Source organism: Balaenoptera musculus, chromosome 13 (assembly GCF_009873245.2).
Source record: "Balaenoptera musculus isolate JJ_BM4_2016_0621 chromosome 13, mBalMus1.pri.v3, whole genome shotgun sequence".
In the NCBI taxonomy this organism is placed as follows: Eukaryota; Metazoa; Chordata; class Mammalia; order Artiodactyla; family Balaenopteridae; genus Balaenoptera; species Balaenoptera musculus.
The window spans coordinates 13,028,789-13,095,206 of NC_045797.1; the positions used below are offsets into that span (position 1 = coordinate 13,028,789).

The window sequence follows — 66,418 nt, forward strand, 5'->3', positions numbered from 1 at the left end:
GCTTCCTTACCAATCCCAGCTTCAGCCTCACTCCGTTCTTCTTACCGTCACAGTGAAAATTAAGATGCCCGATCACAGAATTCTCCTGCTTCTTGATGACATCCAATCCAGAACAAAACCCTACCCCAAAGCCCCAGGCATAAGCCTAAATCCTCTAAGTCCTAACACCCTGGGACAAAGACTCCCCATGGCATGTGACTTCCTTCACTCAATGGGTCAATAAAACCAATTTTGTTCAACTACGTGTTCTGAAGAGTCTTTGGCTACAGGGAACTAACAACCCTTAGCCATAAACATCCTTCCCAGGCTAGCAGTGCCTATGGTTGCCACTGTGCGTGTATCTTGGAAAGGGGAGAAAGGAAACAAGCATGGGAGGGGAGAAAATCAGTGGTGGCATTAAGGACCAACTCCTACAACGGCCTTCCCACAGCCAACCCTAGGTTGTACAATGTCCTGCTCCTTTCTCCCATTAAAAGAAAGCTCATTAGAGAACAGAAATTTATTAATATTATAGGATTACCCATGAGTCTATACACATACAGACATACACAATAAACCATTCACTAACTTCAGTACTTTAACAAATTACGAATTACTTGTGATTCAAGTTACAAATGATGGATACAACAATTAAAAACACCAACTCTTCAGAGTCCTACAACCACCTGGAATTATGAGCCAGAAAAGTCTGGCCTGCTTTCCAGTGTATGACTTGAACAAGTTACTTAAACTGAGCCTGTTTCCCACTCCGCAAATGAACAGACACCACAAAGTTGCTGTGAGACAACAGGCCAAAGGCCCAGGCCAGCCCCTGCACACAGTGAGGACAGGTAGGGCTGGTCACCTGGTAACTTTTCCTACCTCACGGCCCCTCCTCCTTACTGTGCTGACAATTCCTCTGTCAATCTGTCTCGCCCAAAAGGCTGGAAGCATCTGGAGCACAGGAGGTGTCTCGTCTCTGTCCCCACCCTCCCCCCTCCGGCCCCCAACTATTCCCCACTAAGAACTGGCACGTGATGGGCACTTGTTGACTGAAAAACACTTGATGATTGAAGAGTATCAAAGCTTGATGAGCTCTAGCTGAAACCAAAGTAGAATCGATCTGATTCAAATCCAAGTGATTATTTTTCCCCTTTGATGTCTCCCAAAAAGGTGGCAGCTTAACTTGGTTATAAACCTTTCTCAGGGGCTTGCCTGGTGGCGCAGTGGTTGAGAGTCTGCCTGCTAATGCAGGGGACACGGGTTCGAGCCCTGGTCTGGGAAGATCCCACATGCCGCGGAGCAACTGGGCCCGTGAGCCACAACTACTGAGCCTGCGCGTCTGGAGCCTGTGCTCCGCAACAAGAGAGGCCGCAATAGTGTGAGGCCCGCGCACCGCGATGAAGAGTGGCCCCCGCTTGCCGCAACTAGAGAAAGTCCTTGCACAGAAACGAAGACCCAACACAGTCAAAAATAAAATTAAATAAATAAATAAATAAAAACCTTTCCCAAACACTGGACTTGCAGCTTGCCCTGTGCCCCTCCGACTGATCATAAGCCTGCAAATTGTGTCCATCCAACAAGATCACATTTACTAACAATTTTATTGAAGAAACTTTAATCCAAATTGACCTCTAGAACAAACTGCTGTATGCGTACCTGAAGCACAGCAGGTGTTTTTTTCTTCTTCAAGAGAAGAAAAACCTCACATTCACACTTAAGGGAACTGCAGTTGGGTCACAGGTGTGAAGGCGTATGAAACCCTCTGAGGATTTACATGTGCTGTGGAGCGTACAGGCATTTTTCAGAAGTCCAGTTTAACTTTATCTTTATCCCCGAATTTAATTCAAGAGCTTTAAAGGATCATTCCAAAAATCAGTTCTATCAAGTTTTCTCAGCTAAGACCTATTGCCCATTTTGTGCAAAAATTACCTATCATCCAGACCAAAATAATCTTGGATAAAAATAAAGCACTCCTAACAATAGGTTTCCTAACAATGTGTGAGGCAACTTTTTTTTTTTTTTAATTTTTATTTATTTATTTATGGCTGTGTTGGGTCTTCGTTTCTGTGCGAGGGCCTTCTCTAGTTGTGGCAAGCGGGGGCCACTCTTCATCGCGGTGCGCGGGCTTCTCATTGCGGTGGCTTCTCTTGTTGCGGAGCACAGGCTCAGTAGTTGTGGCTCACGGGCTCAGCTGCTCCGCAGCATGCGGGATCCTCCCAGACCAGGGCTCAAACCCGTGCCCCCTGCATTAGCAGGCAGATTCTCAACCACTGCGCCACCAGGGAAGCCCGAGGCAACTATTTTTAAAGAGCACCTTAAGAGCAAAGAAGAGAAGGAATTCAGCAAAGAAAGCCTCGTCAGTGCTCAGTCCTGACTGATTGACTTTTATTCTGCAACTTGATTTAGCAGGAATTCCAATGCCACTAAGTTCGGCAGCTATAATCCAAGCTTCAGAACAGGGGCCAAGGCGAGTGAAATGACTGTCTGAGGATCGTGCGAAGTCAGCACATGGCGGGGGGGTATCAGGGCTCTCAGCACAAACACCTCTGCAACAGGATGGATTCCTGAGTCCCATCTAGAACCATCACTGAGCTGATCACAGCCTTTCCGTTCCCATCTGAGGCTTTCTGGACGGTTCACTGCTTGTTAGGCACACTGTGAAGAGGACAGACTGGGAGAATACAGAGAAAAGTCAGGTTACCCATTTTACTGCTTGTCAGCTTCCAAGATCAAAAGTGTGACTGGTGTGAAACTTGGGGATAATTTGTGACTTTTGTTCAGCTGTGTTATCCTCTATTAACAAAGAAAACTAATGTCTTATTTGACAGAGGTCTCTGGAATAAAACTGACATCAAGCTCTCTCAGAAATAAAGGTAATACTTGTCTACTCTTTGGCTGAAGATTTCTTGAGTGAATTCCACCCCTTACCAAAGATCCAATGTAAAATGGGTGAGCAAAACTGATTCCTATTTTACTGCAAAACTGACAAAAATTCCATAGTAAAGACAAACAGTCAAAATGGCACCATACTGTTTTATTTCAACCTTCAAACAATATAAAGAGGTAACAACTTCTGATGCCAAACCATGCAAATAACAATAAAGGAACAAAAAAAATATTAACGACGAAAAGACAATCATTTAAAGGTGTTTCACAGCAGTGCTTTGGCAGTACTGGCAAGTACTTCTAGCCAACGGCTTCCAACAAGAGGGGTCTGAATGAACCCCCTGTTCTCAGCAAAAGAGCCCCCATATTTTCCCCCTGGTGGTCTACACACTCTGAGTCACACACACCACACCCCTACACTCACCGGACTTTTGTCATTCACATCTTACAACACGTAACTACACACTGTGCGTCTGTACACAACAAAAACTAAAAATAAAACAGTGTGGTAGAAAAGTAAACAAACTCCAGTGTTTCCAGTAAGGCATCAGGGAATCACTGCTGGCTGGGCCCTTCATTTCACCAGTTTAAAGAAAAGTTTGATTTACATTTCTCAGCAAACCCAATATTCAGAGGCTTCACCATAACCAGCAAGCAGGCTCAAGTTAAAAGTTTAAAAGACAGTCCTCCTTTTTTTTGGTAAATGTTTCATATAAAACATGAAATCAAGTTCTACTTTATAAAAAAACAACTGAGTATTTTTAATAGTAAAAATATATATGTTTATATTTCTCTTTTTAAAAAGACATTTAATAACAATACTTCAGAAGACCAGATTTAACCCTCAACCCCCCACCCTGCCATGTGTCCACCTGGCACAGATACATTAAGGCAAAGGCTCCTGGAGAGGCATGTCCGCCTCGGCGGCGGGCTGGGGACACAAGGGGAACACATTCCGCTCCTGCAGGGCCGGTTTAGAAAGGCTTCTCCCTCATGTTCACCGAGCCGTCCTGCATCCCGAAGTAGACTCTCTCAGCCATGTTGATGAATAGGCCCGTGTCCACCACGCCTGCAGGACGAAGGACGGGAAGGAGCATTAAGTTTCAGGTTCCCAAGGCAAGAAGAAAACCAGGATCACAGGGCAGGGTCAGTAGGAGCAACTACCATGAACAGCACTGGACAAAGAAATGACAAGTCTAAAGCCTTCCCTCTCTCATGACAATGAAAAGAGATTCTGATTATTTTTATTTCTTCTTGCAATCCCTTCTCCCCTGCAATCTTGGCTTTCCCTCTATACTCAAATACGCAAAGCTTTTTCTGGCCTTAGGGCCTCTGCTCACACTGCTGCCTTAGTCTGGACCGGTCATCTTCTCAGAGAGGCCCTCCATGACCACTCTAAGTGCTCCCACTCCCAGTCATCCTCAATCCCACTACCAGCCGTAGAAGTTTTCCCCACAAAGGGCTGGAACATACTTGCAATGCATATACCACATCAAAATACATGAACTCCCCAAATCAATAAGACGACAGACAACCTAGTAGAAAAATGGGCAGAAGACTTGAAGAGGGTCTTCCCTGGTGGCGCAGTGGTTAAGAATCCGCCTGCCAATGCAGGGGACACGGGTTCGAGCCCTGGTCCGGGAAGATCCCACGTGCCACGGAGCAAAACTAAGCCCGAGCGCCTAAGAGCCCGTGCTCCACAACAAGAGAAGCCCACGCACAATGAAGAGTAGCCCCCACTCGCCGCAACTTAGAGAAAGCCCGTGTGTAGCAACGAAGACCCAACGCAGCCAAAAATAAATAGAAAATTTATTTATTTATTTATTTATTTTTTAAAAAAAGACTTAAAGAGGCACTTCACAAAAGAGGTTATCCAAAATGGCCAATAAGCATAGAAAATGGGGGGCTTCCCTGGTGGCGCAGTGGTTGAGAATCCGCCTGCCAATGCAGGGGACAGGGGTTCGAGCCCTGGTCTGGGAAGATCCCACATGCCGCGGAGCAACTAGGCCCGTGAGCCACAACTACTGAGCCTGCGCGTCTGGAGCCTGTGCTCCACAACAAGAGAGGCCACGACAGTGAGAGGCCTGCGCACCACGATGAAGAGTGGCCCCCACTCGCCGCAACTAGAGAAAGCCCTCGCACAGAAACAAAGACCCAACACAGCCAAAAATAAATAAATAAATAAAGTAGTAGTTAAAAAAAAAAACAACATAGAAAATGGTGTTCAAACTAGTCAAAAGAGAATGCAAATTAAAACAAGACACCACAACACAATCACCAGAATGAGTATAATGCAATTTGACTAGAATGCAAAGACACTCCCACACGCTAACAGTAGGAGTAAATTGGCAAAACCACGTTGGAAAATGTTTGTTGGTACATCTTCTAAAGCTGAACATATTCATACCTTATGATCCAGCAATTCTACTCTTTGGTATATAAGGTATATATTAGGCCCTCAAAAGACATGTATGAGAACATTCACAGCAGCACTTTTACTAATAGCTAAAAACTAGAAACACCCAAATGCCCATAAGAGTAGAATGGATATACAAACTTTTTTTCACACACATAAATATGATGGTATACTATTCAGTAGTGAGAATTAACTACAACCGTAAGCAACCTTCGCTGAAAATATTTACGTATATACACATACTACAGTGAGATAATACAGCAATTCCCCTACATGCGAACCTTCAAGTTGCGAACTTTCAAAGATGTGAACGTGCGTTCGCACATCCAATCACATAAGTTCAAGTGTCTGGCATACATTGTCATATCCGTGCATCCTCTACAAGTGGTTGTGCTTTTGTGTACTTTACTGTACAGTACTGCATAGAGTACAGTAGTATACTATCTTTGTTTCAAGCCCAGGATGTCTGGAAGCAAGCGTAAAAGCAGCAGTGATGTAGCTGGTACTACTGTACTTTTCAAGGTACCGGACTGTAAGATGTTTTCTTGATTTTTTGTTTGCTTTTCATGTATTATTTGTGTGAAAAGTATTATAAACCTATTACAGTACAGTACTATATAGCCGATTGTGTTACTTGGGTACCTAGGCTAACTTTGTTGGACTTATGAACAAATTGGACTTACAAATGTGCTCTTGGAACAGAACTCGTCCATATGCAGGGGACTTAATATACTGTTCAACTATCGAAAAAAAAAGTTTGGGAATTCCCTGAGGTCCAATGGTTAGGACTCCAAGCTCTCACTGCTGAGGGCACAGGTTCGATCCCCGGTCAGGGAACTAAGATCCCGCATGCCGCACAGCGCAACCAAAAATAAATAAATAAAATTAAAATAAAAAAAAAAAGTTTGATGGACCCAGTGTGTAGCGGAAGCAGCACCTGCATACACTGTTGGCAGAAGGGTAAACTGATGCCATCCATGGAGGGCAATTCTGCACCAATAGCAAAATCAGATACACTTATTCTTTGATCTGGTAATTCCCTTCTTAAAAAAAAAAAAAAAAAAGGAAACAAATATCTGCTAGTGGGGACCTGGTTAAATAAATTATGTGATAGCCACAAAATGGAATACCATGCAATTATTTTTTTTAAAAAATGAGGAAGCTCTTTTGTGAACCATTACATAATAATCTTCAAGATGGGAATAAAACAGGAAGCAAACCACGTGTCTAGTGTGCTGTCACTTATGTAAAAGGAGATGGGGCGGGGGCTGAGTTGCGTTTACGGAAGATCAACTCAAGAAGGACACACAACTTTGGCAGCGCTAGCTGCCTCCAGACAGGGGGAAGGGCAAAGGGATAGAAGACAGAGACCTTTCACTGTTTACTCTTGTAATTTTGAACTACGTAAATTCAAAAGGATAAATAAAATTAAAATTTTCAAAGACGGCCCCCAGTACATAAACAAATAAAATCATCTACCGGCAATAAAAAGCCATGAGGTAGAGAAAGGAGCTGCTGAAACACAGAGGTCCCCAGCACCACACTGGGCCGCCACGACTGGGGCCTCCCAAAGACATGCCAAGTGGCCACTCAAGACCCATCCTTTTCCAAAATTCTGTAATGCAAGGTGACAGCTTCCACCTGATCCAAGAGAAAGCCAAACTGGCTCCAGAAAAGACTTCAAAGAAAGAGCAGAGGTGCATGGCAGCAGTCTAAGGTCTGATCTTACAGCAACCTCTCTTCAGATTACTGAGATGCCAGGAGCGACTGACCCACTCCTATCCCCACCCTCCCAATTAGTGGAAAGGGCAGAGGTGGCTCAATGTGAACATGGGGGAAAGAACCTCTGCTCCGGGCGCAAACAATGGAACATCCAAGGGCGTGACCAGCCATGGACCAGTTTAACTGTCCTTTAAGTGTCCTCACATAAATGAACGTACATGGGACGAGGGCAGGGTGACAGGATAGACAGGGAAACTTGCCCTCTTTTCCTCCCTTGATCATGGTCCAGCAGCAAGTATCTTAAGAGACCAAAGAGGAAGAGGAAAGAGAATGAGAAAGAGAACCAACCGCACTGATGATCCTGGTGGCACTGCACTAAATAATTTAACATCTAGCCTCTCTTTTTTCGTTTTCTTCATTTTAAGTTCCTAATGAACTCTGAACTTCTCTAGGATGTAGCGTCTACTTACTAAGGTGGAGAGCAAAGCATGGGAGAAATCTGCTCACCAAGGAGATCTCAATGTCTCAATACACCAAGAAAGGTCTGAACAGGTGCAAGAGAGCTACCTTGTGGGCACTGCAAGAAATCCACCTACAGAGGAACAGCGCCAGCAATGGTGAGCGGTTTCCTGTGCCATCCCTGGGTTTGTCTGTATTACCATTCGGGGCTAAGTCTCCCATGTTACTAACAGTGACCTCTATGGCTTCTCTTCCTCCTGCCTTCTTGACTCTTTAGTTCTTCCATTAAAAAGTTAACACTAAGTAAGGGAATAAGCATAATTCAACCCATCTTCTTTACATAGTAAAACTGGAAAAAGATTGTCAATAGAAGACTAAAATAGTAGACTAAAGTAAGGTTGGAGAATTCGCTCTTTATGACATGTCTATATATTTTTCATTTTATATATTTATATGTATTTCATTCCCAAATAGCATGGGTAAATCAGAATGTAATCTAGCAACTTAATTAATGATGAAGACAGTATACTTCCTTCCTAGGGATGTACTCATTCAACAAATATTTCCATGTGTGCTGAGCACCATTTTAACTCATTTACTCCTCCCAACAATCCTATGAGGTAGGTACTAAGAGCAGCCTCTTTTACAGAGGAAGAAACTGAGGCGCAGAGATTTAACTGACTGCACAAAGGTCATATTGATAGAGCAAGCCTGGGTTTGGATCCTTACCCAAGATGTCTGCTCCAGAATCCACTCCTAGCCACTACAATCTACTAAACTGACTTCATCTGCCCCATTAGCTTGCTCTGGCCCAAGAATACTTCATGTCATGGAATATTCCCAGCTGGAATCTTAGTCGCTCGATATCATAAGACTGATATGTCTCACATCTGCCTCCTCTTTTTAATCCCCTCGTATGAGCCCTCAGTACCACCTCTGGCCTGGACTCATAACTCACCCCGACATTGCCCACCCAGCCTTCACCCAGGGCCCAGGTCCCTGGCACAAGGTGGACTGCAGACACCGCCCTGCTCCAAAGGTCCGTGTCACACAACCCCCTCCTGACCTGGCTCTCGACGAAGGAAGGACTAAGAGTTCAGGGTCTAGAGGCAGACAACCCAGGCTCCCACCTTGGGGCTGCAGCCCTTGAGCAAATCACGTACCCTTCCTCGATCCGTGTCTTCCTCTATAACTACCTCATTAAATTGGGGGATCAAACAAGACGTTTTTCAACACTTAGCACAGTGTCTGGATCACTCTACACTAAGGCACAGGTCCAAAGTCACCTCTCCTCCATGAACCTCCCCACGCTTCGTAGAAGAAGCAACCCTAGACTCTTGCTATTCCACATTCCATCTTATTTGTAGGCACAGCTTCTAGGCAGCCCCACACAGCTTTCCCCAGGTTCACATCAACTCTCCCTGAGGCAGAGCCCATGTTCTATTGACAGGAGAACTCCCTGTAACACGTGTCACAGCACCCTGCCTGTGGCAGGAATCTAATGTGTGGGTGACCTGAGTCATTCTCCCCCAGAGAACATGCCAAAATCAAAGAGGCTGCAGTCAAGCTCCTGAAAGGAAAGGCTCTTCGCAGAGAGGGTGCGCTTATTTCAAGGCAGGCCCCATCTGACACCCCATCAGCTCCAGGCCTACCCCAACTGAATGGGTTGTGAAATGCCAACCAACGAAGCTGCTAGGTGAGCAATAACTCTTCTCGGAAGGAAAAGGCCAAGGCGTGAAGTTAGGAATTCCAAACACAGCATGAAGGAAATTCTTTCCGACCAAGTCTTGCAAAGCCCACATCCATCCATGGCCAGAGGCAGGGGACAGCTGCGAAGGGCATGGGCGTCTGTGCTCAGTGAACGCCACTCCCATTACCTGGGATCATTTTGATCGTTGTGTTCACTTCACTCCATTTGTGGACCCGGTCAAACTTCCAGTCCAGGATAAAATTCCCATTATCCGTCACCACAGGACCCTAGAAGATAATTCCCCACACTTACAGAGGCCATGTAGATACAGGCAGGCAGAGGGGAGCAGGAGAGCGGAAGGTGACAACCAAAGACAAGTATCTTAATTAACCCGCTCCAACCAGTACCCTTGCCTCATGCTTTCTAGGAGGCAGGAACCTGGGAGTCAGAACTGGAGTCTTGAAGCCATCCAGGCATAGATCTCACAGGAGCCATTAACCTCTGTGAGCCTCAGATTCCTCAACGGCAAAGAAGGGATAATGAAACATACCTCATCAGGCAGCCTGTGGGTAAGCCACATGGGCAAGCGTTAGCCACAGCGAGGGCTCACTGATTCTTAGCTATTACTAGAGTGAAAAACTACAGCAACAGAACAGACTACCAACATGGTTCAACACTCCCACAGCCTCACGTTAAGAACCATCGGTAATGCAACGTAAGACAACGCTCCCCCAGGTGGGGCAGATCCATCCAAAAGACAGGGAGCAGAGATGGGTCCTGGGGTCAAACAGGCTGGGGGTAGTTTTACTTAAGTAATCCAGAATTCCACAACAGCTTTGGGCACTAGAAAGCGTTGAGGAGCATAAATGTTGACAGAACACCACAGTCAAAGGCGAGGAAATGAGGACTCCTCTGCAAACTGGAGAAGGGGTGGGAGGCCAGTTCAGAACGCCACGAAGGCACGATGCTGGGCTCTAGTGTGGAGGAACCCCAGCCATGAGAGGGCACCCCAACAATCTCCTCTTGGCTTTTCAGCTACACAGGGAGCCAGAGTTATAGCTCTGTACAACCGGTATGATTAGGATTATGATTCTGTAAAAGTCACAAAAACACCAGGCAGAAAACACGGCAAAATAAAAGTTCATCGGGGTCGAGTTACAGATAATCTGCTTTCTCTTCTGTACGTTCCAAACTTTTTATATATAGTTCTGTCTGCAACTACAGTTATTTTTTGGAGTATTGCTGTTGCTTTTTTGTTTATTTAAGTATAAGAAAAAAAAAAGTTCTGTGCAACCCACTTTAGAAGCTGAAGAGAAACATTTGGACTAAGTTTCTGGAGTATATTCCTGGGGAGGAATTCACGTCCCCCAAGAAACTCTACTTCATTTAACCACAGAATGATAAAAGAGGAAAAATAAAATTACACCATGAAACCTGAATAACTTTCTGCCCCAGGTGGGCCTCCCAAAACCCATTTTTAGCAGCTGTTAGTCAGAGATCCAGGCCTCAGGTACAAAGACCAGAGATAACCTAAGGAGCATAGATCCCGAGGGACAGAAAATACGCCCATCTGTACAGAGAGTATGCATTGCATTAAGTGTAGTCTTATCTACATGAGTTTGAATGTGGAAACTGATAAAGCCAGGGCTCTAAAAGTAAACCAATAGGCTGATTAAAAATAAATACACAGAAGCCACCTGCCCAGTCTAGGCGCAGACCTGATGGAAGCAGGAAGGAGGACACAGCCCTGAGAGCCTGGAATGCCTTCCAGAAACCTCCCTGGCCACTTACTGCCTTGTTGACAGCCATTCGAAGTTCAATCACACCCCCAAACTTCTGGGTCACAGCTCGGCTCACGGGGACATAGGCCATCGGGATGACCTCGATGGGGACTCCCTTGTGCCACTGATCCCCGAGGTTCTTTGAATCCTTCCTGGAAAGAAAGAGTCAGAAAGTACAACAAGTGTGAATAAGCTCAGTGGTACAGACACAGCAACTTCAGGCATGGGGATAATGAGGTAAGAGGACAAGGGAAGCGAGCAGGGCCGAGGGCACGGGGCTTCAGATGCATTTGGCTGTGTTTTACCGTTCAAGAAAAGCAGTAGCTTTTGTAAGTAAATATGACAAAAATGTTAAAACCTGGATGGATGTGACTGGCTTGTCATATACAGGTGTGAAGAACATAATCATTTACAGCTGTAATTTTTTTTTTTTTTTAATTAACATGCTCGCACAAGCGCCTTCTATCAGACTCCCTGAAGGAGAATCTGAGAGCCTGGTCAAAGACTGTCCACAACACAAGTCACGTGTGGCCCCAGAGGCTGCAGGGGTGCTGGGTCACTGCCCAGGGGCAGGGCTTGACCTGCTTCTTCTGAGGCGCCTTGCTAGGAGTGACAAATAAGGACGCGCTCTGTTAACAAGGGTGCCGAGCTGCTTCCGCCTCCTTCCGGCGGACACATGAAACAGCAGTACCTAACTTCAGCACGAAAGCAGAGCATAATCCTCGCTAGCTACGTCATAGACTGTTACGAGAGCCCCTCCCTCCACCTGTTTCCTCCTCTGTAAAATGAAGCCTGGGGTCCGATCTGCCTCCTCAGCGGACAGTTCAGAACACCGAACACCGTACCTGAAATCGGCAATCACGATGAAGCGACTGGCATTGCCAGCCACAATTTTCTCCTGGGTCAGGCAGCCTCTGGGGGATGGGGAAGAAGCAGCAAATGAACACAGGGGTAAGTAAGACAAAAACTGAATTTGGGAACTAAGGTCAGATACGGGAAACCAAAATCCACTCAATTCTGGCACTTAAAGAGAAATTTAATTTTTAATTCTTAAAGGAACACCCCCCCCTCAACTCCATCATCCTGTGCAACGGACTGACTTGTGTCTCCCTGCCCCTCCCAAAAAATTCAACTGTTGAAGCCCTAACCCCCAATGTGACTATACTTGGAAGATGGGGTTTCCAAGGAAGTAATTATGGTTCAATGAGATCATTAAAGTGTGACCCTGGTCTGATAGGATGGATAGCCTTTTAAGAAGACACCAGAAAGCTCTCTTACTCTCTCTCCCTCCGCCACAGGAGGCTGCACTGAGAAGGCCGCCATCTGCAAGCCCAGGGCTTCCAGAACGGTGAGAAATACATTTTTCCATTTAAGTCACTAAGTCTAAGGTTTTTGTTATGGCAGCCCAAGCTAAGACATGCTGTTTCCAGTAAATGGACTAGGGAAACACAGCCTTTGTCTGGGAGAAATGGTTCCCAGTCGGGCAGCGGGCATAATCCCATCTAAGATGCATCTGCCAGGAAGCACTGTGCCTGGGGAGAAGCCATCTGAGCATGGCATGAGGCGGAGCTTCTGCAACTGGAGAAGTAAGGACAGGCTTTGAACACCTGCCCTATCTGCAATTTGACAGCCAGGGTTATAAAGTGGAGAGAGCACAGTGAGATTTCAAGCAAATTTTGTGTCACTCCATAGGTCTGCTTGATTATAAGAACCAGGAGACCAGGACTTCACCTCCTTCAACTCACCACTTCCTAACCCCCCAAAATCAACACCTAAGAAACAACCAATAAATGTTTTCCAAATGAATGAATACATACATCACTAACTGCTCAGAGCCCACAGACCCAGTAATCTAGTCCTGATAATATGTTTGCTTTAGCCTGTACAGTTTTTAAAGCTGGAATCAGTAGAAGGCAGCAAAGAGAACCCATTAAGATGAATAATTTCATTGAAGAGGCCCAGGTTGCTGTCACCAGATTGCTACTAACAACCAGAAATGCCAGGCTGGTTCTACAGCCTTATGCTATCCGCATCCGGGTAGAAAGACAAACTCACATACATCACAGCGGCAATGTGTTTATTCTGTATTCCACTTTGCTTTGCTAAGGATTAACTGGCAGATACTCTGCAAAAAAATCCCCACAACACTCACCCACCACCCTTGATGAGATTGAGATCAGCATCTACTTCATCAGCACCATCAATGGCAAGGTCAATCTGTGTTGAGGGTAAGGAAAGATATAAAAATCACTAAGCTTGAACATGCAATAGCTCATCAGGTCCCAGCAGCCCTATTAGCCAGGCACAGTTTTTCCTATTTAGCCAGTCAGGAAACTGAGGCTCTGAGAGGTTAAGCTATTCCACTAAGGTCACCAGGAAACAAATAGGGGAACCACACCTGGGGCCAACTCTTATCCACCACTTTACACTCCCTTTACTCATTGATGGGCTTCTCTGTGGATGAGCTGGAATTATTGAGAGCATGCAATCTCAACGTGAGTAACTTCACCTCCAAGTACAGAAGGAGGTATACAGTATATCTGTGAGATTAAAATTTCATTGAGGATGGGCATTAATGGAAAAAAGGCTGAGAAACACTGATTCAGAAGTCTCCGTAGTAATGTGGCAAAAATACTGGCATGCTGACACACATCTGATGCAATACGGAAGTGGAAATTTTCTGAGGTACCCCCACTATGACCCACCAAGGCACCTGTCTGCGCCTGCCCACTCCCTTTACAGGAAGCTCCACTGCCAGGCCCAAAAGCAGTCAAGGAGGGAATAGGTTCATTCATGTTTCAAAATTTGAAATCAAGAAAGGGATGCACTTCTTGTCACTCCTGGCACTCTGCAGAGACAATGTGGGAGCCTCAAGTATGGTTTTTAAAACAGTAGTATAAGACCTCAGGGTGCAAACTCAGTTCAAGCCGCAGTTAGAAGCTGCTTGGCACAGGGCCTACAAAGCTTCAACGGGGCGTCCTTGCTTCCACCCTTTCACAAGGATGGAGTTACAGCCTGTGATGTTCCTCCCCACTCTGCACCACGGCAGCTCTCTGGGGCCTGGAAGGCGGCAACCTTTTCTGTCTGGGTTTCATGCCCACCTTCAGCCCAAACCACTCTCCCCACAGCGCTGAACAGCTGATTCAGCCTGTGCCCTGGCTCTACCCACAGATATCTCCGAACAAGCCCTTCCCGTGGTACTTACTAATCCATCTGTGGCCCACATGTCCCATGACACAGTGGATTAGTAGACCACCATCAAGTCTGTTTTCAAACTGCCGTAATCCCACCTCACTCTTCCAATCCAGCCTTGCCCTCTCCTTCTCCCTCTCCCGCTGCTGTGCACAAACCCATTCCACTCACTCGGTCCTAGACACCCCAGCCAGTCTCAGCACCGCACACATGCCAGCCCAGAACCGCTCCCATGGTTCCCATCTACCCCTCTCTGGATGCTCTCTCTCCTGCCCTTGCCACCTAGCCTTCACAGCTCTGCTCAAACTTTACCTCTTCCACAAAACCCTTCTAAGCAGCATCCTCTAGAGCCAAAAGCACCTGGATTCACTTTCAGGCTCTGCCACTTACAAACAGCATGGCCTTAGGCAATGCCTTGCCTCTCTGTGCCTTTCTCATATCTGTAAAATGAGATAATAATGGTACCCACCCTCAAGACTACTGGAGCTTAAATACAGTTGACCCTTGAACAACAGGGGTTGGAACTACACAGGTCCACTTATACAGATTTTTTTCCACTAAATACGTACTACAGTACTACATGACCCACGGTTGGTTGAATCCACAGATGCTGAACCGCAGATACAGAGGGCCAACTACGGGAGTCGAGCATCTGCGGATTCTGGTATTCGCAGTGGGTCCTGGAGCCGTTCCCCCGCAGATACCCAGGGATGACTGTGGTTTAACACAGGCCCAGCACTTAGCATAGTAACTGGCACACAGTCGGGGCTCAGTAAATGCCAGCTGTGAGCATGCGCCTTACTCTCATCAACTTCAGTCTCCTCTAGATTGCCTGTGTGTTTAATCATCTTCACCATAAAACTTCATTTTAATCTGTCTTCAAAGACCCATGGCTGCCTCAGATGATGCTTCTTATCTCCACTTAGTTCTGAGGGCCGCCCTGCTCGTATACGTCTGTGTGAGGGCTGCAGGAAGCCCTGGGTCCCTGAGCCCTCTTGGTTAAACCACAGGGAATGTCCTAGAAATTAACAAGCTCTTCTCTTCTGACCTCAGCCAGGATTAATATTCAAAGTCCTAGGAGAAAAGCTAGTATGACTAACTGACTTCTCTCCTAGACTCAACAAGATATCCAGAGCCCATGAACAAGTGACAGCTATTGAAAAAAAAAAAAAAAAGAAAGGAGACCAAAAAACCCAGCAGCCTCTCTCTACTTACCTCTGGGTGTCGGTCCAGGTCACTGAGAGTTAAGCCATACTGCAGGATGAGCTGACGGGCCTGTGGAGGACAGGGAAAACACCCATGATCATTAACTCTTAGTGACGGCGAGGATCCTCAGAATCCTCTTGGATTTAAGTGTCAGACACTGAGTCCCACCAAGGCTCCCTCTCAAATCCAACCTGGTCCACCACGAGGTAGGAGATCTAGCCTCATGAACAGCAAAAGTTAATTCATTCCACAAGCTGGAAGAAGGTAAACAGCACATAGTGAACACTGCTCCAGTGCTAGGCTAAGAGTTCCTCCTCAGTGACCTGTTACTTAAGATAATGTCATGGGGGACTTCCCTGGTAGTGCAGTGGTTAAGAATCCACCTGCCAATGCAGGGGACAAGGGTTAGATCCCTGGTCCGGGAAGATCCCACATGCCGCGGAGCAACTAAGCCCGTGCGCCACAACTACTGAGCCTGCGCTCTAGAGCCCGCGAGCCACAACTACTGAGCCTGCATGCCACAACTACTGAAGCCCTCCTGCCTAGAGCCCGTGCTCCTCAACAAGAGAAGCCACTGCAATAAGCCCGCGCACCGCAACGAAGAGTAGCCTCCGCTCGCCACAACTAGAGAAAGCCCACACGCAGCAACGAAGACCCAATGCAGCCAAAAATAAATAAGTAAGTAAGTAAATAAATAAATAAAGGTAGCATCATGGCCTCCTAAAGCCTCTGGTAATACAGTACCAGTAGTTCCCTCTCCCTCCACCACCCTCCCCCACAACGGGCCATTCAAGGTTTCACTTTCCTCGGTTTCAGTTACCCAGGGGCAACCTTGATCCAAAAACATTAAATGGAACATTCCAGAAACAAACAATTCACAACTTTTAAACTGCACGCCATTCTGAGTAGCATGATGAAATTCTCGTCATCTACTCCGTCCAGCCCTCATCCCTTTGTCCAGCGTACCCTGCCTATTTGTCATTTAAAAGCCATCTCAGTTATCAGATTGACCGTCACAGTACCACAGTGCTTGTGTATCAAGTAACCCTTACTTTACCTAATACAGGCATACCTCGTTTTATTGTGCTTCACTTTACTGCACTTTGCAGGTACTGCATTTGTTACAAGTTGAAGGCTGTGGCAACCTTGACTCCAAGGAGTCTAGGGGTACAATTTCTCCAATAGCATTTGCCCACTTTGTGTCTCTGTGCCACATTTTGGTAATTCTCGCAATACTTCAAACTTTTTCATTATTGTTATTATATTTGTTACTGTGATCTGTGATCAATGATCTTTGATGTTACTACTGTAATTGTTTTGGCATTTTTTAGCAATAAAGTCTATTTATTTATTTATTTATTCATTTATTTATTTATTTATAGCTGCGTTAGGTCTTCATTGCTGTGCGCAGGCTTTCTCTAGTTGCAGAGAACGGGGGCTACTCTTCGTTGTGGTGCGCGGGCTTCTCATTGCGGTGGTTCCTCTTGTTGCGAAGCACAGGCTCTAGGCGCGCAGGCTTCAGTAGTTGTGGCACGCAGGCTCAGTAGTTGTGGCGCACGGGCCCAGCTGCTCCACGGCATGTGGGATCCTCCCGGACCAGGGCTCGCACTTTTGTCCCCTGCATTGGCAGGCGGATTCCTAACCACTGCGCCACCAGGGAAGTCCCTAGCAATAAAGTATTTTTTAATTAAGGTATGTACATTGCTTTTTTAGACATAATACTATTGCACATTTACTAGACTACGATGCAGTATAAACATAACTTCTATATGTACTGGGAAACCAAAAAATTCATGTGACTCGCTTTATATCATACTCACTTTATTATGGTGGAATGGAACCAAACCTGCAATATCTCCAAGGTAATGGTCCCAAAGCACAATAGCGATGCTGGCAATTCAGATATGTCAAAGACAAGACATAAAGTGCTTTCTTTAAGTGAAAAAGTGAAAGTTCTCAGTTTAGTGAATTAAGAAAAAAAAGTTATATGCTGAGGTTGCTAAGATCTATGGTAAGAATGAATTTTCCATCCATGAAGTTAAAGAAGGAAAAAGAAATTTGTGCTAATTTTGCTGTCACATCTCAAACTGCAAAAGTTACAAGACTACAGTGCATAAGTGCCTAGTTAAGATGGAAAAGGCATTAAATTTGTACAGTAGGATATTTTGAGAGAAAGAAAAACCATAGTCATGTAACTTTTATTACGGTGTATTGTTATAATTGTCCTATGTTATTATTAGTTGTTGTTAAATCTCTCACTGTGCCTAATTTATCAACTAAACTTTATCATAGGTATGGCTGTACAGGAAAAAACACAGTGTATACAGGGTTCAGTGCTATCTGTGGTTTCAGGCATCCACTGGGGGTCTTGGAACATATTCCCCGTGGATAAGGGGGAACTAACAGTTTTTAAAATTTCCTAAACTAAGAGCCAAATCTACAAAATATTAGAAACGTCTCTAAAAAAAAATCTAACAGTATGAAAAAAGACTGAGGAAGATCACTACAAATTGATACATAGTGATTTCCAGGCTACACTGTTGAATAAAAATAAGCAAAAGAATACATACACTCAGAAGAATATGTAAAGGCAGGACCTCCGGAATGGCTAGGTGAGAGCACCTGACAGCACCAGACTGGGAAAGATTTAGGATGTTTGTGGGAAAAGTCAGCACCACCGACTCTACGGACATGCCTTTCACACAGGCTGACTGAAGGGGAGGGTTACCACCACCACAGGGCCCAGAGCAGAACTTGATGCTGGAATAAATGGACCATGAACCTTTCAGTCTGACCACTCAAGTTCAAGTGATAAGGATCTGTGTTCATGCCACTGTTTACAATACGCAGAGGAACTAAAGGATGGAAAACTTTTTTTCAAAAGCCATGTCTTGAAAATATTTTCTGCTTAAAGTCAAAAGCACCTGAGATGTAGGATCCGAAGGTCTCGGTTCTAATCTTAAATGAACCAGCCACATGACCCCTGGCAAGTTTTCTCATCTATAAAAAGATGCAGATGGATAATGACCAATGTCAATCCTCAAATCCAAAATCCTAAGACTCTAACAATAAAATACAAAGACCCTGGGGTTTGCAATATATGGGACCTATTTGGATCCTGATTCAAACAAACTGTAAAAAATATGTTTAAAGGATAAGACAATAGGGGAAATTTGAATCCTGGATTTTTATTTGATCCTATTAAAGGTTATTGTTTAATTTTTTTAGTATTGTTGAGATGTTTAAAAGTCTCCCTACTTTTCAGAGAGACATAATAAAATACATACAATGAAATCATACTCTGCCTGGGATTTGTTTCAAAATAACAAAGGTGAAGGAGAATGAGATACAGATGAAACAAAATTGGCCATGAATTGATAATTGTGGAAACTGGGTGATGGGTAGGTGGAAGTTCATTACATTATTCTTTATCCTTTTTGAAGTTTGAAATTTTCCACAATAAAAAGCTAAAATAAAATGCTGACTGAAAAAAGTTCAAAAGAAAAAAACCCATGATTTTGCTCCTATTAAAGAGAAATATATAATGAAGGGAGAAAACAACAATAAAAATGGTATTTCTGGATTATTTCTCAGTTCCTAGGTTTCTCCAAACGTAACATTGGAGAAACCATACTAATTCCAGACCCTAAGGCTATAAAAACATTTGGAACGTCTGGAAGATGAACCCTCAAAGTCCCCCACGCCTCTTGGTATTCATGCCTTTGGGGAATCCCTGCCCACAACGTCCCAAGGCTGTTCTGTGTTACCAGTGGCACAGAGCAGAGGCGATAACAAGACACTTCTGAGATTAGTTTATAAAGCAGGGGGGGCGAGCTTCCACAAGATCCTTCCCTCCCTCCCTCCTTCGCCCTCATCCTCGCTCTCTCATCACACACACTGGGGGAAACCAGCTGCCAAGTCCTGAAGACATGGAGACAGCCCTGGGGGCAGGCCCCTACCCCACAGGCTGTGAAGAATTAAGGCCCACAATACCCACAAGATGGAGTTGGAAGCAGATCCTCCAAGCACAGCTGAGAGGCCTATAGCCCTTGCCAAGAGCTTAACTGCAACCTCCCCGGAGACCCAAGGCCAGAGCCACCCAGGTAACCGCTCCAGATTCCTGACCCTTGGAAACTAGGAGCTAATAAATGTTCGTTTTAAACTGCTAAGTTTGGGGGTAATTTGTTCCAGCAAAGATGTCTAATACAGATGGTGTTGGAATAATATGAACTGCATAAAGTTCAGTGTGATATTCTATCATGCAAATAAAACTGTGTTATATACTACGGTTCCTGTTAATTTTATGTACTACTTTACAAACAATACTAAACTGCATTCAAACGTATTACATGAAAACTGGGTGTCAGGAAACTGTTCTATCATGATGCCTATAGGGAAAAATCCTGTATAAATATATCATTTTAATTTAACATTTAAGTTTAAAGACTGCCTGCACCACTTGCCAGCGTTACTCTTTCATGAGGATGTCCTGTTTGTCCATCTAGATTGTAATCAGAGAGCACATTTCACATACACTTTTCACCCTATAGCAGTTAGGGTCAGTTAAGCCAATAGTTGAGTGAATAATTATTTTGAGTTCAGTCAAGTTACCTAGTGCAAACTCCTGTTTTAAGAAAGAAATGGATGCCCAGAGAGGTCCCAGTGCTAAGTTAGGGACAGGGCGAGGACCAGAAATACAGTCTCCTGCTCTCCTGCCCTGTCTAGGGACTAGGAAGGAAATCAGAAGATAAGGCAAACAAAGGGAACGTAGAAGAAAAAGGAAAGGAGAGGACGGCCTCTGCTTATAAATGGAATTGAAGTCATCTTACATAATAATACTATGCTATTAATAACGTTTTTAACAATGACAATTTTAACAATAACGTTTTTAACAATAACGTTTTTAACAATGACATTACTCCCAAAGCAGCATGTTTAACAATGACAATTTATAAGCCTCTGCTTATAAATGGAATTGAAGTCATCTTACATAATGATACTATGCTATTAATAACGTTTTTAACAATGACAATTTTAAAAGGAGTTCTTTGGCATTCCCTCTTCTACCTGAAATGCCCTGCCTCCTCCCAAACTCCAGCCCCTCACGCTCGGCTTTCCAGGAGGCCCCCAATCCCCTGTGCGAGGAGTGGGCTCTCCTTCCTCCAAAAGGCACGTTACCTCTACTTCTTCCCTACCATATATTTGTGAAAAATGGCACACATAAACGTAGCATTTATTCATCCACCAGGCAGAGTGCCTGCTAAGAGCCAGGCACCACACTGGGCACGAGCAACGCTGAGTAACACCCGCTGTGCACAAGGAGCCTCGCACCCCTTTAAAAAGGTAACCCCTCGGTGATCACCATGCTGACTGAAATCTGCCTCTTCACCACCACCACCAGCTGCCTGTCTCAATACCTGTCCAGAGTCCGCACACGAAAGGAGCCCAGCAGATACGTTTGTCTATGTTATGTGGCTGGGAGGTCGCCCCAACCTCCTCCACAAGGCCCGTGTCCTCCCAGACAATAAGCAGTAACGTAAGGACAGGATCTGTTCTCCCTTTAGATCGTCTGTATCCCCCTTCACGACGTGGAGGACCCTGTACAATGACCTCAGAGAGCCCACTGGGGTGGGACCCTTAAGTCCTGCTTCCATCAGCAGGTCCTCCAACCCTCCCTTCTCCCCATCTTTGACCGGACTCCCCACAAGACCCCTGCGAATGGCCCTGCACACGGAGAGGAGTCACCATCACAGGTGGCAGGAGCGTCACCCTCCCTGAGTGTTACGGGTTATACTGTGCTCCCCTAAGAAAAAAGGTATGTGGGAGTCCTAACTCCTAGTAACTCTGACTGTGACCTTATTTTGAGATTGGACCTTTACAGAGGTAATCGAGTCAGAATGTCATGAGGGTGAGCCCTAATCCAATAGGACTGGTGTCCTTAGAAGGGCAATTTGTACACACAGACAGAGGCACACCGGGAGAACGCCACGCGAACGTGAAGGCAGAGAGCAAGGATATGTGCCTACAAGCCAAGCAATGCCAAAGATTGCCAGCAAACCACCAGAAGCTAGGAGAAAGACAAAACAGAGTCTCCTTCATAGCCTCTAAAGCAATCAACATCTAGCCTCCAGAAATGAGAGGCAATAAATTTCTGTTTTTTAAGCGCTCAATTTGTGGTTCCTTGTTATGGCAGCCCTGGGAAACGAATCCACTGAATTCAACACTACAGCCCTACTGTGGAGATATGGACCCATCACTGGCTCAGCCAGTAGTAATGCAGACACAGGTGCTCAACTGAGATCAGTACCTGCTAGACACCAGACACTCCAGGCTCACAAGCTAAGGGGCTCCTGAGGGTGTAGAGCAACAGCTGTCTCTTTCAGCTCTTAAAAGTGCAGGGAGCAGGAAAGCTAATGATTAGCTTGTACTTTTGGAAAAAAAGACAGGAAGCAACGCCTTCTCATTGCAATCCCACAGCTGGTGCCCCAAATGCCTCATGTGATCAAGGACAGTGGCATGTGGCAGGCTAGCAGTCCTGTTTTTCATCAATTTCACAATACCTGAAAACGTTGCATTTCCCCTTCTATCAACTAACAGAGGTAGACTGAAAGCCAGCATGGACAAACACTGTTTTTTTGCCTAGACCAGATCTGGCTTTTAAATCCTTTTTTTTAATTTTCTCTCCCAAAAGCTTTTAACTTTAAAGGGAAAATCTACAAAAATCCTTTAAACACCTATGGGTTTACTTGTTTAAAAGGCAGAACATGAAATATTTTGATTTCCTTTCAATCATTTCAGGAAGATTGCAGCTGGCTAAACTTAACACAAAATAAGTTTGGGTTTGACGGGGGGGGGGGGGGGGGGGGGGGGGGGGGGGGGCGGGGACAAAACAGTAACTCTGAACAAGTGAATTTTTTAAAGTCCTGTGAACTGTGAATGACTTCTCTACCTGATCAGCTGGAATTGGCCAGCATTTTCCAGTCTGGGTACACTGTTATTACTAACCACCACAACATATAGGTGGGCTGGGAGGATGCTACCTTAAAAACACAGCTCAAACTTCCAATTAAAGATAGCAATTGAACACCTGTATTTAGCTCAGCTCCTTCCCTAAACCTCTCTACATCTATAATACAATAAAGGAATTTTTCTCAATGGCAAAAAGAGGAAAAACCAAAATGAGGAAAAAACAGCAACCAACGTCTAAAAGCTAGATCACTGATGGACAATGGTAAATGGCAGAAATGAGAAAGAGAAATCCTAAGCCAGTATCCTAAACCAGTACTGGAAAAAGCTAAGAAGCGACCAAATAAACGGCACAGAACCTCCCAAAAGGTTCAAGGACTCAGCGGCCCTGTGAACTTCAGAAAACAGACACAACGGTGGGAGTGAAAAAGGGAAGACTGGTTGAAAGCCTGTTTGAGAACCTGTTATAGCTCCTCATCTTTCTCCACTGCTCCCAAAGCAGCATGTTTATTCTCTGGAGGTCAAACAGCAGGTCTCAGGACTGAACTGCCAGGCACAGCTGAAGATGGGGGTACTCCATCAGCAAGCTTTTGCTGTGTAGCAGCTACCCCAAGACTCAGAGGCTTAAAAGAGTCTCTGATCCTCCAGAAGAGTAGGCAAGGCGTGTTCACATGGCAGCAGAATGGTTTCAGCAGCAAAAGGGCCAAGCCACAAAGCAAAAGCACTCACTGTTCAAGCCACTGATGGCCTGCCATTTGGTCACATCCCATTGGCAAAACACGATCAGGCCCAGAGTCAAAGAAATACTGCAAAATGTAGCAGGCACTTCTTCCCCATCTACCACAGGCACTACACTGAAAACAGGGCTTATGTCCCAAATAATGACAGACGTCTTCTAGCCCTCTTCTCTTACTTGGCTCCCAGGCAGCCACGCATACCCCTCCTAAAAGGGCACTGGGCAGTCTTCTCTGGGAAACCTGACCAGCCAGAGGAAAAAAAAAAATGATCTGACACTAGGAGTTCCTCAATGATCTGTCTGCCAGGAGTGCTCTTGGCAGACAAGCTCTTGGCAGAGAGCAAGGACCACCCTCACCCTGAGAGCTGGTTTCCGGTCAGCTTCTTAGTCCACTAGTCTTCAAAATGAGCTGGAATTAAAAAAAAAAAAAAAAAAAGAACAAAGCATTCTAACAATATTTGACTGTGTTGGTTGTTACATGACTATGTCAAAACTCAGAATTATATGCTAAAAAGAGTAAATTTGGGGGCTTCCCTAGTGGCGCAGTGGTTAAGAATTCGCCTGCCAATGCAGGGGACACAGGTTCGAGCCCTGGTCCGGGAAGATCCCACATGCCGCGGAGCAACTAAGCCCGTGTGCCACAACTACTGAGCCTGCGCTCTAGAGCCCACGAGCCACAACTGCTGAAGCCTGTGCGCCTAGAGCCCGCGCTCCGCAACAAGAGAAGTCACCGCAATGAGAAGCCTGCGCACCACAATGAAGAGTAGCTCCTGCTCACAGCAACTAGAGAAAGCCCGCACACAGCAACAAAAACCCAACTCAGCCATACATAAATAAATAAATAAATTTTTATAGATATTAAAAAAAGAGTAAATTTTCTATGTAAATTATACCTCCAACAAACTGTAAAAAAAAAAAAGAAAGAAAAAAACTTTGAGAAAAGAGATATAGGAGAAGAAATCCTAAAACAAAAACAAAAGTATTAACATCCTCAGGGAGCTAAGAGAAGCAATTGAAAAAAACTGCACCCATAAAACAAAAACAAAAAAACTTTTCAGAGAACAAAAAAAAAAAGAGTTATTTGAAATTAAATACATGAGAGCAAAGAAAGCTCAATAGAAGGGTTAGAAAAAGGTAAAGCTGAAAAGACAAAAGGACAAAACAGGCCACAAGCACTAAGGACATTAACAAGTACCCTAAAAGGAAAGACCAGAGAAAACAGAGAAAAGAAAATTAAAGGAATAATAGGGGGAAAAAATCCCCCAAATTGAAGACTGTGAATTTGTAGAATGACATGTCCCAGCAAGCGCCCAGCATAGTGGACAAAAATAAACCCACATCAAGACACAGCATGGTGAAATTTCAGAACACTGGAGACAAAGAAAAGATAATATAAGGGTGTAGGAGTTCAGAGAGAATGAAAAATAGGTTTTATACAAAGGATCAAGAATCAGAATGGCAACAAGCTCCTCAACAGCAAATTGAAAGCCAGAAGAGGGACTTCCCTGGCAGTCCAGTGGTTAGGGCTCTGCGCTTCCACTGCAGGGGGCACGGGTTCCATCCCTGGTCGGGGAACTAAGATCCCGCAGGCTGTGCAGTACAGCCAAAAAAAAAAAAAAAAGCCAGAAGACACAACAGAGTACTAAGAAGTGATTTAGCACAGAATTCTCTACCCAGGGCACTTCCCTGGTGGCGCAGTGGTTAAGACTCCATGCTCCCAATTCAGGGGGCCCAGGTTCAATCCCTGCTCAGGGAACTAGATCCCACACGTGTGCTGCAACTAAGAGTTCGCATGCCACAACTAAGGAGCGGGCGAGCCACAACTAAGGAGCCCGCCTGCCACCACAACTAAGACCCGGAGCAACCAAATAAATAAATAATAAATATTTTTTTAAAAAAATAATTCTCTATCCAAATAACTGACTTCCAGAGGGGCTAAAGACATTTTCAGACATCCAAAGTGCCGACAAGTTTGCATCCCGTGCACTTGGATAGCTACCTAAAGGACGTGATTCACCGAAACTGAAGGAAATGAAACCAAAGGGTATGGGGGAGTAGTGAGGAGGAACAGGATGATCCAAAAGAGGAGACAGAAAAGGAAAGTTCCTGACCGCAAAGGGAGATCCCAAGACAACAGCCAAGGGCAGCTGCTACCAACCAGAGTACCAAGAAGATGAAGCTGACGGGAGTAGAATATCCACTGGGCCAGAACGAGGTGAGATTTTCCATCCAGGTAAGAGTTTGGGGTTGAATTAGTAAGGAGTATGCAGACAACCAAGGAAGTGGAAAAAACAAAGGCATCATTTACTTAACTTTCAGGAAAACAAAATAATGAGCAGGTAAGGAAGCGTAATCATAGCTGACTGCACAGTTCAGCTGTAGCTTGGACACCACAATTCTGTAAACACTGAGTGAGGCCTCACCAAAACGTAACTGTACTGAAGACTAGGAGAAGGGTATCTGACCTGCGAGAGCAAGGAGGGAAGAGATAACCGAATGCTCATCTTCCCTGCATCCATTCAGCATGGAATTATTACCTCAAGTTGAAAAAAAAAATTTAAATGGCAAGAAAAGCATGTAGTCTCCACACTTTGGAGCAGATACCCAATCAGCTAAAAGAGTTTTAAAGGTATGTCCATCTAAAGAGCAAGAAATGGTGGTGGTCAGGAGTGGGGGAGGGTGTGAAGGGAGTGTCTTATTTTTTAATAAAATGACTTGAATTATTTGATTCTTCAATCTATGTGTATGGATAACTTTAATTAAAAATAAGCACCAATATCAAATAATTTTATTAAACAAGAAATAAAAATACTAGATGATCAAGTCACTTGGAAAAATCAGACACTTAGCTTTTTCAAGGGCAAGGCAACCCATCACAGCCCCTCTGACTTTAAGAGCATCTCCTCAGAACACGAGGATTTCAAAAGCAAGAAAGTCCAGGTGAAACCACTCCTTTTCTAGCCTGAAGCAGGAATGATGGTATTGTCTTCAGTTCCCTGGGTGTCCGGGCAGCTTGTCAGAGCCTCCAAGAGATTTAACTTCAAAACAGCTCTGACAGCGTGCACTATCCTAACTTCCTATCCTGCCTACCTGGAATCCCTCCTCCACTCCCTACTCTGACAGGTTGGGGCACACACCTGACACATCCTGCCTCCAGGACTGAGAGTTTCTGAAGACCTAGCTGTCCAAAACCATGTTCACAACATCACAGGAGCACAAATCACCAGCAATGCCAACCTTTAACCCCCCGCGACGAAGCCAAAGAGAGACGACACACCTACCCTCCCCACGACAGCCAGGTGAGGGATGGGGCTCTATCTAGGCACCTCTCTTCCCTCCTTTCCTGAAGTCTACTATTCCCTTATCTCTCCCTGTATTTAACTGGCTCCATTGCTTTCCTTCATCAGCCCCTACTATTTTATGGTGAAACAGCATGAGACACGGACTCAAACTACTGCACTTGCATTTCTAACGCATCACTTAATGCCCTTTAACCTCAGTTTTTTCATCTATAAATGGAGATAATATTCCTTGAGGACGGAGACCATGTGGTTATCTCTACAAACTCCATAGTGCCTAATACAAGATATACTAAAATATTCACGTCTAAAACCATGCTTCCGGGCTTCCCTGGTGGCGCAGTGGTTAAGAATCCGCCTGCCAGTGCAGGGGACACGGGTTCGATCCCTGGTCCAGGAAGATCCCACATGCCGCAGAGCAGCTGGGCCCATGTGCCACAGCTGCTGAGCCTGCGCTCTAGAGCCCGCGAGCCACAACTACTGAGTCCACGTGCCACAACTACTGAAGCTCGCACGCCTGGAGCCCATGCTACGAAAGAAGAGAAGCCACCGCAATGAGAAGCCTGTGTACTGCAGCGAAGAGTAACCCCCGCTTGCTGCAACTACAGAAAGCCCACGCAGAGCAACAAAGACCCAACTCAGCCAAAAATAAATAAATAAAGCCAAAAAAAAAAAAAGTAAAGGGAAAAATGCTTTACATTTAAAAAAAAAACCATGCTTCCGAGGAGCAATCTCCAGTCAATCAACTGCTCTCCTGCTCCTGGCTTTCTCACCCAGAACAACCCTGGTACACAACCCAGAGCCACACCCCTATATCCTCGGGGACCCAGAAGATTCAGCGGCAACTGCCAAGATGCAGAATGGAAAGCAGGACATACCTGGAAGGAAGTGGGAATACAGACGAGGTTCAGATTCTCTTGTTTCACTCTTTCAGCTGTGGAGACAAAAGCCGCGTTGGTGGTTTTTCTCTCTCCTCACCTTATTTTCCTTGTCGTACTCACATTTGCTCAAATCCAACAGAAAAGGTCCAACCCCTCCCCCCACTGAAATGTCCCTTTCATTCTATGTCCCCACCCTTGCTGAAAAGTTGGTAAACAGCCTTCACATGTCACTAGACAGGGACAAAAAAGCCTAAGGAGGTAAGTATTAACCACAGAAAGAGCAACGTCAGGGTTTGCTAGTACGTGCGTGGCAATATTCAAAGAATTTTGTACACATGAACTCTTTTAATCCAGTAACCCAAAGATAACTTACAATTACTATCCCCACTTTACAGATGAGGAAACTGAGGCACAGAGAGGCAAAGTAACTGGTACACAGCTAACAAATGGCAGAACTGGGATCTGATCCCAGGCAGTCTAGTGCCAGTCTTAACTACTTCCCTATATAGGCTTTTACAGAGAAAAGCTAGAATTTGACTTTTACAGTTAGTAAAAAAATATAATCATTTATAGACCCCAGAGGGTGGTTAAAGAGGGTTTATTTATTCACTTTGGATTTGTACCTTTCGGGAAAACTTGATTTAAACAAAAAGAAAAGTCTTGGGAATTCCCTGGCGGTCCAGCGGTTAGGACTCGGCGCTTTCACTACCGGGGCATGGGTTCAACCCCCTGGTCGGGGAACTAAGATCCCACAAGCCGCGTGGTGCGGCCAAAAAAAACCAAAAACCAAAAAGGAAAGTCTTAAGGGATGCAGACAAAGAAGGTCTCCTGTCATTTCAGTGAACAAAGGATGCCACCGCCATCAAACCCTCAGCCACTGCAGCTGCCCCCAGGCGGTGCACCCGAGAGGATTCAGGACGGGAAAAAAACAGGATACTGGCTCTGGATTAAGGTGCACATCAAAGGAATAATTTCATTAAGCCCAGACCCTTGCATCTTCCCATACATAGGAAAGCACTACATTCATTAACTTGAGATGTCTGGTTTTTCTTTAATTAACGGTAATCTTTTGGTGTTTGACTGCTCGGGGTTTTTTGGCAAAAACTCCTATATATCCTGGCTCCTCAACAGTCCCTCAGAGCTATCTGGGAGGCGGTATCCCAGGCTTAAGTCCTCAGTAACACCCCCAAATAAAACATAATTCTTGGGGAATTCTCTGGCGGTCCAATGGTTTAGGACTCCGCGCTTCCACTGCAGGGGGTGCAGGTTTGATCCCTGGTCGGGGAACTAAGATCCCACAAGCAACACAGCATGGCCAAAAAAAAAAAAAAACACACACACACACAAAACATAATTCTCAACTTTGAGGTTATGCATTTTTTTTCAGTCGACAGGGAAAAACTGCCTTATTAAAAATTTCCAGTCTTCTTAATCACTGGGTGTACACCTTGGGAGATTCAGATGCCACTATTATGAAATCCACAGTAATCCCTGTGCCCTAAAATCCTTCACATACTCAGTGCTGAGGCAGAAGGGTGTGCAACACTGAGGCTTTCAGAAGCCATCACACCTGCATCACAGTCATTCCTTAAAGACAAAGCATTCCTGGGCTTTGTCCCCTGAGCACAGCCCCTTGGCACCTACCAGAGGAGATCCACATTCAGGCAAGCCTCTCCTCTGGGCTCTGTTCTCACAAACAAGAGCAGGGCGGTCAAACCTGTCCAGCAGCCACCGGGGTTGATAATTCTTGAGCCTTTCCTGAGCCCAGAGACACCCACATCAGAATGAAGCCAGCATCTGCAGAGCCAGCCACCAACTGCAGGGTCACGGACAGGCCAAGCCTGCGCTGGCCTGGCCGACCTCGGTTTGTTTGCTTGAGAAACCGCGGGCTTTAGAGGGTTTGCCTGCCTCAGGATCCATGAGGCCACACACACACACCCCTGATGACAATTAAGATTCTGCGGAGACCTCACCCTAAGTCAGCTCCTCACCCAGCTCAGCAGAGTAAACAAAGCCAGGGCAACCCCAAATTTGCCAACCCCAAAACCCCAAGAATCCCACTCAGAGAAGAGCAGAAACACTCACCTGACCACAGGCTCCACAATGCTGGTGCCAAGCTGCGCGCTGCTTCCTCCCTCTCCTCTATGTCCCCACCCCTGTCACCCCACACAAACATCCAGGAGTCAGCCTGAAAACGTACCTATTCGCTGCACAGCGTGGACAATTGTAGAACCACTCCCAATTCCCAGCACTTGGTTATTCTGCAAAAAAAAAGGAGGAGGGAAATTCAAAACTTATTAATACCATGCTTTACTCCCTTCTCCGGCCCACTTCCTAGAGCTATAAAATTATTAGGAACAGCAATTCACCAACTTGGGTGCAAGGTACTGTGCCCACAGAAACATAATCACTGAACCTCAAAGCTGTACTTTGTCCTGGTGCCCAGTGGCAATTTATCAGCAGAGCCCTCCTCCTTTCATCCCTGACAATGACATCACCATTTCCTCCTGTGAAAAGATAAACTGAAGCCTATTAAAAATTTTAAGCATTTATTTCAGCAAAAATCAATTTGAATTGGGCAGCACTCAATCTAGCAGGCAGAAGGGAGCTCTGAGGAGCTGTACAAAATTAAGACTTTTATAGCAAGAAGCAAGCGGGGACAAGGAAGTTATACTGGGCAAAAAAGCAAGCTGGTTATTGTAAGGTTACTTCCCTTTAGGGGACGGCAGGGGTCTACCAGGCAGATGACCTCAGTAGTGCTGATCAGGTGATTCCTGACTGACTGAGCTAAGATTCCATACTAAGATTCCATTTCTGGGAGAGCCAAAAGTGTAATTAGGTATTGTTCGGTGATGCGGGGCTTGGCATAAGCGACTCCATTTTGGGTCTGTTGTCTCATTTTGAACACTCCCTACCTCCTATCAACACAAGAGATTTGGCTTCTTTACAACGTAGAGCAACTTAAGTCAGCCTCACAGAAATGGCCTGCAGAGGAATGCTGAACGATTTTTGGCCATCCCCAGGAGCACGATCAGAAAGGAAAGACCCTAGGAGAAAAACAGAGCCCAGCTGAACGTTAAGAGCAGAAAACAGAGGTTTCTGGCTTCAGCGACTTTTCACAAAAGTTTAACATCTAAAAGAAGGGACTGACCACAGTCCCCATCAAGTTGGTGGCATCACAGCGAACCTCAGAGACACATCAAGCCTACCATCCAGAGCGCCAACCAAAGTCAACAGAAGAGAGTCTGAAGCAACCTTGAATAGCAAATCACATCAACTCTGTCCGACTGATCCCAAGGGGTCCTCATTTTGCACAAGCCTGCTTCAGAGAAAATGGGGAGAGGGTGAAGGCTCAGGTGGGAACATGAGAAATAGTCTTCATCTGCCATATAGGAAGCCACTCCTTGAGTACAACGGAGAAGAAACAGGCATCATACTACTGAGCCTATCATCTTAAGAAAAGGGGGAAGGTACCTCAGAGTAGACCAGGGGCAGAGTAGGGGCCCAGCCAAGGTCAGTTAGACCACAAACAGCAAAAGAAGGTCAGAGTACAAACAGGAACTAATGTGAAGCTTGGTTCCTAAGCAACTTCCTGGGAGTAATCTCCTGCCTGTTTAGGGCAAAACAGATACAAGCCAAAGCTTAATATCATCTGTTAAGCAGCTACTAAGAAGATTCATAAATGTTAATATAAGTCAAATCTCACAACAACCCCTTGTGACCTCAAGGCCCTTAGCCCCACTTTAGAGATGAATTCAACACCCTAAGGAAAAATTTAAGACTTAGAAATGAGCAAGAGATTATTAGACATACTTTCAATGAAATGCTGGAATCTGCAGGTAGTATCTGATCCTACAGGGGTGTGTGCCTTTGCTCAAAGTTTCAAAGTCACCAAATAACACCAAGGGGCCTTAAAACAGAGCTTGTGCTAGGTCAGGATTTCACCTGTGATTATGCCCTCAAGAAGGCAATGCATCCAACAGCCGTTTAGCTACTTGGGAAACCTCAATGGCAAGGTCTTCAAGACCAGTAAATGCTACATCACAACACAAAATAGCTGAATATCAGAAAATGTACAAACCTTCAAGTAACGAGGAAATGTCTTGACTAGGTAGGCTCAACCTGACCTTCCCACCCGACCTGAAGCTGAGAGCTCTAGCTATGCAGTAATTCAACTGTCAGATTCCTCATTATCATACTCTGCCATACACTCATGTCACCCAGCAGGCAGGTGGCACACAGATGAACTTGGGTGAGTCACACAAGCTCTGTGCAAGGCTCCTCCCTTGGCTTTTGCAAGAGGCCAGGAATTGCACAGGCCTTCCAGGCCCAAAGCTCTTCAACCCTGTGGTCCTGCTACCCTGCAATCAAATGACTGGCCAAGAATCAGTGTACCAGCCAAAGCCAAACAGAGGTGCCCCAACAGCAGAAGGCTGCCAGGCAGGCTCTGCTGGAGGAGCAGGCTTCTCCTGACGGCAATACTTGACAACAGGCCATACGTGCAACATCACAACTCGGGTCACCTTGTCCACTAGGGTAACCTCTTCTGTTGACCAACTGGAACCACTGCCCACCAACTTCTCCAAGCTAAGCCAGCCAAAAAGCTAAGCCCAGCCTCCAAAGAAAACAAAGGAGGCTAGGGACCTTCAGGAGAGCATGGCCCTGCATGGTGACCCACAGGCACACCTGAGTCCCGGGTGGCTACCCAGAGGCTTCAGCTGAGAGCTCTCCAAGTTTTCCTCCCACCCAGAAATGCAAGTAGTCACCAATGGACTAGGGAGATTCACCCCACAACCTCCATGTTTGTGTCCACACTCCACACAACTCATCAAGCATTTACTAGGAAGGCCCCACTGTGACCAACACTGAATGAAAATAAGGTTAACTACCCTCCAGAAGCTTACCCTTCAGGGAACTGGGAGACACACATACACATAACTAGGTCATAAAGAGGTATAAGGCACCTAAGAGGTATGGAGTGCTACAGAATTAAAGGGGAGAACTGCTTCCCCTACAAGGCTAAGGAAAAACTGAAAGGAAGAATGGCCTTTGAACCAAACCCTGAAGGACATATATGATTTTAATAGGCAAAAGCAGCGGACAAGAAAAAGCACTCTTGGTCAAGGGTTGTGATATTAAAACACACACTCTATGCCAGTAGTCTGTCCTTTCCAATGTTCTGGTACCTGGGAGAGAAGGGAGCAGAGAAGGAAACAAGACTGTGGGCGTAAGGACAAGAACCAGAGCCTCCTATCTGTGTATCCCCTCCACCTGCCTCAGTACTGGTTTACAGTAGATGCTCCTGATGTGTCATATGGAGGTTAGGATGAGGCCACCTGAGGGGCACAGTGACAAGAGTAGATTAAAGCTTCAGAAGAGGATAACGCACCACTTGGGTGGTCGACAGAGGGGACAAGATAAGGGCAACTGCAATCTTCTGGCCGGCCACGAGGAGAGCCTAAACCGGGAAATCGGCAGGTCAATAGGAAGGGTCAGTTCTAAGAACATTCCAAAGGTGGAACCAACAGGACCTCGCACACAGCCTAGCTTGATAAGCTTACACAAGTGAGTATGAAACGGAGCAGGACCCTATGGGGTCCTCCCGTACAAATCCTTTCCGTGTCCTTTGTTTCTTGCTTGTAGGAAATAGGCTTCTTTCAGCCTCCTTGACCTCCCCTGAGTTCCAAAGGGCAGATTCAAACAGTTGCTAATCAGGGAAGGAAGGGACTGCAGAAACAAGGCAGGAGCAGTCAAGAAACAATGGTGCTGCGACAGGCAAGGTCCTGGTTCCCCCTCAAGGAATATACAAAACAATACAACTCTGAGTTCTTCTACAGAAACTAAGGCCCCACCCAGGTGGAAGACGGTAAATTCAGACTGGGTGCAAGACTTCGGGCTAAACATCACCCAGTTACCTCACCATCAACCAATCAGAAGAAAGTCTGCACTCAGTGGAAGATAAGACTCTGAACCCCCCCTCCACAAATGATTAACTGCGATTAACTTCCCCTTTCTCCCCTGGAGTTGATTCTTGGAGTCTGCCTTCTCCCCAGGTTGCCCGCCTCCAGAATAAAGTAACCTTTTCTTTCCAACCAACACTTGTCTTTGGAGGGGTGAGCAGCCAAATCTGAGTTGTGTAACAAGTGAACAACTTCAAGACACAAAGTGCTAAAGGAAAACTTGGCCTTAGGTGGAAAAAACGATACCCCCTGGAGAGAGCAGCTAAGCCTTGACAGTTAGGTACCGGACTATGCTCAGTAAACCTGTGGCTTTGAATTAAGTTATCTTGTCTGCAAAGTATCCAGGACCAGCCTCTCCTCCTCCCTTTAGCCACATTTCTGACCACCACACCAACTACCTACACTTAGTAGGCACTCAACAAATACCTGCAATGAATGAATCGAAGTTACAAAGCAGAAAATACAAAATTCAAGTAGTGTTGGCATCTCAGAAAAGAAGTTTGCAAAGGAAAGTGGGTGTAACTGAGATGGGGGTGAGGTGCCCCCAAAAGGCCTATGGAGATCTCCCCAGGATTGCCTGGTAACTTCATGCAATAATGTGGCCAGAATCCAGTGTTTTGCGGCTCTGGCCTAAGGTGGGAGCTTGCAAATTGTAATTTAACCAAATACATAATAATAAAACAATGGTCAGGGAGATGCATGCCACCAAACAGTAATGTAAATAGGTTAATAGGAAATCTAATATATGGGTCTTTTCTAATTGTATAGATCTCATTTATCCATTACATTTACCCATTACGATTCACTTTATCCAGGCATTTTGAAATTTCAGCTTACCGTCCCAATTTTGCAGCTGAGGCACGTGAATCCCAAAAGGAGAGCCAGATTACACATTTTACATTATTTCTGTGAATCCCCATAGAAAATCCTATTGCTAACCACACTATTAAACCAGAACAGAGCAGCTGTGTAACTGGTGGAAGGGCCCTGGAACGGAAGTCACTCGGTTTGGGTCCTGGAGGATCCTTGGTCATTCCTCCTACAGAACCCGCAGAGCCAAAGGTTACCACACTCGCCCCTCCCACTTAGTCAGGCGGTAGGAGCATCAACCATCTATCTAGGCAAAATAACTTTGTACACGAAAGCATTACCAAATGTAAAGAATAAAGAACCATCACTAGAGAAAAGGGAATCTGATACCACTTTCCAGGAATCAGAAAAGAAAGATTAAAAGCCAATAATTAGTCAAGGAAACTCCACCTAAGGGCAGAGATACTCCACTTGGCTGTCGGTATTACAATTAAGATAACTGACTGCTGACAGCAAATGCCCTCGGGTTAAAAGACTCCACCCAAGAGGACCACACCCGCAACACAGCAAACAAGTAGGGCCACGACCTCGCCAAGTAAGAGCTAAACATCTCCACATCCCGACCTTAAAGAAGAGAGTCCTCCAGACTTCAAGCGTCCACCCGAGCCCTGTCAAAAGGAGGCTTAAAGCCTGGGTTTCTCCTTTGGCTCAGTCTCCTCTTCCCTCCAGCGAGTACACTCAGGAGCGGGTGCGCGCCCAGCTAAGCACTTTCTTGGAGTAAAATTTCAAAACACTTTTAAAATCGGCTCCCCACCGACTTCCCAGGGCAGTGAAGCGAGTGAAGACCTCTCGCAGTCCCAGTCTCTTATTTGTTGAAAAGGAAGCCACACGCTAAGTCCCTACTAACCCCACTCCAAACATCAGACGCACACCACCAGGCTCCACTTTGCAAACTTAGCTGGCCTGACAAGCAGTCTTTAGATAGCACAACTTTAGGGGACGCGATCCCAACCGATTCCACATCTAAAGGGCCTTGAAGGAGCAGGTCTCAAGGCGGGTAAAATGCGTACCCCCTCCCCTCTCACGCAGCCCCCTCCCTGCCAGGAACTAGGCGCACCCGGCAGTGCCCAGAGCACGAGCCCATCAGGCCGAGCACGGGCGCCCCACGTCCTGAGCTGCTCACCCTCACGTGGTTCTCCACGGCCGCGCGGCCCGCCAGCTTCTTGGCCTCCTCGGCCTTGGACATCGTGGAGGGGGCCGGGCAGACGCTGTTAGCGTCCCCGCCAGCTGTACTTGCGCTGCCAGCGCCGAACTGCGCGCGTCCCGGCAACTGCACGTGGGAACCCGGAACGCCCCAGCTGTTCCCGCCTCCGCCAGAGGCCGCGCCCCCGGCCCGCCCGGGCAGCGGGGCCAGGACCCGCCCGTAGAGGGTGCTGAAGGGCCCGGGTCGCTGCATCCCGCCGCCCCGCTCCAGCCTCCACCACGGTCCCGCCCCCGGCTCTGCCGGAAGTTTGGTTGCTGACGTACTAGGTCCGCGTCCGCTGCAGCGCGGGCCTTCCTGGGAAATGTAGTTCTATGGCTTCAGTGGCCTGAAGCCGTGCCCCAGCCTGGACTACCAGCCCCACAATGCTCCGCGACCGGGTTCGCAAATCTCGGCGACAGGAATTGGCGCAACGGCTTGTACCGCCCAAGTAGCCCCGGTGGGGTTAATCCTGGAGGTTTTTCTCTTTGCCGCAGCGTCTGAGAAGGGAGTGTTAGATCTGACCCTGTTGTTTTTTCTAGAAGTAAGAACGTGGCGGTGGACGAATTCTGAGGGCAGCCGCTCTTCTGGAGATGTCCTTTTGGGAGTGACTTCTCTAGACTGACGCCACAGGGAAACGCACCTGGGGGCTCCGGCTCCCACTTTAGTCCATCCTTAGGCCCCCCCACCGCCCCCCACCGCAGGCCCAAGGCTACAAATTAGAACGCCCAGCCTTAGATGTTGTTCTGCACTGGGCAGCGTTGGATGGCACGGTTTCCCTCCAGATGGAGCCTGGCTGGGAACATACGTGTGACCTGCAGAAACCCTGCAATACTTGTTGACTTAAAAAGGGCTTTCACTGAACCTAACAGCTTTCTCTTTTCTTCTCTACCTGTAAAGTGTCTTGCTGTAGGTGTGGACGGAAAAAAACGCACGATGTAAGAGCAGTGACTTTCAGTTTTATTCTGGGACCTTACTAGGGACTCTAGCCTGGGAGATAACCTCTCTGCTATGTGGAACTATTACGAAGAGATAGGGGAGGGGCCAGTATATATATACATATGTATACATATATATGTATATGTATACATATGAATTTTTGATCTAGGAAATGTAGTTAAGCATACATCTTGGTAAAAGATGACTGCTAATCATTGAAAATATATATATTGAATATATCTCAAGTTAATGATTTTAGTGCTTTCCCAAATATGGGAAGATCCAAGAATCTAGGCTCATTGAAATTCTTCCTTAGATATGCATCTTAACTATCTAGGGGCCATGTATCCAAAACACAAAATGCTTCATGCTGTTTTTCTTCATCCTGAATTCCCCTCAGGGTGCACTGTTGGTGGGGCAACTGCAGGATTGAGACTTAGCCCTTCGTGTAACTGGATGATGAGTGAGACTCTTTGTCCTTTTGTTTGTTTGTTTACAGAGGGAATAGGGAGGGTCAGAGAATTCTTATTGTCCCCGTTTTACAGGTGAGAAAGCTATTGCTAACACCAGCCATATAAACTACTTAGAGGTCTTTTAAAAGCACTAGCCTTTGTGCTACCCTTCCATGTTGGTGGAATCCATTCTGTCTGCCATGAATTCATCTCCTTCAAAGTCACTTCAGGTCCTCTCCCTCTTCTGTGTGCAAGGCACCGGTAAAAGTTGTGTTATCGCCCTGGTCACCTGGATTCTCTTTGCCATGACCCCTGAGGCTGTCAGCCCCTGGACCTTCTGAAAGGAAAATCAAAATGGAGTCAGTAAGAGAGTTCTCTAAAATGGAGTCAGGAGGCCGTTGGGGAAGTGTGATTTATGCACATCTAAGCTGACCACTTTCTGTCTTAAAGCAGGCATTCAGAACATCTGCCAGAAGCTAAGGATAGTTATCAGACCCTTACCCTAAAATAACTCCAGACAGCCTATCTACTTATTGGGACACTTACCCTAAAATAACTCGTGACAGCCTATTCTTTCAGGACAAATATTTTATTACCTGCATTCAGAGTCAATTACAATTCTTGCTAGACAACTCTAATAACCTTGTGGTTTTGTCCGTATAAGTTCCTGGCTCTTTCTCTTCCCCAGAACACTCTTGAGTTTTACCTGAATCTGTGTCTCCCGAATTGCAATTCTTAAGACCCCAAATAAAGCTCTTTCTGCTTGACAGCCTCGATACTGATCCCACTACAATCGCCCACCAATAGTTCAACCACCTCCACCTTGGCCTGCAGGAGGAAAAGTTATCTGAGGTGATACTTGAATCCTACGTTTTAGGCAGAATTTGGAAATTAGCGCAAAGTTCTGGCTAAGATGCAGGAAAAAAGAAAAATACGTGGGGCTTCCCTGGTGGCGCAGTGGTTGAGAATCTGCCTGCCAATGCTGGGGACACGGGTTCGAGCCCTGGTCTGGGAAGATCCCACATGCCACGGAGCAACTAGGCCCGTGAGCCACAACTACTGAGCCTGCGCGTCTGGAGCCTGTGCTCCGCAACAAGAGAGGCCGCGATAGTGAGAGAGGCCCGCGCACCACGATGAAGAGTGGCCCCCGCTTGCCGCAACTAGAGAAAGCCCTCGCACAGAAACGAAGACCCAACACAGCCAAAAATAAATAAATAAACTCCAATCTCTAAAAAAAAAGGAAAAATACGTGGATCCTCACTACAGTTGGTCTCTACAAACTTGTGGCCTCTCCTGCATCCTCTTGGAGGCAGTCTCCCCGCCTTCAGATTTCTCCATCAAAAGGTTACTGGAGCAAATATCAGTGCCAATCTCTGCTTTACCCACCTCACTCCCCACCGCCCCCAGCTGCCCCCAGTCTCCAGCATTTGAACTGGGGCTTCCCACCATCTTGATTGCTCTGCCTGTCTGTCTGCCCCTCTCTGCACTGCCAGCTCCATCTTATTCTTTAGGCTCAGCTGAAATCCACCTCCTCAGAGAAGTCCTCCTGACTACCCTATCGAAATTGGGTTCCCACCCACCCATCCTCTATCACTTTACCAGTGTTTCCTTTCATTCATAGAACTTTCCTTGATTATTTATGTTTACTTGGTTTTGTATTTGTTTGTCATCTGTCCTCTGTAGAAAATAATATTCTGGGAGTTCCCTGGCGGTCCGGTGGTTAGGACTTCGGCACTTTCACTGCCATGGCCCTGGGTTCAATCCCTGGTCGGGGAACTAAGATCCTGCAAGCTGTGTGGCGTGGCCAATAATAATAATAATAATAATATTTCTGAGAAGAGGGAATTTGCTTTTTTTCCTCTACAGTATCCTCTGTGTGTCTGACATGTAGATGGTCCGTAACAAATACCTAAAGCATGACTGGATAACAGAGACATTTCACGCCTAACCCCACACTTCACCTTCAGCTGTACAGTATTTCAATTCCTGCACATATGCTCTTACCTCCATGTCTTGGAAAACACTATACTCTTCTCTCAGATGTTCCTAAGGTCTCCACTCCTGTACATGTTACTCTGTAACCCTGAACCCCACTGCTACCGGGGTTGGCTGCCCTTCTGTGCTTCCACTCACCTCTACCCTCTCTGTGATGGTCCACCTTGCTATATTCACGCGACTGTCTCTCTCAAAAGACTGTGAAACTGTCTGTGTCTCTTGATAGCACAGACAGTCTATTCCTCATAGAATGGACAGTGCCTGGCTCAATAATTTGGGAGTAAGCAGTGTCCTAAAAGGTCCACCTGTCTGTGCCTCTGTTTTTTTGTTTTTTTCTTTCTTGTCTCTCTTCTCTCCATCTTGCAATCATTTCTCATTCCTGCCTTCACTTTTAACCCTTCTCCTTAGGTCTACCAATGGTACCCAGTGACTCTCATGGCCAATCGGAAATTCCACTGGCAGCTCTTGGGGCTGAAGATTATGCTGACCCTTAGAATAGTTTGAGTATCGTGTTCCTATGACGCTTTGCATTTGCATATGTATTAATAACAGTGCCAGGCACCATGCTAAATGCTTTGCGGATGTTATCACATTTAATTTTAACAACTCCAAAAAGTGGGTACTCTTGTCCCCATTGTTCAGATGAGACATGAAAGAAGTCCTGACTGACCCAAGGTCACACTGCTCGTAGGTGAAGCTGGGCTGCAAACCTTCAGTGACTCTAGGATCAAACTTTGATCTAACAGAATCACCTAGATGGAGATGTGTTAATTGCCTTCCCACACACAATGTAGCCCTAAACTTTGTATAAACCACACAGGTAATGTTTTTTCTCTTTCAAGTCACAAGTAATAGCAACGGACCTTAAGACAAAATAGTTAATAAGGGGAAAAAGGAAGGAAAAACTCTATAAATGAAGAAGTAGTAACTGAAGGGAAGTCCAAGTTTTGGCTGCTGGACCACTTTCAGGGTCTCACAGAGGGGAGATCAATCTATGTTATAATCTTAACAAACCACTAAAAATTCTATTTCTTTCTAGATTACTCGCACTGGAAAGAACCACATGGGGCTCATTTTCCCCTCTTTCATGGGCCCTAATATCCTTGGAAAAGAGTTTTCAGGGACAGAATGAAGGATCACAGAGCCCATTTTCCAGCACTATTATTGATGGTGAGAGGGAGGGCCTTGAGTACCTCACCTCCTTGATGGTTCCAGTGTGGTCCAGTCTGAGAGGAAACAAGGCACCTTGGCCACTCCCTCAATCCCAGGATGTAGGCTTCCCCAGGGAGATACACAGCCAGCATGCGTGCCTGCCTGGGCTTCAGTAAAGCAAGAAAAACCCTCTCCCTCCCCACTTCCCCACCTCCCTTTCCACTCCCTTCTCCCTCTCTTTTTCTTCAGTGTGTTCATTTGGAAGGGGACTCCCAGGGAAGACTGTACAGATGCTGGAATGGACTTGAGGATCCTGACAGAGGCTGGCGTGGGGCTAGCTCGACTACACCTCAGGCTAGAGTTCGGATTCCCCTAGTTTTATTCAGGAGTTAGACTAATTTAGAAATAGGTACTCAAGCTCACATCGTCTTAACATCCAACTCTCACAACCTTAGAATGGACCTTTGGAGCCTCAACTTGTGGCCTGACTTCCTTCATCCCCTTTCCACAAGAACAGGTTCATTGTCTACTAATAATTTTGACTGAGATTTAAAGCCTTGGAAGAGAATGAGACCTTGTTATTTCTGATGGTCTAGTGATCAAAATGAGCCGTGGTTAATATATCAGTGTTCTGACCTTGCTAGACACTTAGTACTAGAAGGAAGCATAGAGAAGTCCATTTACCAAAAGCAAGTCTTCCTTCTGGTTGACCACATGGTCAAAAAATGTGTATAGGACAATTTCTTACTGCTGTGTGAAACCATTCCTTGCGTAAGGATCAAGCTGCCTTTTCAAATCTTTACAGCAATGGTTGTCAACTCGGTGAGTGATTTTGTGCCCCCCACCAGGGGACATTTGGCAATATCTGGAGACATTTTTAATTGTCATGACTGGTCGCTGCTACTGGGCAGAGGCCAGGAATGCTGCTAAACATTCTACATGCACTGACAGCCACCGAGAATTTTCCCACCCAAAGTGTCAGTAGTGCTGAGATTGAAAAACTCACCTTAAAGCATCCTCAAGTGCAAATTCACAGGTGAGTCTTCTACCCCAGGAAGTTTGTTTCACCTGCTTCATCTACACCCAGAACTTCCACGTGATTGGCCTTCTCCAGTCCATCCTATCGCCAAACGTCTCCCCACCTCCTATCACCATCACCCCTGTTGGTTGTTTCCTCTTCCCCAGAGTGCCCTCAGGAGTTCACCTCTTCTCTTTGGTCAAGGTCGTCGCTCAGTTCCATTGTTATTTTTCCTCTGGATAGAGCTGGAAGAGGCTTCACATCCCTGCGAGTTGAGGAGGGGTAGGAGGACATGAAGGAACACAGGCTTGGCCTGGTGGGCATGGGAGGTGGGGGGAAACATCCACGAGAAGGTCCATCCTTTTCACACTGTCAGAGGGATCAGCTCTGGCCCTAACGCCTGCACTATTACCCCAAGAGCCTGTGTCTGTTCAGCCTTGAGCAGCATCAGCCTGGCTTACCAGGTACCCGGCCCCAAAGAAGGGAAGGATTTGTGTCCTTCTTCAAGAAGGAGGCTGGGGACATCCTTGGCGGTTCAGTGGTTAAGACACTGCCTTCCAATGCAGGGGGTGCGGGTTCGATCCCTAGTCGGGGAGCTAAGATCCCCCATGCCTTCAGCCAAAAAAACCAAAACATAAAACAGAAGCAATATTGCAACAAATTCAATAAAGACTTTAAAAATTGTCCACATTTTTAAATGTGGTCCAGCAGGTCCAAAATAACCTGTTTTGCCACTTCAATGTATAAATGAGTCCTCCAGAGGAATCAGGGGCACTTTCTAAGGCTGGACCACATGTTTTAGCCATGGACCTTCACTCTCCCTTAGGTTCCTGCCCACTCCCAGGTCTTCCCTGATCATTTAATAAAGTACCACTGCCCCAATTCTCAGCCCTCCAATCCCCACCTCGTGCCCACCAGATCATCCTATTCTGCTGTAACATCATCTCATTAAGTAGTCTGTTTCTTTGTGTATTGCCTGTATCCCCTATTTGTAGAATATAAGCAGAAAACTTGTCTCTCTTATTTACTGCTGGATAACATGCACTTGCAGAATGAATGAATCCACAGCCCCTGGCTCCTCCTTCCCCTCATCCTCCAACTCCCCACCTTCAGCCTCACTCTACCTCAGGCCTGGTGTGGAATAACCTCTCTCTTTATCAGCTTACAGGAATGTTTAAGAGTGTAAGAAATAGTTTTACCAAGAAATTATGATAAAACAATGGACCAAGATAACTCCATCCCAAATGTTTCTCCTGCCTCTCTGGAGCTGTTTGCTATGTATGAAGCACACTGTAGGCACTACTGCACAGTGTCTCTGATGTTTTTTACAGTAACTGTTTCCTTGCTGATTTCCCTGACTCAAGGCCCAACCAGAGCTCAGAGGGGAGGGGCTTCTGGTAGAGACTGCTGGGCCTTGGTGTCACCACACCTGTGCGTGGTTCAAGCAGGAGCCGAACAGACCTGAGGTCAGCCGCTTCTGTTCTCCCCACTAGAAAAGCAGGACACCATGTCTTGAACACCATTTAGAGTGGCCTGACATACGTTCTATTAATGAAAAAGGAAGCTGCAGGAAATGAGCTTTTTATGATTACCGGGAGAATAAAAGCAAAAACGAGTCACTAGCTTTCTGAGCATGTTTTTCTTAAGTTGGTTAGAAAGTCCACGCTCTCCCAAGCTTCAATTTTTTCTAAATTATAATCTACGTATTTATTGGGTTTATGAATAACATGTTTTGATTATAACTTTTAAAAATAGGCTTTATTGAAGAGTGGCCCCCACTTGCCACAACTAGAGAAAGCCCTTGCACAGAAGCGAAGACCCAACACAACCAAAAATAAAAATAAACAAATAAATAAAAACATTTAAAAAAACAAAAGAAATATTTTTTTTAAAAATAGGCTTTATTTTTTAAAGCAGTTTTACATTCATAGTAAAATTGAGTAGAAAGTAAGATTTTCCACATATTCCCTGCCCCCGCACATGCATTGCTTTCCCCCATTATCAGCGTGGTAATAAATATATGGTAATCCCGCACCAGAGTAATATATTTATTACCATGGATGAAACTACACTGGCACATCATTATCACCCAGAATCCATAGTTTGCGTTACGACTCACTCTTGATGTTGTACATTCTATGGATTTGGACAAACGTATAATGACACGTATTCACCGTTGTAGTATCATATAGAATAGTTTCACTGCCCTAAAACCCTCCGTGCTCTGCCTATTCATCCCTCCTTCCCCCCATCCCTGGCAACCACTGATCTTTTGACTGTCTCCATAGTTTTGCCTTTTCCAGAATGTCAAATAGCTGAAATCATATGCTACGTAGTCATTTCAGATTGGCTTCTTTCACTTAGGAATATGCATTTAAGTTTCATTCATGTCTTTTCATGGTTGGATAGCTCATTTCTTTTCACACTGAATAACAGTCCATTGTTGGGATGGACCACAGTTTACCCATTTTACCTACTGAAGGACATCTTAGCTGATTTCAGGTTTTGGCAATTATGAATAAAGCTGCTCTAAACATCCAAATGAAGGTTTCTGAATGGATATAAGTTTTCAGCTTCTTTGGGTAACTACCAAGGAGTGTGATTGCTGCATCACATGGTAAGAGGAGGTCTGGTTTTGTAAGAAATTGCCAAACTGTCTTCCAAAGTGCACATACCATCTTGCATTCCTACCAGCAGTGGTTGAGAGTTTCTTTTGCTCCACATCCTCGCCAGCATTTGGCGTTGTCAGTATTATGGATTTAGGCCATTCTAATAGGTGCGTAGTGGTATTTCATTATTGTTTTAATTTGCATGTCCCTGTTGACATATGTTTTAGAGGATCTCTTCACATGCGTATTTGCCATCTGTATATCTTCCTTGGTGCAGTGTCTTTTAAGGTCTCAGGCCCATTTTTAAAATCGGATTGTTTGTGTTATTATTATTCAGTTTTAAGAGTTTTTCATGTATTTGGATGATAACAGTTCTAACAGTTCCCTTTTGCTTTTTGGCCGAGCCTAGCGGCATTCGAGATCTTAGTTCCCCCACCAGGGATGAGCCACGCCTCTGCAACAGAAGCGCGGACCGCTAACCACTGGACTGCCAGGGAATTCCCAATAGTTCTTTATCTGATATGTCTTTTGCAAATATTTTTTGCCGGTCTGAGGTTTGTCTGCTAATTCTGACAGTGCCTTTCACAGAGCAGAAAATTTTAATTATTTTAATTTTAATGAAATCCAGCTTATCAGTTCTTTCTTTCATGGCTTGTTCCTTTTGGTGTTGCATCTAAAAAGTCATCGCCAAACACAAGGTTACTTAGATTTTCTCCTATGTTATCTTCTAGGAGTTTAATAGTTTTGCATTTCATATTTAGGTCTGTGATCCATTTTGAGTTACTTTTTGTGAAGGGTGTAAGGTCTATGCCTAGATTAATTTTTTTGCACGTGGATGTCCAGTTTTCCAGAACCCTCAGACCTCAGGGCCCCAGAAACCTCTGTTTGCTCCCCCTGGTTAACAGGTATACTTCCTGCTAGTAGACAACAAAAGCTAGGCTCAGGCTTTTGGGGAACTCAAAGCTTCCACTTTTTAGTGATGGAATACAGCTGGTGGATTTCTTAAGTAAGTTTTTCCTATTTTATATATCTCCTATTATCCCAGTATGTTTGAGGTTACCTTGTATTATCCCCTTATATATTCACCTGGGGCCAAAAATATAGGCAGCACTGCACCTGACATATTTTATGAATGCCTTTAATTTTTACCCCGGAAGTCTTTGATATAAATGAGTTTAGGGGAATTTCCTGGCAGTCCAGTGTTTAGGACTCCATGATTCCACGGCAGGGGTCACAGGTTAGATCCCTGGTTGGGGAACTAAGATCCCACAAGCCACAAGGCACAGCCAAAACATAATACTGATAATAAAATAAATGAGTTTATCTCAAAGCCACACTGTGAGAAGATGGTGAGAAGTCACCCTCTGTTCATTCAAATTATGCTCACTGGCTAGACTGGCCCACGCAATGTGCACCAGATGATAGAGCTGCCAGCAATGTCGGGGACTGCGCATTCCCTAGCCCCCTACCCATTTAAACACAACTTTCTTCCCATTATCAAGTCAATTTTTTCCTCCCCTTAAAGAAATCTCCCCTTCTTTGTTCCCACAGAGAACACAGGTCTTTTCTTTCCCTTTTTCTTCTAGAATCTGCTCAGCTTCAGCAGGAGGTTTCCATTCAGTTGCCTCGCATATTCCCTCAGCAAATATTTATGGAGCAATTCCTATGTGCTACATGCTGCTCCAGTACCAGGAATACAGCAATGGGCCACACAGACCAACGCCTGTCATTTTGAAGCTCTCAGGGGAGTCTGGGTTCCTGCCTCCATTGCCAAGGCCAGGGCATATCTTCCAATGGAAATGATTCCATTTCCTCAGCACCTCAAAGGTAGATGATGCTGTTAAAAGAGAATTCTCCAAAAAAAGATGAAGTATGACTCTGATACAGGGTTTTTTGGTTTTGCTTTTTGCCTACTTTCTTTCTTTCTTTCTTTTTTTTTTTTACAGTGTGGGGAATATAGTTATTATTTTTTTAAATGTTTAAATGTTTTTCTTGAGGTATAGTTCATTTATAATGTGTTTCAAGTTTACAGCAAAGTGATTTGGTTATACATACATATATTTGTGTATATATATATATATATATTATATATATATATATATATTCTTTTTCAGATTCATTTCCATTATAAGTTATTACAAGATATTGAGCAGAGTTCCCTGTGCTATACAGTAGGTCCTTGTTCATTATCTATTTTATATATAGTAGTGTGTGTATGTTAATCCCAAACTCTTATTATATCTCGCCTCCCCCAACTACACACACTTTTTTTTTAAATGGTTTGCCTCTTTTATTTTTTAATTTAATTTATTTATTTTGGGCTGCGTTGGGTCTTCGTTGCTGTGCGCGGGCTTTTCTCTAGCTGCGGTGAGCGGGGGCTACTCTTCATTGTAGTGTGCGGGCTTCTCATGGCGGTGGCTTCTCTTGTTGCAGAGCACGGGCTCTAGGCTCACGGGCTTCAGTAGTTGTGGCTCGTGGGCTCTAGAGTGCAAGCTCAGTAGTTGTGGCACACGCGCTTAGTTGCTCCGTGGCATGTGGGATCTTCCCGGACCAGGGCTTGAACCCGTGTCCCCTGCATTGGCAGGCGGATTCTTAACCACTGCGCCACCAGGAAAGCCTTACACACATTTTTTAAGATGACCACATGTGAATGATTTTATTTAACTCAGTAGCAAGGAAAGTAGTGAGGGATTATAACCAGTGTAAAGGAGAAATTTTTTTTTTAATATACAGCAGGTTCTTATTCGTTATCCATTTTATACATATTAGTGTATATATGTCAATCCCAATCTAAAGGAGAGATTTTTTTTAAATCACAAAATTAAATAGAGTAAAGGAATGTTGAATAGAATGTGCTGATGGAGGAAAACACACTTGTTCCACAGTACAACAGGGATGCCCACGGAACCTCTGCCAGATGGAGCAGATTTTCCATGTCTATAAACAAGAATAATTATAATTTTGTGTTGCTGTTGGTTACCTATAATTTACAGACCTGCAAATAGCTTTTATAGAATCAAATAACTTGGAGGGGTGTCCTCTCCAATCTAGATGATGCACAGTTTTCCACTGAAGCACAGAATCTTCCCTGTGATGCCAAGGTCTAGGCTCCCATGCGTCCCATCTCTCTAAAGCTACAGGGAGCTGGCACAGGGTTCTCAGACTCGGCACTATGGACATTTTGAACCAGATAATTCTTTATCGTGGGGGACTGTATCCCTGGCCTTCACCCACTAGGTGTCAGTAGCACCCTTGCAGTACACCCTGCAGTTGTGATGACCAACAGTGACTCCAGACATTGCCAGATGTCCAGTGGTGGCTAAAACTGTCCCTGGTGAGAACCACTGAGCTGGTGATACAGGCACACATGAATACTGCAGCACCGACCCCAGCACCAACTAAAAAACACAAGTAATCCTAGAACAATTATTTTTTGTTCTCCTTCTGCAAAAATTTCTCAAACACCAATTCATGTCCACAGTTGCATTTCTCTACAATAGCTCTAGTCCTAGTGTCCAAGTCTTAGGATCTTATGAACACTGGAGTAGCCACAGACTTGCCCTCTCCCCTGGGCCACAAAAGCAAATGCAAAAACAGCTGTAATTCGCAGTTCAGTTTTCTCCAATCTTCTTCCCCTCCCTCATCCTCTCTACCTCTCTCCACCCCACCCTTGCCTTCCACTGCTCTGAGAAGAGTCTCAGCCAAAGTGCTAGGGAACCGTTGACCAAAACTACCCACCTTGGCCGGGCACGATAATAATAACTGATTGCATGAGTTGTCACAACAGGAGGTCCCACTACGGAACACAGTGCTGCCACGTGTTTTCTCCAGAAAAACTAACCTGGAGAATTCAGGAGGGGCTGAAAGGAGGGAGGCGACACCAGCCCACAATATGTCCTGCCAACCTCTCAGAAACCCTCACGCTGGAATCCATCTTGGCTGAGAGATGTGCGCGCCACCAGGAAGGACCCTGAGTCAGACCAAATATGGGCACAAGCAAGGTGCTTGGCCAGAGACAACCCGGAAGGCTAACGCCACCACCATAAACCCTGAGACTGTGAGCCACGTGGCAGAGCAGTTCTGGATTCTCTTACCCTGCTGCTCTCCACCTGGGCACCCCTTCCTAATAAAGTCTTTTGCTTTATCAGTACATGTGTCTTCTTGGACAATTCATTTCCAAATGTTAGACAAGAGCCCACTCTTGGGCCCTGGAAGAGGTCTCCCTTCCGGTAACAAAACCAATTCCACCTTTCACCCAGCCCACAGCAAGGACCACATTCTATTGATACGTAACAACTCTGAAAAAATATTCATGAAGACAGTCCTTACTCTTATTCTATCTAATGTACTAATATTTTCTTTCTTTCTTTCTTTTTAAACACTAACTGAGACCTACTAAGCTGATTTCACAATTCCTAGTGAATGGAGAACAGCAGTTTAAAATATACACTTTGGGCACCTCTGTAATTCAGTATCAGAGAAGGAGAGAGATCCCTGGAGGAAGGATGTATTTAGTGAAGCTCATTATACAGTAAAGAACAGACAGTGGAGTTGGGAGGAAGAAAAGCCTTGCAGGTCTCAGTTGAAAGCAAATCTGGTTGAGGTCCCTTCATGAGGCTGCCCCACCTTGGTAATTTCCAAACCCCCAGCATCTCTCTAAGACTTATTATTGGGACTGAGTTGTATTTATGACAGAGGCTTCTGGGGAAAGGTTGATATCCTTTGGCTGAGGAACCCAGAGTCCCTCACTAAGGCAAACATACCTTATTAGCCCCAGGGACCTTGCCTCCCACCCCCCCCCCTGCCAACCTAATGGAGTAACAGTTGAACATGATGCCTGAAAAGGATACCTTTTGCCCAGGACAAGTAGGTTTCAGTGTCCAGTATCAAACCTCTTTTCCCCCGGGCTCAGCATTGGTTCTTACTGGTCTTGACTTACTGGCCTCCCAGGGAGGTGTTCAAGTTAGGGAATCTTTCAACTTCTGGGCAACAGAAAACCCAGCTCAGACTGGCCCCAGCCACAAAGCAATTGATTGGTTCCCAAAACCAAATAATTCATGGCTCAGCTTGATTTCGATTTCAAAGGATGTGATAATAAGCCAGTCTCAGGCTGACCTTCTCTAGGTTGGCTCCAGCCTCAGATGGACTTTGCCCTCATATCTCAAGATGGCTACCAGAAACTTCAGGTGTGTGTCCCAGACCCTCTAAGCAAAAGTCCTCAGCTTTAATTAGACCAATTTAGGGATATGCCCACTCAGAACCAATTGTGGGGCGGGGTGTGGAAGTGGATTTTGTTTAGTCTGAGTCCAAATTCTTTAGGAGCTAGAGTTATCTTCCTCAGAAGCCTGTGAACTGTGGAGAGGAGTGGAATAAAAATTATGGTGGAAGACGGGTAAACGACAAGGTCCTACTGTATATCACAGAGAACTGTATTCAATATCCTGTGATAAACCATAATGGAAAAGAATTTTGAAAAGTACATATTGGGTTAGCCAAAAAGTTCGTTCGTAAGAGCTTGTGGAAAAACCCACACGAACTTTTTGGCCAATCCAATATATACAAAAATATATATATATATTTATACTTATATATAAATATTTATTATTTATATATAAATATTTATTATATTTATTATATATTTTTATATATACATATATCTGAATCATTTTGCTGTACAGCAGAAATAACACAACATTGTAAATCAACTATACTTCAATAAAATAAATTTTTAAAAATTAAGGTTGAAGAAAGAAATGGAGGCTAGGAACTTGAAAACAGCACATGGCTGCCATGCATGGGAGTACAAAGATTATCAATCTTTTGCTTTGTATCCACTGAGCTTAGGCTTATTGTATATGTGTGTTCATAGTAGGCTGTTCCAAATTCTTTTTGGAAACAGGTGGAGTTATAAATACATGAGACAATCAGTCAAATATTGGAATGGGTTGGCATCTCTCGCATACACATCTACCATCTGCTAGTGTCCGGGATATGATCAGTGAGTGAGCAAGTGGCAAAGGGAAAAAAATAGCTGGAATTGATTCACTTTGTTATAAAGCAGAAACTAACACACCATCGTAAATCAATTATACTCCAATAAAGATGTTTAAAAAAATAGCTGGAATTAAAATATTTTTGTAGCCAATTTCCATTCTGGATATTTTATACAAAACAAAGGAAAGTTGATTTGCAATGCTTTTTGAATTAAATACTATCATAGATCCACACCGGGGATGTCTCTATTTCCCTGCAGATGATAGATTTAAGCAACCAATGAGCAAGAACCATTGCAATGAATGAATGAACAAATTCTGAGCTAGGATTTTAAGAATAGTCCTCTCTCTCTCACTCTAGTCAGTTAATTACTTTTACCGACAGGTCCTACCTCCTTTATAACTCTCAGACCCGGCCCCTTTCCCTATGTCCGAGGGGACCTTCCTGTTCCAGTATCTATCAATTCTAGATTACTGCAACAGCTTTGTAGCTTCTCTCCTTCCTCATCCCCAACTCCCTTCTGCAGTCATCAGAGCAATTTTTAAAAAACAAATCTGATCATATTATCCCTGTTTAAACCTTGATGGCTCCCCATCGTTTTCAAGATGAGTTCCAAACGTCTTAAGGCATGCCAGGGCTTCCCAGGAGCTGACCTTGACCTTTTCCTTCAGCATCCTCCTCTCTCACTAGCACCCTCACTGCCTAAGCACCAATCATAGCCAGCCAACAGAGTTCCCCAGTGTACCCCTCCCCTCCCCACCCCCGCTTCATCCTCTTCTGGCTAACACCTCGTCATCCTCTAAGACCTGGCTCAGGCTTCACTTCCTGAATAAACTCATCATAGTACTTTCCACACTGATATACATGTGTTTGCCCACTAAAGGGCAAGCTCCTTGATTCAGAGCCTAGAGCCTGCGTCTATTCTGTCTGTGTCCACAGGGCTTTACAGTGGCCCAAGGTAAGCGCTCAGTATGTGGTTCCTGGATGATGAATAGACAAAATCAGCATGTTAAGATTATGGTACAACCCAGGAATTGTATAATAGCTTACAGTTTATGAAAATATGATTTAACATATACAGCCTATCTGATTTAACTTATAACATCATATAGAAACTGTATGATGGGATGGGAAGAATAAAGAATTGAGTTAGAACACACCACTATGTATAAAATAGATAAACAACAAGGACCTACTGTAGAGCACAGGGAACCATATTCAATATCTTATAATAGCCTATAATGGAAAAGAATCTATCTATCTACCTATCCATCTATCTATCTATCTAAAATGGAATCACTTTGCTGTACACCTGAAACATTGTAGATCAAGTATACTTCAATTTTTAAAAAACTGAGTTTCAAGAATCGATTTTTAGTCCTGTCTTTGTCACTAACAGGTAGAGGCTGCCTGCATTTCTTGGCTGATGGCTCCTTCCTACATCACTCCAACATCTTGGTTTTGTGGTCACATTTCCTACTACCCACTCTGATCTCCTCGACTCCTGTTATTAAGAGCCTTGTGATTACACCTGACCCACATGGATGATCTAGGATAATCGCCTCCTCTCAAGAACCTTAATTTAATCACATCAGCAAAAACCTCTCTTGTGATACTGAGGCAGGAGGTAGATGGGCTCCAGGCTGAACAGCTGGAGTTTGTCGCCTGTGGAGAGATACTCCAAGATGAAGAGGAGGAGGAGGAGCTAAGCCCTGCCCAGATAAGAGACCACATATTTCTCATTCTCAAGGTCAAGGAGACCTTCCCGACTATACAGCCGCAGAAAGGCTCCTTGGAGGTCAAAAAGGGAGTGATGTTCAACCTACCATAGGCCTCTTCACTAGAATCCATCTTGGCTAAGAGATGCGCACGCACACGTGGGAGGACCCTGAGATAAACCAAATATGGATTCAGAACCAGGCAAATCAAGATGATTAGCCAGAGGAAACCTGGAAGGAATGCCCCATAAAAGTGATTCAAACCACCACCAGGGCGCAGCTCTCTCTCTGAGCCTGCCCACGCGTCTATCCACACGTACTCTTTTTCCTCCTAATAAACATTTTAACTTGTTTCACTACCTTCAGTTTCTTTGTGGAAATTCATTTTCTGCAAAGCTGTATGGGCCAGGGCCTTGTCACCGGCCACTGGTCTAGTGGCTAGGACTCAGCGCTCTCACTGCCGTGGCCTGACTTCAGTCTCTGACGGGGAACGGAAATCCTGCTTCAAGCTGCTGCAGGTCGAGGCCACCCGAGATCAATACAGGGATACAAGGTAACATTCACAGGTTCCAGATATTAAGATTTGGACATCTTTGAGGGGCTGTTATTCAGCCTACCACAAATAACCATAAGAAAACAATGGCAAACATCACTGTAAACCTCACACTTTTAGATTACTGAAAGAAAAACCCCTTTTGCCTCTCTGCTCTACCATTACTCTCAATACTTTAAAAAAAAATTTTTTTTAATTTATTTGATTTATTTATTTTTGGCTACGTTGGGTTTCTGTTGCTGTGCACAGGCTTTCTCTAGTCGTGGCAAGCGGGGGCTACTCTTCGTTCCGGTGTGAGGGCTTCTCATTGTGGTGGCTTCTCTTGTTGTGGAACACGGGCTCTAGGCGCGCGGGCTTCAGTAATTGTGGCTCATGGGCTCAGTAGTTGTGGCTCGCGGGCTCTAGAGCACAGGTTCAGTAGTTGTGGCACACGGGCTTAGTTGCTCTGCGGCATGTGAGATCTTCCAGAACCAGGGCTCGAACCCGTGTCCCCTGCATTGGCAGGTGGATTCTTAACCACTGTGCCACCAGGGAAGCCCAACTGGGGAAGTTTTAAGCTAAGAGAACATGTATATTCATGAAGGGGTTTGAGTGGTGGAGAATTCAGCACAGAATTGGGTCAAAGGTTGACAGAGTCCAAGCTTTAGTTGACTGAAGTCACAAGGGTCCGAAAAAGTCAGCATCATCATTCCATCCTCCACCTAGGTGGGGGGCTGAGTTCCTGCAGAACTCAAAGATAAGCATCAGATTGTGATGTATATCCCTTGAGGAGGAGCTAGGACTCTTATCGCTGAACTATTGTTTCTTGACTGCTTTTCCTTTGTTCCTGTGTTCCCTCACTTCCCTTAAGACCATCATTACTGAGACCTGTTCAAGGGCAAGCCTTGTGACCAGGCTTAGATCACAGAACGCCTGAGGTCAAAATGAAAGAAAACCATGCCTGGTTCTCCTTCTCCGGGGACTGTTACCCTCTCTGCTTCCACCAGCACCTCCATGTGTTCACCAGCCTCGAAGCTTTCCAAACCCCTTACTTTAAGAGTTTTTATGGAGGCTTCATAACACAGGCATGCTTGATTAAATCATTGGCCATTAGTGATTAAACTCAGCCTCCAGCCCCTCTCCCCTTCCCTGGGGTGGGGTTGGGGCTGAAGTTCCAGCTCTCTAATCACAGGGTTGGCTCCCCTGGCAACCAGCACTCCCCACCCCATTCTTAGGGTCCTTCCAAAAGTCACCTCATTAACATAAACTCAGGCTGTGGTTGTGTTGCCGGAAGGAGTGGGCCTCTAGAGGATGGTCACATCCCAGGTCTCAGGAGGGTCCCTGGGACGGGCTGCCGAGCGTGGGTCCTTGGCTTCGCGCAGGAAAGGAGTCAAGAGTGAGCCGCAGTAAAGTGAAAGCAGGTTTATTTAGAGAGATACACGTTCCATAGACTGTGTGCTCCATCTCAGAAGGTGAGAGGCCCTGAAATATGAGGTAGTTAGTTTTCATAGGCTGGGTAATTTCATAGGCTAATGAGTGGGAGGATTGTTGCAACTATTTTGGGGAAGGGGCGGAGATTTCCAGGAATTGGGTTACCACCCACTTTTTGGCCTTTTATGGTCTGCTTAGCATATGCTAATGTATTAAAATGAGATTATAATGAAGCTCAAGGTCTACTGGAAGTCGAATCTTTCTCCATCTTGGATTTAGTTGGTTCTAACCAGTCTTTTTTTTTTTTTTTTTTTTTTTCCACGCGGATCTTAGTTCTCTGACTAGGGATTGAACCCGTGCCCCTTGCAGTGGAAGCTCAGAGTCCTAACCACTGGACCGCCAGGGAACTCCTGCTTCTAACCAGTTTACGGTGTGCCCTCAATGGCTTTGTCATTCTTTTAAAGGTTGTGCCCTGCACGCTTCCTGTCTTCAGTTGCAAGGGGCTTGTAACAATAACTCAAGATACTCACTTTTATGCTCTGACACTATTTCGGGAGCTGGGAACAAAAACTAAATATTATAACAAAAGATGCTCCTATAGCTCTTATCACTTAGGAAAACATGAGGGTTTTAGGAGGAATCACGGATGAAAACCAAATATATTTCTTATTCTTCTATATTGCTCTCTGAAGGACCCTGTTAATGATGAAAAGGATGAAAAGACAAGCTACAGGCTAGAAGAAAATATTTGCAAACCATAAATCTGAAGAAGGACATATATCTAGACATATATCTAGAATGTGAAAGGAAAATCAGAATGGAGTCGGTATTGCTAAGAGAGTTCTAAACCAGAGCCGGGAGACCGTTGAGGAAGTGTGACTTATACACAGCTCAACCAGATGGAATCTGAACTTTGACCACTTATTGTCTTAAAGCAGGCTTCCAGAACATCTGCACAATGTCCCAGAAACTCAAGATAGCTTATCAGACCATTACTCTACATAACTCATGACAGGCTACCCCTTTAGGACAAATATTTTCTTTTTGCTTCAGAGCCAATCATAGGCTTGACAGACAACTTTAACAATCTTATGGCTTTTGCCTTTATAAGCCCCTGATTCTTTCTCTACCTTGGAACACTCTTTCTGTTTTACCTGAATCTGTGTCTCCTGAATTGCAGTTCCTAAGACCCCAAATAAAACTCTTTGTTCCTTTCAGCCTCAATCTGATTATTGTTGGACAAGAATATATAAAGAATGCTGAAAACTTAACAGTAAAAAACAGAAACAAAAGAATGCAATTAGGAAATGGGGAGAAAGAAAAGGAATAAGCACATAAAAAGATATTTAACATCACTAGCCCCTAGGGAAAAGCAAATTAAGACTCTAAGCAGGGCTTCCCTGGTGGTGCAGTGGATAAGAATCTTCCTGCCAGTGCAGGGGATACAGGTTCGATCCCTGGTCCAGGAAGATCCCACATGCCGCGGAGCAACTAAGCCCATGTGCCATAACTACTGAGCCTGCGCTCTAGAGCCCGTGAGCCACAACTACTGAGCCCACGTGCCACAACTACTGAAGCCTGCGCGCCTAGAGCCTGTGCTCTGCAACAAGAGAAGCCACTGCAATGAGAAGCCCACGCACCGCAATGAAAAGTAGCCCCCCTTCGCCGCAACTAGAGAAAGACCGCGCACAGCAACGAAGACCCAACACAGCCAAAAGTAAATAAATAAATAATAAATAAATATAAAAAAAAAAAAAAGACTCTAAGCAGATAGGGTAGGGAGTCCCCAGTGAAAGAGAACAAGGCATGGCTTTCTTGACAGAAGAGAAACCATTTTGGCCTAAGCCATTTTGTGATCTAAGCCTGGCCACGATGCTTGCCCTTGAACAGGTCTCAGTAATTAACGATCTTCAAGGGAACAAAAGAATGCAGGAACAAAGGAAAAGCAGTCAAGAAACAATAGTTCAGAGATAAAACAGAGTCCTATCAATAGTTCCTCCTCAAGGGATATACATCACAATCTGATACTTATATTTGAGTTCTGCAGGAACTCAGCCCCCCACCTAGGTGGAGGGTGGAATGATGATGTTGACCTTTTCTGACCCTCATGACTTCAATCAACTGAAGTTTGGACACTGTCATCCTTTGCCCCAGTTCTGTGCTGAATTCTCTGCTGCTCAAGCCCCTTCATGAAGCTTAAAACTTCCCCAATTTTGCTGTTTGAGGAGACAGTGAAACCGAGCAGGACCCTGTGGGGCTCCTGAGCACAGGACCCTTTCTGTTCAGCCTCCTTGACCTTCCCTGAGTCCCAAAGGGCAGGTTCAAACAGTTGCTAATCAGGGAAGGGAGGGGATGCAGAGACAAGGCAGGAGCAGTCAGGACACAGCAGAGCAGCCTTGGGGCAGGGTCCTGGTTCCACCCCAAGGGATACACATAACAATATCTTTGAGCTCTTTATAGAACGAAAACCCCCAACAAATGGAAGATGGAACTGCTGGATGAAGCATTCTGCAGAGAAGATCAGGAGACCACCTGAGGCCCGATTAAAGGACTGAAGGCCCTGCACACACCCTGATCCTTATCAGCAACCCCACCCTTGAACCATTGCTATAAAACTCCTCACCAAACTCCCCTGGGTTGGGACACACAGTTCCAAGGGTAGGAGCCCACTGTGTCCCCCTTCACCTGGCAAAGCAATAGAATTATTCTTTTCTACTTCACCCAAAACTCCGTCTCCGAGATTCAATTCAGCGCTCGTGCACAGAGGCCGAGCTTTCAGCATCAACACTGCTTTGGAAAAGATCTGTGATGTTCTGCTTACTTGATGTAAGTAATAAATCCTTCCTTCTATCGCTTTTTATCTTGGTTGTGTCTTTTGGCTCGACACAGGTAACGACCGTATTGAGATATCACTTCACACTTATTAAAACAGCTAAAATAAAAATGGGTGACAATACCAAATGATGGCAAGGATGTGGAGAAAGTGAATCTCTCTTACATTGCTGGTGGGAATATAAAATGGTATACCCTCTGGAAAGCAGCTTGGCAAACTTACTTTAGTTAAAAAAACGAAACATGCAACTAAAATATGACCAGCAATTGCACTCCTGGACATTTAGTTCAGAAAAATGGAAATCCACGTCCACACAAAAACCTACGTGCGACTGTTCATCAAAGATTTATTTGTAATACTAAAAACTGGAAACAACTAAAATGTCCTTCAACGGGTGACTGGTTAAACAAATGTGGCACATCGTTTCCATGGAACTTCACTCATCAATAAAAAAGAATGAACTATTGATACGTACGACAACATGGATGGACCTCAGAGCATTACACTGAGTGAAAAAAAGCCAGTCTCAAAAGGTCACATACTGTATGATTCCGATTAAATAACATTGTCAAATGACATTATAGAGATGGAGGGCAGATTAATGGTTGCCAAGGTTTAGGAGTGGTGGAAGGGAGAGTTGTGAGTGCGTGTAGTGTAAGTAACTGACTATCAGCTTTTTTGATTGTAAAATGTAAGTGTCTGACATTAAGCTTTCGATTGCTGAGGCACCTACTTCAAAGGCATTCATCTTGAACAAACACACTGCTTATTACACAACCAGATAAGGAGCCAGTCTGCCCCAACCATGAAGTTCCCCTTTTGGAAAGCCCTGGCTGACCTCAACAACTGACCATTTGAGTGAGTGACCCCGTTTTCCCTTCCCACACTTTAATTCCCAAAAGAGTAAACCTGAGAAACCCTAGGCAACCCATCCTCGAGCCCAGTAAAGGCAGAACCCCAGGTCCGTGTTCTCTTTCTCTCTCTCTCTCTCTCCCTGTGACCTTGCTGTGTGGCCCCAGGCATGCTGTGTACCTTCCAGGACTTGTGGGTAATAAACCTTGTTTTTTCAAATTTCCCTGATGGTTGTTGACGAGGTGTGTCTTGTAATCATAATAAGAACTACAAAGGCCAGTCCAGCTGCAACACTGCTTCCAAAAGGGGAAACGTCTGAGAGGGCTTATCAAGCACATTATAGCTTAGGCATTTCTAGCCCACATCATCACTACCTGTAGGCTGAGAGGTACACAAAACGGCATGATTTTCAGGAGTATTTGTGGTGATGGAACAGTTCTGTCTCTTGATTGCAGTAGTGCTTACGTGAATTTTTACGTAATCAAATAAAAAGTGCACACACATGTACTGTAGCAATATCAATTTCCTGGCTTTGCTATTGTTACTGTAGTTAGGTAAGGTATAAAATGTTTGCAACTTCCTGTGAGTCTATAAGTATTACAACATAAAATGTTAAACAGATATAATTATGTTGTATGTAAACTATACTACAATAAAGTTAATTTTTAAGTGATCTTTTAATTGTTTGGCAAAATGCAGTGTAACAGCCTGAATTCATGCTTTGGAGCAAGGAAGAATTGTGCTGTACCCATTATTTTCTTGTTTAATCTCGGAGTAATGTCTTAACCTCTCTGAGTATCCATTTCATCACCTGTAAAATAGATATAATACTATCCATATTACAAGGTTGTTGTGAGGTGAAGAAATTTATATAGAATGTTTAGTTCATGTTAAGTATTCCACAGATTTTAGTTTTCTTTATCTTTTCCTTTATCCCATTATGAGATTTCTTAAATAAAAGAATTCAAAAATCATTAAAACTTTTGTCAGGTTTCTCTATTTTAGTGGTTAGAAATATAGTCATAGCATTGGGACTCGCCCAGCCCTTACCTTTCCTTCAGGAATTCTATGCCCAATAAATACACCCAACACAGGAATTATGGTTTACCAGGGAGCAATGCTAAGAGTGACCACTAGGTGGCAGACCATCCTCTTTATTGAAGGATCAATTTGGTCACCAGAGGTGATGGTAACCCGCTATATTTCCACTCTGAAGTCTTGTTCTATTTACTGCTGTGAAGAATTTCTGGAACAGCCCAGTTTCTCCAGATTTTCTGGCCCTGAGATTTTGAATATGATCCAACCCTGTACTCAGTTAAACTTGGTTCAACAGTATATCAAATATTCATCAAGCTCATATGACAGATAACTGTGCGAAGGGCTGAGGGACCAGAGCCGTAGGCTGTATGGCACGGTTGCTTTTAGATTGTGTGTGTGCGTGTGTGTGTGTGTTTATTGCAAGGTGGTTTCCCATCAAATCCTCCTATATAAATCACACAAGTTATTGCAAAAAGCATTTGTTCTACTTTGCACCCAAACTGCTATAGCCTGGGCAAAGCTAGAAAGAATAAGACCAAGTGGGCAAAAGTGATTCAGCTGGATTTCAAACCAACTATTGTACCTTCTCAAAATATCTGGGGTCGTAGGGTAAACAATCTGTCCCAGTTTTCCCAGGACTTTCCCAGCTTTAGATCTGAAAATCCCACATCCCATGAAAGCCCTCAGTTCCAGGCAAAATGAAATGGTGGCATGCCCTACCTGGGGATGACCTTGCTCTTCCTCCCAGTCTGAGGGGATTTCAGAGTGACCTTTTCCTGGGTTGTCACTAAGCCTGGCTTGTCATGAGGTCTGCCAACCAGGGTTTTACGACTAGCTGTCAGGTAGACCTAAATCTATCCTGTGCATCCTGGGATGGTGTCCCCTTGCAAATCGGAGTCAGCAAAGCCTGGGGAAATATAGTCAAGTCCAAGGAAGGCCACTCTGAGGACACAGCAGCTGAACTAAGCCCCAAATGGAGAGGAAGCAGCGATGCAAAGTCTGGGGGAAAGCCTTGCAGACAGAGAGCAAATGCCAAGGCCCTGAGGTAGGGAGAAATTTAAAGTGTTGGTGAAACGACAATACACTCTGTGTGGTTGGAGGAGAGTGAAAAGGGGAAGGCGGGTAGGAGGTGAGTGTGTCAGGTGTCAGGACCAGGTCAGGTGTGGTCTTACGGGCCTTGGTGCAGAGTTTGGATTTTGTTCTTAGTAAAGAGAAGCCATTGGAGAGTCTTGGAGTGGCGGGGAGCACATCATACAGTTCTTGCTGCAAAAAGATCACCCTGGCTGCTGTGGGCAGAGTGGACCATGAGGCAGCCAGAGGGAAAGCAGAGCACTTGGGAGGCGCCCACTGTTTGAATTAACTCATAGTGTCAGACTGGCAAGAACCCCCGTGCCATCATCTGAGGGTCCAGGGCATGGGACGAGGGAAGAAGGCAGCCACCAAGACAGTTTCAACCAGACTGTCACCCCACTTTCCCAAGCCCAACTTTGTAGCTAAGAAGCAGCTCAGGCACCCAGCCTCAGGCCTCACAGAGTCTGTGGTATGGATCCAGGATGAGTCCCCCAAAGATAGACACCTAGCCCTTAGAACACGCTTGTCTACACCGCTTCACCCTGAGAGTCAGCAGAATAAGGAAATTTGAGAGAGCGGGGAGACATGATAGAAAAAGAAGAGAGGGACTTCCTTGGTGGCGCAGTGGTTAAGAATCCACCTGCCAATGCAGGGGACACGGGTTTGAGCCCTGGTCCGGGAAGATCCCACATGCCGCGGAGCAACTAAGTCCGTGCACCACAACTACTGAGTCTGCACTCTAGAGCCCATGAGCCACAACTACTGAGCCCACGTGCCACAACTACTGAGCCTGTGCTCTAGAGCCCGAGCTCCGCAACAAGAGAAGCCACCGCAATGAGAAGCCCGCGCACCACAAGGAAGAGTAACCCCTGCTCGCCACATCTAGAGAAAGCCTGCGTGCAGCAATGAAGACCCAACACGGCCAAAAACAAATAAATAAAATAAAAATAAAAGAAAGGAAAAGGAGAGAAACAGGAAAACAGGGAACACTTTTGAGCACCCTTAATCCTGAAAGGTCACTCACTGCCCAATCCCCCTAACTTGTCCCTTGCTGTCCAGCCCGATACCAGAGCTGAGCAGAAAACCATTGGAGGTTTCTTGCAGAATCTCAGGATGCAATTGCTACCGTCCTTGAAATGGATGGGAGCATGAATGTAGGACCAGACAGCCTCCCCTGGCACAGCGGGTGCCCATTGCCCACATGCCAGGCCACTGGGGTGGGCAGGTTCCAGCGAGGAGTGGAGCCTGGGTGCAGCCCCAGGTGCTGGGTGTTGGGGAGAATTTTGGTAGCAAAGGCTAGAGCTTTGAGAGAGAGAGAGTGATATTTTAGCAGGTCCCCCAAAGGGTCATGCTGCCTGCTCTTCTGGGAACCCCATTTCACCTTTGGAATGGGCATAGGCAAATGGACAGTGATTCAGGCATGAAACTTGGGGGAAGCAGAGGCAATGAATTGTTCAGCTGATGCTAATAAAAATACTCAACCACACATAGTCTTCAGAAATACCACCCACTGCAACACACACATACACAACAAACCTCTGAGGCTAATGAGTGTTTGGATTACACAGCTGTGTATTCTGCTCTGTATCCGGTTAAGGGTGGCAAGAGCAACCACCAATTACATGCTTAAAATGAGTTATGAGGATTGTGCAAACTTGGATCACCTGGGCCAAGAAAGTTGTCACCTGGAGCTGTCATTGGAAAGCTGTTCCAGTGCTGGGAACAAAGAGGGACAGTGGGGTAGACAAGCGCACACAGCCTGTACATCAATAATGGATACGCTGCAGTGACTGCGACGGGTTTTCAAGGGAAACAAGGCTCAGGGCTCTGTGGACAATTGCCTCTGTGGCTAGTGTGTTTGATCTCACAGGGAACCAGAGCGGGAGCAGAGAGGCGTCCCATGATAATGACTCATAGCACCTGAGAACGGTAGCACCTGGGGAGGGCGGGTGAGCAACCATCCAGCAACCCTCAGGAGAACCTAAGTCTAGTCTGGGTGAATCATGAGGCACCGTCAACAGCATCATCCCCTCCTCCAACCTCAGTGAGATGCAGTCATTTCCTGTGTCATACTTAGGCTCTGAGAGAACAGATAGAGATGTTTATAAAGATAATTCTTCCTTTGTCTGCTCTTTGGTTAGCCTGAAGTAATGTTTGTATAGGAAATGAAAGATAAATGACTGAATCTTTCTCTTTTTTTATAGACCACTGTCACTTTCAACATGGTCCTAATTGACAATGCCCCATCCTGATACTTTTACCCCTGTATTTGGTCACCAATATATTTGCATTTCTCCCTCACTCAACTGCGAGCTTCCTGGGGGCAAGAGTGGTATCAATCATCCTCAGAGATACTAGTTCTCTACCTGCCATATAGTTGATAGCCAAGACTGTTTGTTGAATGAGTGAATGACTGTATTCCAGTCCAGGATTTTGTCTGTGTTTTTACCTTTATGCTGCTACCTCAGATACCTTCCAAGTGGGACTTCTCTCGTACTTCTCTGACCTTGAATCAGAGACAGGATGGAGACTTCTTCTGTTTTTTTTTTTTTTTTAGAGATCCATTTTTTTTAAGCATTTTTTAAATATTTATTTATTTTATTTATTTATTTTTGGCTGCGTTGGGTCTTCGTTGCTGCACACGGGCTTTCTCTAGTTGTGGCAAGCGGGGGCTACTCTTCGTTGCAGTGCGCTGGCTTCTCATTGCAGTGGCTTATCTTGTTGCGGATCACAGGCTCTAGGCATGCAAGCTTCAGTAGTCATGGCACGCGGCTCAGTAGTTACAGCTTGCGGGCTCTAGAGCACGGGCTCAGTGGTTGTGGCGCACGGGCTTAGTTGCTCCGCAGCATGTGGGATCTTCCTGGACCAGGGCTCAAACCCGTGTCCCCTGCATTGGCAGGAGGATTCCTAACCACTGCACCACCAGGGAAGCCCTGGAGCCTTCTTAATAAAACCAAAACCCAGGTTCCAAACTGGATACTAGACCAAGAAACTCCATGTGAAGTGCAGGCAGCTGGGCCCTGAGGTTGCACCCTTGTTCAGACTCCTTGGTCTTTTTCCTTGCTTGCCCAGCTGTGAACAAACTCTTCCTATTAGACCTTCTGAAACAGCTGTGAGCAAACAATCCCTACTTCAAGAAGGAGTGGGCAATGATATCAATACTTAAGTATGAGGGCTCTTTTTTTTAACTTATGTAAAAAAAAAAAAAGCTTGTAGATCTCTACTTGTTAGCAGTTGTTTTTTCCAGTATTTGTGAACCAAATGAAACTCACAATGAAAAATCTGCTATAAATTCTTCAGTGATTTTAAATATCTTTGAGTTTTATTAAAGATGCCATTTCTACATTTATTGGATTGTCATATATGTGTGTGACACATTGTTTATTCTACCTACAGCCAAAGGCTTGGTGATTGCATGGGTTTTCAGAAGTCTGGCAATAATTCCTTGGTCCCTGAGGTTGGGATCAACATGTGAAGAAAGCGGAGGTAGCTTGGATCCAAGTTACAGCTTGATCCCAGACTCAAGAGACTCCCCCATTCACATAGGATCCTGGGAAAATAAGGGAGTTTCCCCTTCTTAATCTCTTAACGATTCTTTCTTCGATACCAGTTATGAGTCTCCCCACCCTTCTAGAAAGATGTTCCTTCAGGATCCCCCAAAGAAACATTTGATACCTCCAGGAGTTCTTAAGGGCTAGATGCCAGTTCAAAGGTCTTTGACTTTGAAAAACAAGAAACAAAAGATGGGGGACTTTCACATATAGGGGAAGTCCATGTCCTTACAAGGATCCTGGATACCATCAGGCCTGTCCATGGATGTCCTATGGCTCCACCACTCGTCTCCTTGTAAGCTACATCTGTTTTGACCCTGCTTTGCCTGTGTTCCAGATGTTACCCTTGGCTCATTCAGTGTTACTGGTTTGCTATCTCTTATTATAATTTTGATACCTGGTATCTGGGTCAAGGATTAAGCTCAAAGAGCAGAACTGGCTTATGCAAAAAAAGGATTTAAGTTGGAATATTTTAAAGCTTACAGCATTGTTACAAGGCTTGAAGGCACAGGGTCTAGAAGGTTGGACTTTCAGGAACAGCTCCCAAATCCATGCTGAGGAAATGGACCACCAGAGACTCTGCCGCATTGGTAGCCTGCCTCACCCCCCGGCTCTAGAACACTTGCTACCATCCACAGAGCAAGATGGGTGCCTCTTATCTTGTCACCTCTCCCACTTAACTCAGTCCTGAGTTCAAATGTCACCTGATTACTTAGGATAGGAGAAATGGGAATCAGATTCAGAGCCGTAGATGCAATGGGAAATGTGGTTTTTAGGTTTCTTGTCTCTACCATACAGGAAAGCACCCTAGAAGAGGCTGGAACTGTTGGGGAGGGACACAATTCACAGCACCCCCTGCACCTGGCCACACTTCATCTTGGCTTTTACCCCCATTGGAAGTCTGATATCCCACCCAGATTCTCTGGGACCTCGTTTTATTTATTTGTTTATTTGGTTGTGCCGGGTCTTAGTTGCAGCAGGCGGGCTTCTTACTTGCTGTTCGCTGGCTCCTTAGTTGCGGCATACAGGCTCCTTAGTTGTGGCATGTGAACTCTTGGTTGCGGCATGCATGTGGGATCTAGTTCCCTGACCACGGATCGGACTCAGGCCCCCTGCATTGGGAGCACAGAGTCTTATCCACTGAGCCAGCAGGGAAGTCCCTGGGACCTTGTTAATCTAGTGTGAGCTGTGGACCAACATAATCAACACCGCCTGTGAGCTTTTAGAAATGCAGACTCTCAGGTCTCACCCCTACTTAATTAGAATCTACATTCTAACAAGGTCCCTAGGTGGTTTGTATGAATATTAGAGCTTGAGAAGGACTGCTCAGACACTGGTTCTCAAACTTGGCTTCATGTTGGAATTACGGGGAGAGATTTAAAAACTACCAATGCCTGGGGTGGCAGAGGGATGGATTGGGAGTTTGGGATTAGCAGATGCAAACTATTATACACAGGATGGATAAACAACAGGTCCTACTGTCTAGCACAGGGAGCTATATTCAATATGCTGTGATAAATCATAATGGAAAAGTATATGAAAAAGAATGTGTATATATATATGTATAGAACGTGTATATATATATGTATAGAATGTGTATATATATATGTATAACTGAATCACTTTGCTGTACAGCAGAAATTAACACAACACTGTAAATCAACTATACTTCAATAAAATAAACTTTAAAAAACTACCAATGCCTGTTTCCCTTCAGATGTTCTGATTTTGTTGGTCTGGGATACAGTCCGAGAAATAGGATTTCAAAAATCTAACAAGCAGCAAAATTAGAGAACTACTCACCTGGACAAAAAGAAACATTTCATCTGTGCTTTGGCCATAGTGCTAAGCATTTGCACTGGTCTCACTGAGACTGGATGCTAGGACCCTCTCTCTTAGCCTGTTAAGGGTCTCAAGCAATCAGTTAGGTTACTATCCCAAGTTCTTGCTATTTAGTTGGAGAGACTATGAAAATGAGAAAGGGGCTGAATATTAAAATTCCCAAATTACCATGAGAAATAAATTCCAAGACAAGGGAGTTGCAAACTCGACTGCACCCTTTTCTTAAAGTCTCCTGCTTAGATGTTCAGCACAATGTACCTAGTACATTACACATGTCCATTAAACGGCCACAGAATAAAAATGGATATTGATGATGTACTATTTCTTGATGGGTACAAATGCTTTCAGACTGGTCATATTCATAAGAATATGCACTGCACAAGCAATTAAGACTTGGATTAGAGCACATTTTCTGTATGGTGGTACTCTTGGGCTCTGTGTCATGATGTCTGGTGAAGGTGTGGTCCACTGCATTCTAAAGCAGTTAAATGCCTGGCTTAGTTCCAAGATGGACCCATATTATCACAAAAATGTTTTAAACATAACGCATTCCAAAAAAAAGTGTTGGTAGGGATGTATGTACAACATTATAAATTTAATGAACACTACTTTTTAACAAGGTCCCTAGGTGGTTTGTATGAATATTAGAGGTTGAGAAGGACTGGTCAGACACTGGTTCTCAAATTTGGCTTCATGTTGGGATTACGTAGGGAGATTTAAAAACTACCAGTGCCTGGGGTGGGGGAGGGATGGATTGGGAGTTTGGGATTAGCAGTTGCAAACTATTATATACAAAATGGATAAACAACAGGTCCTACTGTCTAGCACAGGGAACTATATTCAATATCCTGTGATAAATCATAATGGAAAAGAATAGGAAAAAGAATGTGTGTGTGTGTATATATATATATATATATATATGTATAGAATGTGTGTATATATGTATAGAATGTGTGTATATATGTATAGAATGTGTGTATATATATGTTTAGAATGTGTGTATATATGTATAGAATGTGTGTATATATATGTATCGAATGTGCATATATATATATGTGTATTGAATGTGTGTGTATATATATGTGTATCGAATGTGTGCATATATGTGTATAGAATGTGTGTATATGTGTGTATAGAATGTGTATATATATGTATAGAATTTGTATATATGTATAGAATGTGTATATATATGTATAGAATGTGTATATATATATGTATATACATATATAACTGCTGTACGTTACATATGAATGTTGCTAAGAGAGTAAACCCTAAATTCTCATCACAAGGTAAAGGATGTGTTTTCTACTTCTTTAATTTTGTCTCTGTGTGAGCTGATGGATGGTCACTAAACTTATTGGGATCATCATTTCAAAATGTATGTAAGTCAAATCATGATGCTGTGTGCCTAAACTTTCACAGCGCTGTCTGTGAATGTTCTCTTAATAAAGCTAGAAGAAAAAAAGTGGTGTTCTGAGTTACAGGGTACATACATCAATACAGTGTCTTCTCCAGAAATATTTGTACAACTGGTATTTCATTCAGAGCTGGACAGATGCCACATAGGTGAACAATGTTGTTCATTTCCCAAAGTGTATCTACACCGCCCCTTCCCCACCTCTCTGGCATTAACCTCACCATGGCCTTCTTTAGTCTGTAGTGAGACCATTTTAGGTTAGACGATATAAGATTTAAGTGGTCCCACCCTCCTTAATCCCCTCTATCTACATTGTTAGTAACCAGAATTAGAAAAGTTAACATTTCACAATGGACCGATGTTGCCTGAGCTAGTTCACTGTGCAAAGTAAACAAACAATATCAAAGTCAGTTTGGGTGACTAGTCACCAGGAACTATTTAGTGACAGAGGCCTGGCTTCCAAAAAAGTTCTAACATTGGCATCTCTGAAGAGGAAAGACTGAAAGAAAAAAAAAAAAGAGAAAGAAAAGAAAAGGGTAAGATTTTAGAATGGGAAGCGAGAAGTGAAATTTAGAGAATATTTAGTAGATGAAATCATAAAATCTCACCCCCAAAAATAGTTTGAATGAATCAGAGGTTAAGAGTCTACGTAGGTCTAACCAAATCACTATGGTTGAAAATATTCTCTGCCACATTTGGACCCACAGAGCATTACACAAGTTCCCTGGCTGTGTACCACCTATTTTTT

The 66,418-nt window shown here is 44.8% G+C and overlaps 1 protein-coding gene across 1 annotated transcript; it reads right to left on the reverse strand.

Moving 5' to 3' along the window:
* Positions 1–2,994: 2,994 nt before the first annotated feature.
* On the reverse strand, positions 2,995–35,472 carry RPIA (ribose 5-phosphate isomerase A). The gene is made up of 9 exons (XM_036873978.1): positions 35,170–35,472; positions 29,417–29,477; positions 27,214–27,269; positions 15,344–15,403; positions 13,089–13,153; positions 11,782–11,850; positions 10,947–11,088; positions 9,343–9,442; positions 2,995–3,937 (listed from the first exon to the last, which is right to left on the reverse strand). Exons 1-9 carry the CDS (start codon positions 35,440–35,442, stop codon positions 3,843–3,845), a joined length of 921 nt encoding a protein of 306 aa, XP_036729873.1. The 5' UTR covers positions 35,443–35,472; the 3' UTR covers positions 2,995–3,842.
* Positions 35,473–66,418: the final 30,946 nt, after the last annotated feature.

What these genes read in the sequence shown, in the direction of transcription:
- RPIA (XM_036873978.1), bottom strand. Translation starts at nt 35,442, where the DNA reads ATGCAGCGACCCGGGCCCTTCAGCACCCTCTACGGGCGGGTCCTGGCC. An exon ending in GAATGGCTGTCAACAAGGCA is followed by an intron (nt 9,443 to 10,946) that starts GTAAGTGGCCAG and finishes ATTATCTTCTAG; the next exon opens with GGTCCTGTGGTGACGGATAA. An exon ending in AACGATCAAAATGATCCCAG is followed by an intron (nt 3,938 to 9,342) that starts GTAATGGGAGTG and finishes TTCGTCCTGCAG; the next exon opens with GCGTGGTGGACACGGGCCTA.